General features: G+C 38.1%; 1 protein-coding gene across 1 annotated transcript; it reads left to right on the top strand.

Moving 5' to 3' along the window:
* Positions 1-36,003: 36,003 nt before the first annotated feature.
* Positions 36,004-69,239, top strand: LOC143860662 (ALBINO3-like protein 1, chloroplastic). The gene is made up of 11 exons (XM_077371430.1): positions 36,004-36,426; positions 42,454-42,564; positions 44,394-44,468; positions 51,791-51,851; positions 60,319-60,392; positions 60,522-60,626; positions 60,936-61,043; positions 61,898-62,001; positions 66,908-67,111; positions 67,202-67,457; positions 68,748-69,239. The coding sequence occupies exons 1-11, from the start codon at positions 36,100-36,102 to the stop codon at positions 68,847-68,849; spliced, it is 1,527 nt and encodes a 508-aa protein (XP_077227545.1). The 5' UTR covers positions 36,004-36,099; the 3' UTR covers positions 68,850-69,239.
* Positions 69,240-72,089: the final 2,850 nt, after the last annotated feature.

Here is a 72,089-nt window from a genome sequence, read left to right as displayed (position 1 = left end):
TCTTGGAGGGTTCAGTTCTTTCTTTCTACAACCCCATTTTGTTGAGGTGTTCTAAGTGCCGAGAAGTTGTGTTTTATGCCATGATCATTACAATAAGTGTTAAAGTGTATGTTTTCAAATTCCGTTCCATGGTCACTTCTAATGTAAGATATGGCTATACCATTTTTATTTTGGACTTGATTACACAACTTAGAGAAATTTTCATAAGTTTCATCTTTATGTGCTACAAATATGACCCATGTAAATCATGAGTAGTCATCCACAAGAACAAATACATACCTCTTTCCACCTAAGCTACTTGTCTTCATTGGTCCAAATAGATCCATATGAAGTAGTTGCAAGGGGTAAGTGGTAGAGATCATATTTTTAGGGGCAAATGAACTCTTTAATTGTTTGCCTAATTGACAAGTTCTACACATGTGATCTTTGGTGTACTTAAGCTTAGGCAAATCTCTCACTATGTCTTTTGAGGAGAGGGTTGAAATGAGTTCCATTCCAACATGACCCAACCTCCCATGCCATAACCAAGAATCTTCACTAATGGCATTGAGACATGTTACATTTTTTAGTCTAAGTTCATCTAGCCCAATTGTGTAAATATTATTGTCTCTAGAACCTATAAATTTCACCTTGCCATCTACCTTGTTCCAAACATTGCATTTGTCGGGGTTAAAGACTACTTCAAACCCATTATCACATAGTTGACTAATGCTAATAAGATTATGAGATAAGCCATCAATATAAAGTACATCATGAATGGGAGAAGTAGAGTTACCTATGGTGCCTTCTCCTTTAACCTTTCCCTTATTGTCATCTCCAAAGGTAACTTCTCCACCATTCTTGAGTGAAAGGGATGCAAATTGAGTGAGGTCTCCGGTCATGTGCTTAGAGCATCCACTATCAAGGTACCATGTGTTCTTCTTGTTGTGGCTTCTAAGACATACCTACATATGAATAGGCAAGTGAGATCCCTTAAGTACCCAAATCTTCTTAATCTTGCTAAGTCCATTTGTTTTCACTTTTGCATTTAACTTGATTTTGTCTTATTTAGTATACATGCAAGCAATCTTATAATGTCCTTCTAGACCATAATAAAAGCAAGTTTTAGTACCGCTAGAAGAAACTTTCACAAATTTGTTCTTATAATTTGACATTGTATTATCCCATTTATATCCAAGCCCACTCTTATCATGTGACATTCTTTGAATGTTATAAGTTTATCCAATTTTAGTGAATCATTTTCAAACCTTTCAAATAGCTTCTTTAAATTATCATATTCATGAGATAATTCACTATTTTCATGCTTTAGTTTGTTATTTTCAATGGATAGCTCTTGTCTACTTTCATTCAAATTCTTGATGATAGCATTCAAATCATGAATTTCAAGTTTAAATTTTTTATTCTCTTCTTCTAGAAAATCATGATCTTTCTTTAACCACCGAAATTCTTTTGTCAAACTAGAAAGAGAGTTTTCAAGAGATGCATTTTTATCAAGTTCAATTTCTAGTTGATCATGTGCATTTTGTAAAGAATCAAGCACTTCATTTAAAGTAATAACATCATTTTAAGTACTTACCTCTTGATTGTCACTTGTTGAAGCCATGAAACACACATTCCATACGATCATGCAATCTTCTCCATCATTTGGCTCACATTCGTTTTCATTATCTTCATCCCATGTGGTGGTCATTCCTTTCTTGCCTTCTCTCCTCTTGAAACGATTGTTTGGAGTAGGCTCATTATTGAATTGGCAATCTGGACGAATGTGTCCAATTTTCTTTCATCCGTAGCATCGAGGTTGAGAGGATCCATCACCGAGGTCTTCTTTCTCCTTGAATGAAGGAGTGGCCTTTCTATTTTTTCATGTTTGCCATATTCCTTTGCAAGAACTTAATTCTTTTTTATAAGAAAGCTACCTCATCTTCCATATCTTCTGTTACTTCTCCATCATCACCTACATTAGAAGTAAAAGCAACACCTTTTCCTTTTTTCATTTTATTTTCAATTTCGAGTGCTTTTGTTTTGAAAATCATTTCATAAGTTATCAAGGACCCTATTAGTTCATCTAGATTCAATGTGTTCATGTCCTTGGCTTCAGTGATTGCGGAGCTTTTGGATTCCCATGATAGAGGTATGGATCTAAGGATTTTGGATACTAAATCTCTATTTAAAAATTGTTTCCCAAGTCCCCAAAGCCCATTAACTAAGTTAGTGAATCTAGTGTACATATCGGCAATGGTTTCATCGGGTGTCATTTGAAAAAGTTCAAATTGCCTAAATAGATTATTCATTTTAGATTCCTTAACTTTGTTAGTTCCTTCATGGGTAATTTCTAAGGTGTCCCAAATTTCTTTAGCCGAATTTAAGTTTGAAACTCTATTGAATTCTCCGGGTGACAAAGCACAAATTAAAGAGTTCATGGCTTTGGCATTATAGTTTGAGGCTTGTTGTTCGGCTTCGGTCCATTCATTTAATTCTCTAGTGGGCAAGGTATATCCATTTTGTGACCTTCTAGGTGTTGAGGGTAATTTGCCATTTTAAGATCTTTTCTCTAGACCGGTTAAGGTTTTGAAAAATAGAGACGAGGCTTTGATACCAATTAAAATAAAGGTCTAGGGAAGCAAGAGGGGGGTGAATTGGTTTTCTCAAAAATTTATCCTTTTGAAATCAAATTTTAAACCTAATTCAATTTCTCTTTACTTGCTTAGTTTTTGGTTAGTTCAAATAATAGAGAAAAATGCCCAACCATACAAAAATGAAAGTGCAAGGATAAGGAAAGAACACACCAATGTATAGTGGTTCGGGCAAAGCCCTACTCCACTTTTCTTGAGATCGTCCTCAAGAATTTCCACTATGTGAGACCTCCATGATGCCCGGCTCTGAGGCGATTACAATCACAAGGGAATTAAATGAGGATGCCCTTGCCACCTTTACACCGACTCTCCTTCTCCGTCGAGTTCTAAGCGATTCTCCCTAGGGTATTAAGAATATGAAGCCCTAGCCACCTTTACAATGAAGAAGAAGATTGATATGCCTTCCTTTAAGGCGTGATGCACAATAAAGTTCCCTTGAATGCTCTCCAAGATATTACAAGTTAAATCCTAAATCCAAACTCAATAGATTGCAAGTGCAAGGCAAGTTTGGTGGAGAAAATAAACAAGCGTAAACCAAATGGGTTTGCAAGTCTTTGTAAATGCTTAGGATGGTTTTCAATCATTCAAGAGAGTTAAATGAACCACTTGAATGTGTATTTATAAGCCCAAAACAACATATGACCCTTTGGGGTGGTGTTAACAAAAATACCCTAAAAAGCAACTAGCCTTTTGAAATACAACGGATATATTTTTTGCTCTCGCGACATTCTCAAAGTTCCGAGAACCATTCTCGGAGCTCCGAGAAAATTCTCAAAGTTCCGAGGAAAACTCTTGAAGTTCCAAGAAAACAACCAGAGAATGGATTTAATCCCTGGACTAATCAAAGAAGGGATTTCTCGGAGTTCTGAGACAAATCTCAGAGTTCCGAGCTCGGAGCTCCGAAAAAAATCTTGGAGTTCCGAGAAGAATATAAACAGCATATTTTTCAGTTTTTGTTGCTGATTTCTTTTGGGCTTTTGGAACTTATATTTATATGATAATTTGGAATGTTATGAGGGTCCCAACATGTTGGTCCACCACACAAACATTCTCTTAATAAATTAAGTCTAATACGGGGAGTGTTAGTTTCTTAAAAGAAAACATATTTTGAAAAACCTTGCCTTGAACTAGAAAATCCAAAGAAAGAGGATGTACAAAAAGTCTAAGTGTAGTTACACTTCTCTTTGGTCTTGGTCTTCATAGATCTTCCATTGTGTGCTTGCTTTGCTTGAGTGTGTTGAAGTGAGCTCCTCATTGATTGTTCTTCCAAGGTGAGTTGGTTCAATTTTGATTCCAGCTTCTTTGTCCGTTGAATGGTACATCTTCAAGCATGACCATGTGGTGTGTTGGTTCCTTCAATGATTAACCTGTCTTATCACAACACTACAAGGCAAATTGATTAGTATTCAAAAAAAAATTAATTTAGTTTGAGAATCATCAAAACAAGATAGGAGGATAGTCCTTTGGGCTTACACTCCCTTAATTGGATTTCCTTTAAATAGCCTCTAAAATTTCCCTCTCTCTCTCTCCATTGAACTTCCACGCTTTCCATCCTTATCAATTGAATATTCTTTATTAAATGACCTCTCTCTCTCTCTCGAACTCTCTCTCGAACTCTCTCTCTCTCTCTCTCGAACTCTCTCTCGAACTCTCTCTCGAACTTCCACTATTTCGATCTCTCCCTCAATTGAATTTTCTTTATAAAATGACCTCCTTAAATTCCTCTCAGTTAAATTTTCCACAAAAAATAAAACATTTCCATAGATCGAAGAACTACATATATATAGAAGGGCTGCGATCATATTATGGAAATGATTTTTTGGGCACTACCTATTTTCATTGGGGCACATCAAATGGACGTTTTGGATCATCCTATGGTGTAAGCCATACAGTGATTTTTGAAAATATACTGGACAAACGGGCTTACACCATAAAAAACTTTAATTATCCATACATGCACGTATGTGAGAATAGCAAAATAATTGAATGTATGCATAGTCTGATTAATGAAGATCACTCTCAGGATTGAATTCAAAGATATTCATGGGTCCCACATGGGATGTGCATCATCAAGATTGTTGATCCATTGGACCATCATGAAAATGCTTCACTTACATAAGATTTTGGCCCACAAAAACCAACTCTTCAATAGTCTTGGGAGTATAGATTAAGGTACTAGAATCATCTGATCAAAGTGGGGAACACAATTGAAATGCAAGTGTGACAACCCAAGAGGGGGGGCGAATCGATCAATTAGAAATTTTAGTCTTAATTAAGGGAAGATTAAAAATTAATCCACTAATTAAGCACTAATTAGTCTAACCTTGTTCAAATAGTTAAATTAATAAAATCTAGGGTTTAGACATTCTAATCATGCACATTTTCTAACCCTTGCTCAAAAAGATATTATAATGTAATTAGGGATTATACATTTAACTCAAGTGCATTTACTAACCCATGTTCCATTAAAAGCATAAATAAGTTAGGGTTAGAAATTACCAATCACCACACGTGCAAGATAAGAAAAGGAAGAGAGACAGAGAGACAATTAACATAAGATTTATAGTGGTTCGGTCTATCACAAGACCTACTCCACTCTTCACGTCCGAGCGTGAGTTCCACTATCTTGATCCTCCTTCAAGGCCGGATCAATGAGCCATTACATGACCAAGCTTTTCCATTCTCAAGGGTCAAAGTAGAGCCCATCTGCACGAAGCCTTCGGCGTGAGGACAACCCCTCATATGCCGTCTTCACCTTTCTTAACGGGCCGAAGAGGAGACTCTCGTCTTCACGATTCTTAACGGGCCGAAGAGAAGACCCTCAATGAAGAACAAAAGAAAATAAAAACTCTCATGCCTTTTAATAGGCGGATTACAAAGTTTAAGCTCACAATCACTCCAAAGAAATAAGCAAATAAAAGCCCTATGGAGTGCCTCTTGACAAGATGTAGAAAGACAAGCTCAAAGAGGTTTTGCTTTTGATTTTCAAAAGATGAAGCTCAAAGAGAAATGGGATTTGATCTTTCTCAAATGTTCAAAAGCTTGTTTAGATAGGTTTTAATGATGTATATATAGTGTATTTGAAAATATGACCGTTTGGGGTAAAACTGTAAAAAACTGGGTTGAAAAAATCAATCTGCGAAAGCCCTAACGACTAGTTTTCCTGACTGTCACGGTTGACCGAACCGCCGCGATCGCCCGCCCCTCTCGGGCATCCTTTTATATTTTTAAATTTCTTACCATCGCGGTCAACCGGCCCCATGACGGTCGCCGGGCGAGAGCTACCTGTTTGCTCAAACATTTTAGCTCATAAACCTATCTCGGTCGACCGACCCACGGCGGTCTCCCGCCCAAACCCATGACAGATTGTTCATGGATGTCCAGGGACACTTCTGGGGTCGCCCGGCTTTACCCGGTCGACCGGTCGGCCAATATCCGGCAAGTGCTGGATTTTCAGCAACCTTGCCGCGGTCGCCTGGGACACCCCGGTCGACCGGCTCTGTATTTCTATTTTTACTTTAAAATTAAGGGGCTTTTAGGCTATAACTTTGGGCGAAGGTTTTTGGGGTGTTCTGGGTATGAGGTGAGCAATCTTTTGTGAATGGTCATACTTTGGATATGACTTATGGGGTAACTCTAAATGAGCTTCTATGAATTCAGATCGGTGCTTCTTGTGGTTTTTTTGAATGGGTGGATCCACCGATATGTGTTCGAGGAAGTGCTATCGTACCGAAAGTTATGTAGAAGTTCTCAAAGGCGCTGGCGGAGCTTGAAAGGTTGGACGCCGAAGTCGACAAGTATCGTCGTAGGGAAAAGATTTTGCGGACCTTACTTGCCATGTCATGGGGAGCTGCTCTTCTATATGCTGTTTTCTTAGTGGGTGTAGTTTATTGGAATGGGATTGTGAGTGGGAAGAAAATGTAGTACCCATGGATTTGTCTGTATTGAAATGATGTTTTGAAAGACTTCTAATCTAACTCTATCTATGTAGGAAATGTGTTGAAGGAATGAAAGTGGATTTCAATCTATTTCTTATCGTGATGCTTGGTCTTATTTCAGTTTTTACTTCTTAATTGGGAGGTCTGAATACTTCTTAATGCTTGGTCTGAATTACTAGGTTCAATTACCATGTTGACTTACCAACCATGAAAGGCATTCAATCAACATTAATAATGATTGAATGCAATCAACATCAATTGCCAGCACCTTCAATAACCACTATGAATTACCATGTTCAATTATCAAGTTGAATGAGCTGGTTGAATTGCCATGTTGAACTACCATTTTGAATTACCAGGTTGAATTACCATGTTCAATTACCATAGCATATACCATCTCAACCCATCTTAACCATATAAGAAGACAGACCTAGACACCAGACCATATACCATCTTAACCATTGACATTCAATACAACACATATGAATTGTACGTTAAGCATTACAACCCATCTGAACCCTATGCTAAGCAATACAACCCATCTAAACCGTATGCCATTTCATACAAACCATAAGAAGCAGATGTCATTCAATAGAAGCATAGAGCACCTGTTCATTGAATACAACCCATCTGAAGCACCTGTCCATTGAATACAAGCATGAAGCACATGTTCATTCAATACAAGCATGAAGCACATGTTCATTCAATACAAGCATGAAGCACATGTTCATTGAATACAAGCATGTAGAACCTGTTCATTGAATACAAGCATGAAGCAGATGACATTCATTACAAGCATAGAGCACCTGTTGATTGAATATAAGCATGAAGCAAATTCCATTCAATACAAGCATAGAGCACCTGTTCATTTAATACAACCCATGGACAAATATCCATTCAATACAAGCATAGATCACTTGTTCATTCAATAGAAGCATGAAGCGATTGCCATTCAATACAAGCATAGATCACCTGTTCATTTAATACAAGCCATGGAGAAATACATGTCTATCATTTGCATTACAAAGACACATATGCCATCTGAAACCCTTGTCAAATTCATCTGAAACCCATGTCAAATTACACTTCTTCATTACAAATACAACACATCTAAAACCCATGTGAAACTCACATATGCTATTCAAATACAACCCACCTCAAACCCATATGAAGTAGAGCTCAGCTGGCATATTCAGTTCAAGCCAGAAACAGTCATTTACAACCAAGATTCTGTATTTCACAGACAAATATTCATAAAGAACAACCAAAATGAAACAGTTTTTACATAACAATCAAAATGCTCCTTCAAAGTAGCTCTGGATCCATCAAAAACCCAAAACCCTCCACATGCAAGAAGAAGACAACCAATCGGCCCACAAACAGTCATGTACAAGTAACATTCTGTATTTGATCCCCCAAGTATTCATGAAGAACATAGAAAAAACAGTGTTTACATAACATTGTAAACATAACATAACTAATCCCTGCAATAAACTTCCAAAACATTGGCCATCTTCAACTTGAAAGTAAGCATACCCATCAAAAACCCTCCACCTGGAGCTGAAGACATCTATGAAGAGAATCCAAACATTAGTTCCCACCTAGAGCTGAAGACTATTGGGTCACAAAATAAGGTACAGAAGTACTTCTAACAGCAGAAGTACTAGAAGTAGCACCAGGTGCACTTAATTTGCGAGGTGACTGCAAAGTTGCCAACAAGAAGAAGTTAGGTGATAGTGATATGTACTAACTCATATGGAAAGAAAAGGAACTAAGAAGGTTACTTAATTTTCTTGTCGGATAAGAGAAAAAGTGGCCTTGGTAGAGACCAACCCCAAATGGCCCACCTCTGCTGCCTCTTCTCCCACCTCTACGACCTCTCCCACCTCTCCCTCTTCCTCCACTTCCTTCAATATCAACAATAGGCTACATGTACCATTGAGACAAATAAATGAGAAAGAATAAATAACAATAATTGATTTAACCCAAGACAATAACAATGGCAGAAATAGGTTGAAATGCAAAACTCATTTACCGGGTGTGTGCAAGCCCCATGTACACTGCTATCAGCTCTCTCACTTCTTCCTTCAGGCACAACATGTCCCTACAAGTACCATTCTCAGTTGTTTAATAGAAGAAAATTACTAATATATGGTTATTGTATGGAAATTGACTTGAGAAGCATTTGGGTTTTACCTACTTTGTGATGCCACCTCTTCTGCCTCGACCCCAGGTGGTGACTGGTTCTTTTACCATACGATGCCCAACACCAGATGTACTAGCACCAGCTGCATCACTAGTAGTAGATGGTATTCTTCTCCCTCGAGAAGCCGACTTCCTTTTTTCCTTGATAGGCCCTTTGCAAGTGAGACTGTTGTGTCCAAACAGACCACACTTACTACATTTTAGTGTCCCATGCTTTCTTACTAACTTGAATGGATATGTAGGTCTTCTGGGTTCATCTACATCCCTCGTCCTCAACTTCTTTGGCCTTCTTGGGGGCCTTCTTATTGGAGGTGGAAGGACCGGGTCCATGTCTAAAGATAGCCACTGCTCCATACTAGGCATGGGGTGAATCAGTTCTTTGTAACTCCTCTGGAAGGCATCTTTATAGTAGCAGGAGTTGACATATTTCTCTACAGTCTCATGCTGGTAGAAGATGGCTGCAACAGCATGCATGCATGGGATACCACTCAAGTCCCAACTCCTACATCCACAAGTCCTTTGCCCTAAGTTAACAACATATTGCTTCCCATACCTTTGGACCTCATACTCCTCCCCACCAGACCATTCGACATGGTAATCACAAGCTGTAACTTTTGCCTTCTCCAACTTCTCTTGTATTTTGGGGCAGATAGGTCCCCCATAACTTTCCATATCTGATCTCTGCTTCTGGAATCTCCCCATAAGAAGCCTTCTTATGGTTTCCAACATCGTTAGAATGGGCTTGTCCCTAGCAGGTAGAATAAAGGCATTGAATGTCTCCGACAGGTTGTTCACTAGAAGATTGCATTTTGGCCTAGGGCTAAATGCTGATCTAGACCATAATGTAGGATTAATTTTCTTAAGATATGCATGAGCTTGCTTGTCAAGCTTCTCCATCTCTGCCATGTGCCTCTGAAATTCAATCGGAGCGCTAGCATATGCTGTTGCCCACATAGTATCCTTCAAAATCTTACCCTTGAACTCCGCCTTAAAGTTGCTATACATATGCCTGACACAAAACCTGTGGTCCGCATTTGGCAAGATATCTTCAAAAGTTTCAACCAATCCCTGCAATAACAAGGTGATAGGTACAATTATAGAATTCTAGAATTAAAAGACAACTACGTTACCATATAAACACTTGAAACTGTAAGTAAATGATGTATACCTTCTGTCTGTCAGAAATGAAGGTCCAACCATGAGTCTCAATTAGACCAATGTCATTGAGGACTGTTGTCAGAAACCAAGTCCATGAGTCTTTCAATTCAGCCTCCACTATTGCATAGGCTATTGGGAACATCTGATCATTTGCATCCTTCCCAACTGCACTTAGAATTTGGCCTCCCCATGGACCTTTTAAATGGTAGCCATCCAAGCCTATAAAAGGCCTACAACCGGCCAAGAATCCCAACCTCATAGCATGGAGACTGATATATAGCCTCTGAAAGGTTGGCAACACATCCAAAGTAGGCCTCTCGACCTTCAACTTCAAACAATAACCTGGGTTTTTAACCCTCACAAGATCACAGTAGTTCCAAATTCTAGCATATTGCTCAATATACCCTTCCTCAATACATTCTAAAGCCTTCTTCTTGGCCCTATAAATCTTTGACTTAGGTACATCAACCTTGAAATTTCTCTTAATACTCTTCTGTATTGCATGAAAATTCCATTTGGGATCATCCCTGATCTTCTCAAGATATTTTGACGACAACCAAGTAGAAGAAACATGGTGGTTGTTATATGATCTACGGCACTTATGAATGGAATTGAAAGTTTTTATTGGAAATCCTTCTCCCTGTTGCATATGAGATGCATGTATTCTCCAACCACATTTGCTCTTGCATTCTGCAGTAACTTTGGAAGGCTCATTCTTGACATACTGTAGACACCCCATTTTGACCGTACCCTAAATCCTTCATGATTGAGTAAAACCCTATCAAACCAATGCTTTAGGACCCCAAAATTCTCCCCAAGGTAGGTTAAGATCTCAACTAACTCCCCGTAAAATTTCGTCGAAATCCGAGCGCGTTTGCCTAGCGAACGATCCGAAGATGTGTCCGCAGTGTAACCGGAAAAGGGGGGTGAATTATCCTGGAACGATGCCAAACCTGGGCCGAATAGGACGCGTAATTTCGCGCGCCTATCAAAATTTCGCGCTCTCATCAAATTTCCGCGAGCTCATCATTTTTGGAGTGTCGATATCAATCCCCCGAAATTCTCTATAAATACGAATTTGGGTCTTTTTTCTAAAAGAAAGAAAAGAAAAATCGGCAGAGAGAGAGAGATCCCAAACCTACCTTTTTCCGTTATCTTCTCCGACAGATCTCCGATCAGATCTCGGTAAATCTCCGGCCATAGCTCCTTCTTTCTTCCCTTGTTAACTTTGCTTCTTCTTCTTTTTTTCTTTTTCTTATGATCTCAAATCCTAGATCTATTATCTCTCACCTATAAACCCTTGAACCATATGTTCATGTTTTAGGAACCCTAACCAAAATCTCCACCAGTTTAAGCTAAAAATCCCTGTTCTAAAGCCACAAATCTCAAATCTTAGATCTCATTCGTTGTTTTTCCATCTTAGACCTTAGATTTTCTCCTTAACCCCTAGATCTATACTCTTAGACCTTAGATCTATGATCTCTAACCCTAGCCTGCAATTTTTATTTTTCGATCAAGAAATCACCTAGCTCCGATCCTCTCTTTTCTTCCGATCTTAGATCTCTCTTAGACAAGATTTGGAGATTCTCAAGAGCAATTTAAAGAAGAATAAAGAGGAGAAAGATAGAAGATCTGCTAAAGCTCTATTTCAGGTCATCAGGTTATAGATCTGGTTTCTGAAAGAAGTTTTGACTTCAGCACAGGTATTTGATAATTTCTCCCTTATTAGTTTGATTATAATACTGAGTATTCTTATCCTTTGAATTTATGATAAAAATTTTGATTTTAAATTTAAATCTGTATTAAAGAGAAGAACAGAGAAGAGAATAACACTTTGATTTACTTTTGTTGTGGTTGAATTTGATAGAAAAATTTTATTAGAAAGAAATGTGTATAGGAAATTCTGATTTACTTGATTCATTAAATTTATAGTGGATCTGAGAGATTTTGTGTCATTTATATAGAAATATACTAGAAAATTCCTTAGAATTAAAAGATATGTATTTTGTAATCAATTTTTAGGTTTTCTTGTTATTAGATCTGTGTATTCTAACTGATATTTAATGTTATTAGTTAATTTGAAACTAAGTTATAATTCTTTTCATGAGCTCCTAGTATCTTTTATTTTATTGGACAATCGTTATTTTAAACGAAATCTCATATGTAGTGCTGAAAGTTTTTGAAACTTTTAAAATCGGCCCATGTTCTGAACCTCCAATTGTTATTATAGAATTGGTAATTTTATGAAGCTAAAAGATATGCTTACGTGCTATGCAATAAGATTGTCATTTGTATGTGATGATTTTCATTATGGTGGAAATTTGGAGGTGAGAAGTTTTCTTGAAATCGTAATGTTTGTGCGCATGTGAATAATTGGTTCCAAAAAAAAAATGGTAATAGCTGTGTTTAGAATAACCGTATGACAGATGAGTGAATGATTATCCAAGTAGAGAACTTAATAGTTTATTATCTTCATGTGCCGTGTATATTGTAGTTTGTGGTTATGCGATTCAGCCCTCATTTATTTATGTTATTAATAGCCATGCCCTTTTTTATATTTGTAACCTTTTAATTTCTTTTAAAATATTCTGCTTCAGTTATCAATGTCAGGGAAATCTAAAGGCCCTATTTGTACTAATTTTATTCCCTTTTCACACTTGTCCATTAAGTTTGTACATTTTTTTTTAGGGTGAATAAGTAGCTTGAAAATGGTTGATTGATTTTTAAAGAGATAATGATTTATAGATCTACACCATTTGCTACTGAGCTTGTGATATAAATATCAAATTTTTTTGTATAAATTTTGAGAAGTTCTATAATGAGAGCCATTTGTTTTAAAATACACACACACACACACACACACACACAGATATATATATATATATATTTCATTATCAAGTAGCTACTTTAAAGTAATTTGGAATGATCTCTCAGTTTTGTTTTTCTCGTATATCCCTTCCAATATGAATTCATTTACTTAATTAGACCTTTACTAAAAATAGATTCAGATACTCTTTTCTACATTTACTCAGTTTCTAATTTGAATCAAAATCTGGAATACTTTTAGTAATTGAAATTTCTCTTCAATGATTTTTCTCTTGAAAATAGTTATCTGAAATTCTAATTGATGGATCTTGTCTAGTTGTAATAATGGCGCAAAATTGATTTCATTTAGATGATATTATCATAATGTTTGTTTCTATCCATTAGATTAGCTTCACCAATGTTCCAAATTAAAGGGCTTTGAGCTAGCCTTAATTATGTTTAGGCAATTTCCTATTTCCAGGATGTTTTTCCCCTCTTGTACGCTGTCAACTGCATATTTGGAATTTGATTTTATTCATCCTATCACAGTCGCACATGGTTCATTCCTTTTGTTGTTCAAGTTCTGTTGGTTATTGTGATTTGATCAATTTTTTTAAGAGGTAGTATAATTATGACATGATAATTCTCATACTCTCCTCTACAAAAGAATAAGATAAACCAGATGTGATCATTTGAATGGAGCATAACCTATAATGCTTGAATGAAATTTTCTAATTTGCTGGGTGAGCATTTGAATTTTGACAGATTTGATTAGGGTGTTCAAGATGTTTCCTGTGTATTACGAGTGTGTTACCAGTGTAAGCCTAATGTAGCATTCATATGTACAAAATTAAAATTCTTTACATCTTTTCATTTAACTGTTAATGTCATATATATATATATATATATATATATATATATATATATATATATATATATATATATATATATATATTATGATGTGAGGTCATGTGATGAACCTGTAAAACATAATGATAAACTTCAGTCGCAAGTTCTCTCTTCTATATTATATATTTTACTTACTCTTTTAGGCCTTGTTATCATTGAAAATTCAAAGGAAAATTGAGTGTAATTTAGTGTTTGTATAATTCAGCTCCCATACAGTTTAGTGCCTGTACTATTTAGTGTTTGTATTATAAAATACTCACATAGTTTAGTTCGTGTAAAGTATAATAACCTGCATTGCTGATTGTATTGATTTATGCAATAAATGGTTTCTTCAAATTTATTCTATTTGTTTGATTTTCTTTAAACCGAGAAGAGGGAGAGAGATAGTGATTGTGATAGAATTACCCTTTGTTCATATAAATATTAATGAGCCATATGCTTGCATCAGATTACTTGATTCTTCAATCCATGGAGTAGACCTGTCATTAATATTGTCCTGGGCGATGGTTATTATCATTACCCAAGTCTGTACATAAAGGATCCGTCACTTGTTTTACCCCTAGGTTATGGTAGGAATAAGTGTGTCACTTTTACCCATACCCATGTGTTATATGAGTTCATTAGCTCTATAGTATAAGTTATTAATATTATTTTCTTTGAACATATTTGTTGATTAGTTCATAAAAAAAAAAACCAGTAGATGATACTCAAATGGTTTACAATTATAGCTTAAGTTTTCGAATGTGACCTGTAGGTGATTAAATTATTCTTTTCTTTTCTGCCATTCCTTTATCTCTCATGGGAAATTATACCTATATTGCCACATTCTACTAACTATACTAACTATATGAATATTCTGAAAAATATGATATTCATCCTCTAAATTGTTCAGATATTCTTGTAGTATTCAGTTCTGTTTATATTTCATTATCAAATTTTGTTTTATTTTGGGTTTAGGAAATGAGGTGTTATGTATAAAGTAATTATTGAAATGGAATGTTTATGGGTTTTCATATCAGAACTGTGTGTCAAATAATCATGTTGGGATTGATTGTTTTGAACTCGTTTAGGTTCAGTACAGGTCTTGCTCATACATCTTGGTTTTAGCATTTGAAATTAGATACTTACTATATGATAGTTGGTACAAGTTCAGTCTTCCTTTAAAAATGCTTGCACCACCAGCGGGTACGAGTTCACTTAGCTACCCAATCAGTTTTGTATTGCAACATATGTACAATTCCATGCTTTAGTATAACTTATGTTCATTAAAATAAGAATTGGGATTGTATGTAGAAATGGGCATGTTTAGGCTTGGAAATAATGCAGCATAGTTATCAGCCAACACCCGATGATGTCTTATGCTTTGGCAAGTTGGGATCTTGTTTGTTCTGGTCATATTTAAGGCTATATTTTACCTGTCTTTACCACAGTTGATATGTATATCTCACTATTGTGTTATTTCGGATTGAACAGGTATATTAAATATTTGGGTATAAAAATAAATATTATGACAAAACTTGTTTAAGTAGTAAAACTAAATATATTGAATGTTTAAAGTCATCACCTTTAGCTCATCATTGTAGAGACATACCAGATTATGATAATACTCACTGTTCTTCTTCCTCCTTCTTTAGGTAGAAAGTGCTTGATCTTTTTAGGTGCTCTTACATATTAGCAAGCCCATCCTTAGGGGGACTCACCATATCATGGTAATACCCTCTTTCTTCTTCTTCGTCCCTCTTTAGGTAGAGAATGGCTTAGACATTTAAACACTAGTAGCCCTCTCTTGGCAAGGGGCAATGAAGGCGCTAGCCCAAGCCCATCCTTAGGGAGCTTGCATTAGTCTGTATAGTGTTCTCCTCTTCTGTTATAAGACTAGCCCAGTCTTTTAGACAAAAATCTTGATACCTTTGAAACATTAGGAGCAGTATCATTGCAAGGGCAATGATAAGGATACTTGGAGCCCACCTCTCTTTTAGGAGACTTGCCTAGTCTCATTAGCATTTTTCCTTGTCTCCCCTTTCTCTAAAAAACATACCTTGTTTTAGATAGCACCCCCCCTCTTAGAGTCATTAGTCTAGGAGAGTCATGTCTTAGCATAGGAGTCAGTCCTTCAGTTTCCAGAATCAGTCCTATCATCATAGGGGTTAGGATTCTATCCAACCTATCATCAAGTCATATGATTTTATCCAGTTCTTTGCAAGGTATAGGATGCTGTCCAACTCTTGCAGAGCTGTGATTCTGTTCTTTTCCTCCGCAAAGCATAGGATGCTGTCCAACCTTTGCGGGTCTGTTCTCCCCTTATGATGATAGGATTTTGTCCTCTCGAGTCAAAAACACTTGAAAACAACAAAAATACTAAAAACATTTTAAAATCCAAAAATCTCAAAAATCTTGGGTCATTAGGAGTAATTAGGAAAATCTTTTCTGAACTACATTGGCTTGATCCCTTTCAACAGGGTACATAGTGCAGCTTGGGATCCACATCCCAAGTCCAGCCAAACCTTTAAAAATAAACTTTTCAAAGTTTTCCAAAAATACAAAACTTCTTCAAAACCTTTTCAAAAAGATCTTCCCTTAGAGTTAGGAGTTTGTCCTAGCTGTTTGAGGGTGTTTTAGAGTTAGGAGTCTATCTTGTTTGTATTGATTTGGTATGTCCTATCGTGCGAGTGTCCCTAGAGTTAGGAGGCCTCAAGTTGATCGGTTAGACACTTAGTCGAACCGATGGCTAGACTAGGAAGCATATAGTTAGCCTATGATTTTCTTTAGGATGCATAGCCTAGTTACACATAGGATGTAGGGCCCACCTGCATTAGCTTAAGGCTAACCAACTTGCATTAGTTAGGGCATATAGAGAGTCCTAAAAATTACAATTCACCTGAACTTAAGCAATCGTGTAAAAAGCTTTAAAAATTAGTTGAGTCTAGTGGATCGAGTCTAAGATAGCGGTTCTAGATGGTTAGGCATCGTAGTTAGAATAGGTCATCGAACTACGTTGACTCCGAGTCAAGTCGCATTAGAGTTTTAGGATTCATCTTGTCCAGTCATATATAGAGTTGTTTTGTGTTGTATGTTTTGCTTTGTTTTCTTACTTTCATGTACAGATCTTATACCTTTAGCTGTAGCATGCATGTGTTTGCACACCGGAATTTAGACATCAATTAGGTATGACACTCACAACCTAGCTATTCTCAGGTGACACTTATTTTATTTCTTTTATGTGTGCTTATTATTCCTCCGAGACATGCATGATTAGATAGACGTCTTCTCGGAGATATTCGTTCCCATTTCATATGACTTTCGCCCAAAACTCTTCAAAATCAATAAGTAAATGGCATAAGAGACTAGGTGCTTGCACTTGGGCGGACGAGGTGCTCTTCAGACCTTCCAAATTTGTAACCAGGCACGAACCTTCTTTTATATCTCTGGTTATCCGTTGCAACAGAGCATAGTATAGGATCCTTGGCCCACTTCCTTGGATGGCGACTCTTCTTTGTTTAAGGTACGCCTCGAATCTGGGCTAGTCCCCGAATCGAGAGGTATCTCACCTTTTATCGCCACTCATACTGTGAGGGGCACTTCTTTCGAGAGTTCCTTGGTAGAGCTCTCCATTCACGTGGATGATCCTGAGACTATAGCGTGGGGGCTTGTCCCCCGCCTCTTTCTCGGATCGGGGTCCACACATACATGTAGTCAAACCCATGCTAAATTGCATACTCTTTCAATGCAGCTCTAAACACTTTGTGGGAGCTGAAAATCATCCCCACAGCCAATAGTAGCTTCTCCATGTCCGCATGCTCATTGAACTCTATCCTGGGTTCTCTTTCATCTGAAGAAGATACTAGACTTCTAAGGTAATACTCATCTTCCTCATCTTCACGTGCATTTGACCTCAGATGATCATCAGGTACAACCTCCTCTGCACATGCTCCAACCACATCTTCCTCTTCATGTACATCATCTCCCACAAATTCACCTCCTCCAAAAAAATTAGCAGATTCATCGACATAATCGGACTCACTACCTAGTCCACAACTACTCTCACTGTAATCTGACCTCCTAGAGGCAAAAAAATCTTCATCCTCTGAATCAGAGTCTTCAAAATCCTTACCATGTTCATCACTGATATCTGATAGAATGGGGGTGTGCTCTTCATCATCGACAGCTTCACCATGCCTCTCATTACCACCTGTTGGAATGGAGGTGCTACCACCTGTTGGCATGGGGGCCACAACTTGCCCATGCAAACCTCCATCACCTCTCAGGACATGTCCTTGTGATGTCCCTCCCAAGACATCAACTACACCTGCTGGCAATGGGGGAGTGTCAAGATATATCTGAATTGAAGACTTCCCTTTATGAAGGTCTATCATTTCTAAGACATCTCTGCCGAAATCAATCCTTCGGAAACCACAATGCTTACCTCTCCCTGCGACTCTATGGTACATAAACAAATGGATAGGAACACCAACTATCTCTCCCACCATGTCTTGCATTTCAAACAATGATAACAAATCTGGGTCGATGTCATCAATGTGCTTCACAGTTCCCCCTTTATACCCCCTCTTTTTACTGTCAAATTTCCCACCATGATGCACCTCGAAAGTGAGAAACCCAGGGGTCATCACTGCCATATAAAGGTAAAGAACAAAGTTAAAATACACTGAAAGGGACAATATATACACATTGCATTTGACTCAACAGTGATAGAAGGGGACCATTTCAAAGCATCATATAATCATTTCAAATCAACATATAATCATTTCCAGTAGGGGACCACTACATATACTAATTTGCATGGGGACAACCCTAATTTTAAAGCAAAAGCATTGACTTTGCAAAGGGGGAGCACAACATACACTCCCTTATAGTGGGAGAGCACAATATATACCCAATTGCACTGCTAGACCCCTAATTAGAAAGCAAAAAACATTGACTTTGAAAAGGGAGGACCACAACATTCACTCATTGCGCAGAGGGAGACCCTACTTTCATAGCATAAATCACAGAATTTCCAGTGGGGGGACCACAACATTTGCACCTCTGTAGTGGTTGACCCCTATTTTCAATCCAAAATACATGGATTCTCCAAGGGGGACCACAACATATGCACCCTACTTTCAAACCAAAAAACACTGAATCTCCAGTCGGGGGACCCAACATGCTTAATGTGAACACAAATATGCAACACAGATACCACAACAATCTAAGTGGAACCACATATGCAAGACAGATAGTACAAAAAGCCCTAAAAAAGGAGCAAAATGACATCTTTCTCACAAATTGGGACCACAACATAGTATTTCTCCACCAAAAAATTCGACATTCCACAAAAACCAATAAAATACTCATAAACCCTAACTAATATTACAGTTTACATTGAAAGAACACCTAACCCAACAATTTTCCATTAAAAATCACAGAAACTTAGTTTTCAGTGGGAACTTTAGAATCAAGCCATTGAAACTTCATAAAATATTTAGAGACAAAAGGGTTTGTAAACTATTTTAACACCTACCAATCATTTTCTACAATATACTAACAACATGACATTAAAAGACAGAAATCTTCCAAACCTGAAACATTTGGAGAAGACGAATGTTTTAGAAACCCTCGAATCGATGGTTCCAAGGTTGAAGATGACGGGATATCGTCGTTCGTCTTCCACACGGTGAAAACCTTAGCTCAGTCGAGTAAAAACCCAAAGATAAAAAAAACCCAACCAGTTGTTTTCTTCCTTTTTAGTCGAGTTAAAACAGAGGGCAAATGGGTCATTTCACGCACGCCGTTTGCACCGTCCAGTTAAAAAAACCCAACGAAACTACAGGGGATGTCTTTGTCACGTTTTAAACTATAGGGGTTGAAGCGGATGCGTCAGAAACTAGAGGGGGTGTAAATGTAATTTTCACTAATGATTATTCTAAGGTTGTGTGCTACAACTATGGTTTGAAAGGACATATTGCTCAGATGTGACGGCAAAAGAAAGGTGCACAAGTCCCTCAGGCCAATGTGACTGAAGAGCCACTTGTGGCTATGATCACTGAGGTGAATGCCGTTGGCGGGTCTGATGGGTGGTGGGCTGACACAGGAGCTTCTCGTCATGTTTGTTTTGACAAAAGTTGGTTCAAGACTTATGCACTTGTTGAAAGTGATAAGGTGTTGTTGAGAGACTCTCACACCACTAAGGTACTCGGAACTGTGGATGTTGAACTCCGACTCACTTCTGGGCGGAAAGTGCTGCTGAAGGATGTTCTTCACACTCCTAAAATAAGGAAGAACTTAGTTTCTGGTTTTCTATTAAATAAGGCTGGATTTAGACGAACCATTGAATCTAATTAGTATATTATAACTAAGCATGGATCCTTTGTTGGGAAATAATATACTTGTGATGGGATGTTTAAACTTAATGTTGAAATGAATAAAATTTCTTCTTCTGCTTATATGCTTAATTGTATGAATTCATGGCATGTTAGGTTATGTCACATAAATAAGAAGTATGTGCGTGGTATGAGTACATTTGGTTTAATCCCAAAAATAAAGTTAGAAGATTTTAAAAAATGTGGGACTTGAAGTATAGCAAAAATGACTAGAAAACCTTTCAAGAGTGTTGAAAGAAATTTAGAGTTATTAGAGTTAGTCCATACTGACATCTGTGAGTTAGATGATATCTTAACCCGTAGTGGTAAAAGATACTTCATAACTCTCATAGATGATTTTTCTAAATTTGCAATCGTTTATTTGATAAGACAAAAGAGTGAAGCTTTGAAAATGTTTAAGGAATATCTGTTAGAAGTTGAAAACCAGTTTCACATGAAAATCAAGAAACTTAGAAGTGATAGAGGTGGTGAGTATGAATCACTAGAGTTTAATGATTTTGTTAAATCTCTACGGATTATAAATGAAACTACTGCACCTTACTCTCCCGCCTCAAATGGGGTTGCAGAAAGGAAAAATAGAACACTAGTTGAACTTACAAATGCTTTACTTTTAAGTTTATGAGCCCCTTCTAACCTATGGCGTGAAGCAATTCTAACTTCAAACTATGTTCTTAATAGAATCCCAAACTATAAAACTAAAGTGTCACCACTTGAGTTACAAAAAAACAGGAAACCTAATGTGAGTTACTTTAGAGTATGGGGCTGTTTAGCCTATGTGAAACTTCCTAATCTTAAAAGACCCAAACTCGGAAGTAGAGCCATAGAGTGTGCCTTTATGGGTTACTCATTGACAAGTAAAACATATAGGTTTCTTGACATCAAAAATAATATAATTGTTGAATCAGTAGATGCTGAATTTTTTAGGACAAATTTCCTTTTAAATCTAAACATAGTGGGGCACCAAAACTTAAGTAGTGGGGGTACTAAACATAGTTTAGATGAACACACTAAAACTAAAATTGAACCAAGGCGAAGTAAGAGGGCTACAATAGCCAAAGATTTTGGCCCTGACTTTTATGCCTTTACCTTAGAGGGAGATCCATCTTCCTTAGAGAAAGTTTTATCCTCTTCAGATGCTGATTTTTGGAGAGAAGCCATCAATGATGATTTGGAATCCTTGATGTCTAACCAAACATGAAAATTGGTAGACTTGCCTCCAAGATGTAAAACTATTGGTTGTAAATTGGTTCTTAGAAGAAAACTAAATCCAGATGGAACCATAGATAAGTTTAAAGCAAGGCTTGTGGCTAAAGGCTTTAAACAGAAGGAGAATATATATTTCTTTGACACTTACTCTCCAGTTACTAGAATCACATCTATCAGAGTCTTTATTGCAGTAGCAGCCATCCATAACCTTGTTATCCGTCAAATGGATGTAAAGACTGCATATCTAAATGGTAGTTTAGAAGAAGAGATCTATATGGATCAACCTGATGGTTTTGTTGCCTTTGGTCAAGAAAACAAAGTGTATAAATTGTTGAAATCACTTTATGGTCTTAAACATGCACCTAAATAATGGCATGAGAAATTTGATAATGTTGTTATATCAAATGAGTTTAATATAAATGAAAGTGATAAATGCATTTACTATAAGTATTTTGATTCATGTTGCATTATCATTTGTTGTATGTTGATGATCTTTTGATTTTTGGTTCTAACTTAAAAGTAGTTAATAAAACCAAAAGCTTGCTTATGCAAAACTTTGACATGAAAGATCTTGGTGAAGCAAATGTAATTTTGGGAGTCAAAATAACTAGATCTGAAAATGGTATTTCACTTGATCAATTCCATTATATTGAGAAAATACTTAAAAATTATATCTGTAAACCTATTTGTACTCCTTTTGATCAAAGTATTAGATTGTATTCTAATGATGGTGATAGTGTAAATCAAAAAGAGTATGCTAGTATCATTGGTAGTTTAAGATAACCTCCAGATTGCACTAGACCTGCTATTGCATATGTTGTTGGTTTGCTATGTAGATATACTAGTTGTCCTAGTATAGGACATTGGAATGTTATATCACGTGTAATGAGATATCTTAAACGTACTATTACTAATGGGATTCATTTTCAGAGATTTCCTGCTGTCTTGGAAGGATTCAGCGATGCGGATTGGAATACTTTGTCAGAAGATTCCAAAGCTACCATAGGTTATGTATTTACTATTGGTGGTGGTGCTGTCTCTTGAAGATCCAATAAACAAACTATAATCGGTCAATCTACTATGGAATCAGAACTAATTGCTCTAACCTCTGCTTGTGAAGAAGCTACTTGGTTAAAGAATTTTTTATCTAACATACCTGTTTGGGATAGACCTATGTCTGCAGTTTTGATTCATTGTGACAGAATGGCATCCATTGGAAGAGTACAGAATAAGTACAATAATGAAAAGTCGCGACAGATAAGAAGAAAGCACAGTACTGTGAGAGAGTTGATATCCAATGGCGCAGTCATTATTGATTTTGTGAGATCAGGTGACAACTTAGCGGATCCCTTAACTAAGGCCTTATGAAGGGAGAAAATCTGCATTACATCGAGGGGGATGGGACTCAAGCCCATTAATGAGTAATTACCTATGATTGATACCCAATCTAGGGAATGGAGATCCCAAGAACTAGATTTTCAATGGGAAAAATGAGTCATAGTGTAATTGGTGGACAATCATGCTAAATATGAGTTTATCTCGTAGTCCATTCCCATGGTGTAACCCAACATGATATCCTGAAGCTTTGTAAGGTTGAGTATTTTGCTCTTAATGAGATCTATAATTCATATGATTGGGATGTCTAGGCTGCAGGAGCAACCTTGATAGACTCACCTACTGTGGGACCCGATCCCGCGAGGGGGCGCGACCCGCCTCCCTCTTGGTCTCTCTTACCCACGCGAATGGCATGTGCTTTTTATTATTGATATAAATCATCTTTTCCATGAACTTGGGATCAATAAAGCAATCCAAATTTCACGCAAAGGAGAATGACCAGAGTCGCCACCTAGGTAAGGGACCTAGGACCCATAAGTGACACTGCAATAATCTGTGATCCTAGAAGTCTAGATTCGTTAGCTGATTACGAGAATGGAAGATAAGGCGGATTACCACCATGTGCACCATTCTTGCCCTATAATCCAGTCTTCAATTCCAAAGATTAACTCATTTAAATTTCTTTTAAAATGCTCATTTAAATTCTCTTGATGTGCAAGCTACGTGACATATATCCTAGATGATCTAATTTCAATGTGGTTCCTAATTGCATCTTTTGATTCTCTTAATTTAGTTGGGTTCAATCTATATGAAAGTTCTCCTAAAATCTAATTGTGGAGAAATCCTAAGTGTTTTAATCAATTTAACTTAGGGTTAAAAAATGATCACGAAATAAATAAAATAAAATCCTAAAACACTACTGGAGTGTGTGTAGGGTCAACTTGAGCTTGGAATGCCATCCAAGCATCCAAGTTGCCTACGTACCCAAGCTTCACTGGGGTCAAAGTCGACGTAGTTCGGTGGCCTAAATTAAGCTATATGCCTGACTCATCTAGGACACCGGTCTAGACCGGACAGACTATTTCAACAGTTTTAGCCAGATTATTTAATTCAAGTTAATTATATTTTATTATCCTAGGACTCCATCTAAAATGCTATATGATCATATCTAAGTGCAAGATGCTCCCTAGACTAATGCAGGTGGGCCCTACATCCTAAATTAATTAGGCATGTCCTATAGGAAAAAAGAGGTTAACTAGTGAATCATAATCTATGGCTCAATTGCTATCAATAGCAACCGACCGTGATGAGACTAACTGGACTCCTAACTCTAGGACACCTTGAGACCTAGAACTCAACGGTACGTAAGTGTTCCTTGAGGGCTCTAAAGGCTCCTACGAGGTGGGACCGTGACCCAACGGCTCCAAAATTGATTTGAACTTGGGTTTGCCCAACCTAAGTTATTAAGTGATGATTTTTCGTCTTTTAAGGGATTCCTATGACCTAAAATTTAAAATATCTTAAGGCTCTAAGGGTTGGCTATTTCCATGCTTGGGTTGAATTCATGAAAGGGAATCGTGCTTTCTACCCTTACACTATTGGGCATATAAATTAAGATATACCGTTTCCTGGCATTTTTTCAAGATTTCCGTGGACAAAGACCTCGGAGCCAACAATATATTTAAATTTAGATGCTGAAGAGTCCAGGGTCAATCGCAATGAAGAAGAGATTAAGGATACAACCCTCACATTTAAAATCACCTTGAATATCAAGTTATGAAGAAAAATAAAGATTTTCAAGGTTTTTGTTTTAGCAACTTATGGATTACATGATTACATTATGGAATTTTTCATGATTTTTAGCATTAAAATGACTTTTTAATTATTTTAATTAAATCAGGCTGTTTCAAGGGTGTTACGAAGCAACATATAGCAAACATGTTCCAAATCATCTCAAAATTCTATAAAACCATAATAATAACAGTAATAAATTACTGTAAAAATTTCAACAATTTTTACTGTAATTTACTATCTATTATAGACCTAACAAAATTTGGCTCATTTAGAAGAAAAATCGTAGAAAATATCTACTGTTATCCTAAAATCACAACAAATTCATGGTAAATCAGATATGAACCAAATTATTTTACCACTAAATTTCAGCTCTGGAAAATCAGAAAATGATCTAGAACTCAATTTTCATTGAAAAATCAGCAATTTCCTTAATATTTGAAGCCAAATCATCGTAGAAATTTGTAACACACACTAAACTTATAGATAATTAATAAAAAAAAATCTACATCATCCGATAACATATGTAACTGGTTTGAAAAGAAAAATTTTGAAAAATATTAGTTTCAGCAAAAAAATCATTATCGCACGTAAAACGATGTTTTGGCTACAAAACAATGAAGGAAATTGATTTTTCCAAATTTTGTGCCACAAAATTCCTTAAATATATATAAGATAAAGATCTGGAAAGTTTCATAATTTTTTGAAGTCTTTTGATATTTATTATGATAAAAACAGTTTTTAAAGCAATTAGAAATAGTATTAAATAAATCCAAAAATTCATGAAATTTCTTGTATGATCTAAAAACCTGAAAAAAACTACTGGAGAAAGATAAGACACCCCCGTATTCTGTCATTTACATAGTCTCAGTTTTCATCTTCTCATATGGGCATTGCTAGTTTCTGAGTCATAAGAGTGTTCTGGCAAACAAAATACTATTATATCAATATGTCTTTTAGACCTGATATTGTAATTAAATATTCTCATCCTTGTTTTGATAATATTACACTCACTCTTTGTCATTTCTACTGTTTTAAATGGGTTTGTCTAAGTGATAGTCATGATTAAAATGATAGAGTGGCTCAATATCAAGTTGCAATTTGTACATGTCTAGACTACATTCTATATGCTTGCCCCATTTGCCACCTACATATCTGTGATTAATTTAAATAATACATTGAACTTGCCTGAATATGTTGCGGTCATAAGAAATTTGTCTGAATATTATGTCAAATTAAAATCAGCTTTGTTATAGATGTGATATAGGGTCAGGTTGTATAAAACTGATCTTTGGGATGGAGTTGATATTGTTGTTGAGCTTTGAAATGGGTGAATAGGTCACACAATGAAATAATTTAGTTTTATGTTTTGGTTTGTATTGACCTGAGGAGTCAGTGTGTATATAACTCTATAAATTTTATTGGAAGCTATTTAGAAAGGAAAATTTTGGTTGAAAGATTTTAATTTCAAATGTACTGTTCCTTATCCATTTAGAGTTATATCACTTACTTTATTTAAAAATCTCTCTAGTTCTTTCGACAATAGGTTTCCTTGTTCATTGCATGGGCGATGAAGGCGATAGCCCAAGCCCATCCTTAGAGGACTTGCATAGTCCGGGTAGCGCTCCCCTCTTTTGGTTATAAGACTAATTTAGTCTTTTAGATAAGAACCTTGAAATCAGAGCCCCACTGGGAGATACACTATGTCTCGTAAGGCACACCTCCCTTGGAGACAAGCCTTGTTTAGAGCCTACCCCTTAGAGAATCTATCCAAGTTTCTCAAGTAAAATACCCTTATTAGCAGAAGACTAACTTAGTATGTCAGTTACCCTATCTTTCCATCATTGCAAGGGCAATGATAAGGATACTTGGAGCCCACCTCTATGTCTAGGAGACTTGCTCAGTCTCACTAGCACCCTTCTTTATCCCCCCAACTTCTAGAAGACATACCTTGTCTCATTAGCATCCCTCTTAGAGTCATCAATTTAGGAGTCTGCCCTTAGTTAGAGAGTCAGTCTTTAGCGGAGTCAATCATTCAATCTTTCAAGAGTCTGTCCTATCATCATAGGGGTTAGGATTCTGTCCAACCTCTCCTAATCAAATCATGTGATTCTATCCAATCCTGCAAGGTATAGGATGTTGTCCAACCCTTGCAGAGATGTGATTCCATCCAGCCCTCCCCGCAAAGCATAGGATGCTGTCCAACCTTTGCAAGAAATCAGGAGTCTGTCCTACCCTTTTGATGATAGGATTCTGTCCTCTTGAGTCAAAAACAGCAAAACCACTTGAAAAATATCTAAAAAACCAAAAAATCTCAAAAGTCTTGAGTCATTAAGAGTGTAGTTAGGAAAATCTGTTCCGAACAACGTTGGCTTGATCCCTTTCCATAGGGTACATAGGCAGCTTGGGATTCTTGTCCCAAATTCAGTCAAACCTTTCAAAATGAACATTTCAAACCTTTCAAAAATACAAAAATTCTTCAAAATCTTTTCAAAAAGATCTTCCCCTAGAGTTAGGAGTCTATCCTAGATATTTGGAGTGTCTTAGAGTTAGGAGTTTGTCCTGATTATGTTGATATGTTGTGTCTTGTCGTGTGAGTGTCCCTAGAGTTAGGAGGCCTCTAGTCATGGTCGGTTAGACACTTAGTTGAGCCGATGGCTAGACTATGATACATTTAGTTAGCTCATGGTTTTTCTTAGGACACACAACCTAGTTACACATAGGATATAGGAACTACCTGCATTAGCTTAAGGCTAACCAACTTGCATTAGTTAAGGCATATAGGGAGTCCTAAAAAGTTACAATTCACTTGAACTTAAGCAATTGCACAAAAAGCTTTAAAATCTAGTCAGGCCTAGTTGATCGAGTCTACGATAGCGGTCTAAGATGGTTAGGCATCGTAGTTTAGAATAGGTCACCGAACTACGTTGACTCTTATTCTTCTCGAGGCCGGGATACGTAGAGCAACCGGGATGGATGGCCATCCTGGTCCGAGTCAAGTATTGCATTAAAGTCTTAGTGTTTGTCGTGTCGAGTTGTGTGTGGAGTCAAGTTGTGATGTGTGTTTTGTTGTGTTTTCTTACTTTCTTGTGCAAACCTTATACCTTTAGCTGTAGCATGCATGTGTTTGCACACCAAAACTTAGACATCATTTAGGTATGACACTCATAACCTAGCTATTCTTAGGTGATAGTTATTTCTTTTATGTGTGCTTATTATTCATCTCCGAGACTTTCATGATTAGATAAACGTCTTCTCAGAGATATATGTTCCCATTTCACATGACTTTCGCCCAAAACTCTTCAAAATCAATAAATAAATGGCATAAGAGACCAGGTGCTTGCACTTGGGCGGATGAGGTGCTCTTCGAACCTTCCAAATTCGTAACCAGGCACGAACCTTCTTTTATATCTCTGGTTATCCATTACAACAGAGCATAGTATGGGATCCAGGGCCCATTTCCTTGGATGGCGACTCTTCTTTGTTTTAGATACGTCTCGAATCTGGGCTAATCCCCGAATCGAGAGGTATCTCACCTTACATCGCCACTCATGCTGTGAGGGGCACATTTTTTAGAGTTCCTTGGTAGAGCTCTCCTTCACGTGGATGATCTAGAGACTTTCTGGGGGCTCATCCCCCGCCTCTCTCGGATCGGGGTCCATAGATCTAAACCGTCCATATGATGGGTTGTTATGAAAATTGAATGCACCCCCCTTATCCAATTCCGCAAGATGATTCTAACCTCCCATTGATGGTCCACAATGAAATCAGTTGTCCCATGTAAATTATTCCTAAGGGACGATCTGAACCACTCAATTAGTGGGTCGCGGCGTAAATTAGTTGTACCTCTAAATTTCCCCCACTAAGTGATCGAAACCGTTCATTTGATGAGTGACAATGTAATTTGGATGTACCCCACAATCCACTTCCATGGGTTGATCCACACCATCCAATTGGTGGGTTGCGATGTAATTTTAATTGTGCACCCCTAACCCCTTCTATAGAATGATCCTAGCTGTCCAATTGGTGGCCACTTGATGATCTTGACAGTTCAAATCAATGCATCCAATCATGCAAACGATGTAGAAGTGGGCGGCCCACCATGCTCTAACCGAATCTCTATTGTGACTAATAATTGCACTTGCATAAAATGACATGCCCCACTCCTTAGGATGACCCGAACTGCCCATTTAATGAGCCACAAGGCCTGAAGTTGTGCAGCCAAAATCATTCTTAATAGATGATCCAAACCATTGATTAATGGGCTACAATGTAAATTGGGTTGCGTCCCCTTAAGTCAATTCCATGCGTTGATCCAAGTAGTCCAATTCATGGGCAGCAACATAAATTGATGGCGTCCCCTTAAGCTTGAATTACAAAAATTATGGGCCCATGCTAAATTGGCAGAAACACATTATGCCCGCCATGGAAGTCGATTTTGCTTATTAAATCCAAATAAATTCAAAACTCATGCTTTTCACTAAAAATAATGCGGGGCACATTTGCTTGATCTAATCAAAATATTCAATGCGGGCCCACCAAATGGGTCCAAATTCTTATAAATAACCCTTCTTAACACCTGGCGGAAAAATACAAAACATGATCGAAACGACCGAAAAGATTTAGAAAATGTAAGAGACAGACGCGGAAAGGAAAGATATCGAAAAAAAACGGATAGAAAAACACTAACTTCTTTATTGATTAAAGCGGGGCAAAATGGGGGTGTCTACACCTACATGTTTGCTAGGAAGTGGGCTACTTCCAAAGAGAATGTAGGCTTAATTCTCTTTTGCGTACATGGACACTGGGATTAGCACATGACCGTAATGTGTAAGCTTGGAATAACCGATAGAACACTTTAGCTTCATGCGTGTGGTGAATTTCTTTCTGTCCCCAAGGATTGTAGTTCAAGACGTAATCACTTCAATTCCTGGCAGTTAGAATACACTTACACTAAGTAAAGGTTCAAGACATAATCACCTTTATTATGCGTGTTGCTTCGCCGGTTGCCCAACACAAGTTATATTTTATTTTTAAACGTTTTCTATTAAAATAGGTGGGGTATTATTGGTATTTTAATACAAAAGTAGCCCTTGTTGGTATTTTACAAAGTTGTTTTGTTTACAAAAAGAAGCCACACTTTGGTTTTGGAAAATGAGTTTGCTCACTTCCTTCACAAAAGTGAATAGTCCCGTATTGGAAAGTGGAGAAAAGCTTCATGTGTTTATGTAGCTTTTCACTTCTTTAGCTTTGTAAATGAGAAGAGGAGAAAGGGGGTCTACGCGCATGAGCCACCAAGTGGACCCGGTGGGCTTTTAGCTATACCACATGCGCGCCGGCCGGCTGCGAGTGTGAGTCAAGGTTTTTTCTTCCCTTGTATTTTAATTTTTGTTTCTATCCGCTTAACTTCCCTTTACCTTCGCCGTTATTGATTAGGTAAGCCGGCATACCTGAGTAAGCTGGCTTACTGAAACGTCAATTAACTGGGTAAATAACGCCGCCGTTATTTTCCAAATAACTGCGCTCCTGAACGTTAGGGTGCGACCTTTGGCATCTGTAACGTCTTTTGAACTGCTCTTTTCTTAAAGGACATATTTACACCATTAAAGGGTGTGTTGAACGGGCATGTTAGGTTTATAAAAAGATGAAGTTCTCTGTGTTTTTTTCAACAACAGAACAACAAAAACTATTGTTTCGTCTTGTTTTCTCTACTTTACTGTAAACAGAGTTTTATCTCTTCCTCTTTTTATTTTACATATTTTGTTGGGCTATTGGAGTGTTCGGGTGGTTCGAATCTTCTTGATCGTTCAGTTCTTAAAGATTGACGGTGCATCAGGCTGTTGTATCCTGTGGCTGATTGTGGCCAGTAATCTGCTGCATCGGAATTAGTTTCCGCAGAGGCGCAAATTCACCATAAAGAGAGCGACATAGTCCGTGCCTCATCTCATCACATCGGAAAAGGTTTCACTGACATCGTTTGTTTGTATTTTTTGTTCCTCAACAGAAATCTGGTAAGCCATATTATTCCCTAAATCCACAACACACCATAGTCACAAATTTATAACTTCTTTGATGACCATAACTTATCTTTTCTAATGGCTTATTTATACAAAAGTCGTTAGTATGCATTGAGTTTGATTCTAAAAAATATAAATGTATTCCATCCGCAGTTTTAACATATTTGTTTACCTATGCTATTGACTTCATATTTGACACATGTAACCCAATAAATGGTACTCTAAACTTAATTTTTTATTAAGTGATAGCAAAACTTGATTCTATTTTAAAAAACAGAAAAAAAAAAGATTTTCATAAATAAGTTAAGAAACATGATTTTGGTCCTAAAAGTGCTCCAAATAATGAAAAGTAGCCTGACTTCCAAAATAAGAAGTGAGTTATTTATACCAAGCATTCTTCGTACGGCTGTTGGATCTAATTTCCTGGTCCCTACAAAGTGTGACATGAATTTCACATTCTTCTACTCGAGAAGGGAGGAATACTAATTTGGCTCCTTGTTAATCACAATGAATAGATTAACTCCTTAAAAGGGACTTTTTCCTAAAAAAGTTAAGCTGAGATCTTAATCAAGCAAATAGGATATTAGCTCCACTTTGTAGAAAGGTCACAACCTTGTGGTTGTCCACCATATGAATGACACTAACCACGAAAAACATGCTTCACGTGTACGTAATTTTTGTCCTATTTGGTGGTGACTTAATTCATTCTTTATCTTTGATTTTTATATTATACGGAAGGTATTGAAAGGAAAGTCACTTTTAAACTCTCAAGAAATAACTTCTAGGATGTCTAACTATGAGATAAGAGGATAATTACAAATAAATCTCTAAGATAAGTTTGTTTACTAAGATATCTCTTAGGCTTTATTTTCAAATCTGAACCGTCCAACAATGCGCCTGCATCAGTTTGGATGCACATAATATAGAAATAGAATTAGAAGGACAAGGAATATAGATTCTAATTTCTTTACTTTTCATTTTGTCTTGATATGAGAGGAAAGTAAAACAGTACAAAAAGGCTTGCATCTAGAAAATTTATAGCTGACAAGGATTACCTGTGAATAGTAAACAACAACCAAACAATTCAAGGAAATGGAAAATGTGTCCTCTTACTTTGAGTTTCCTACTTTTGGTGCATCCAAATGAACCTTTAGGGGATCAAGAAAAGAAAATATGTTAAATTTTTGTAATCCTTTATCTTACACTTCAATGGTCTCGATTTAATCTCATTATTTACAATTTCCTAATTAGCTGTTAAGGAGAAATGCTTCACTGAGACTTGACCTCATTGTAATACAATGTAAGGCGGGCCCACAATACAAAGTGGTTCCCACCTTTGATTGATTTTAATCGTCCAATTGAGAGGCATTGCTTTGGATATCTAATGGGTCAAAACTCATGTTATTGTGGGTTCTAACATTCAATAGTGAGTATTTTTTATTGTTAAAAATGGCTTGTTAAAAAAGAAAAAATATACATTTATGGTTAGAGATCTGATGCAAGACCTATATATTAATCCAGCTTGTTAAACGGATAGGGCCCATTATATTTTACTGAAACTTGTGAATTTTATATGTTGGCACCCCTTTCGATCTGTGTTTTCTGTCATTAGGCTGTTCGACATAATGCTTATGGTTTCTATTTTTTTATTATGAAACCTGGAATATTATTGTTTCTTTGATAATAATTGAAGTTAATCCTTTTAATATATTTTTCCAGGGAGATCATTGGGATCTAACTATTGGTTCCATCTGGAATACCATTGTGTTTCTCTTGCTCATCAACTTCGTTGTTAAGATAAGTCAACAATACAGCTCAGAGGTTTCTCAAGAAAGAGCAGGAATTAGAGTTGGCCGCTTTGACTAACAAGTTGTCAGCCACAAGCCAGTCCAATGCTGGGGCCGGTCACGAATCTGCCATTGCTTGTAGGAATTGTACCTTTTGGAATTTTATTCTTTGGGCAAATGCCATGCCTTCATTCTTCAAGTTGTGGCTTCCCTCTCAGAGATGCTATTACCCACTTATGAATAACTCAATATTGTTCTACTTGTGAGTATATAGTTACCAATAAACTTGGGCTTGTTGTCTTCAGAGAACCAATGAGCTTTAACAAATATTATTTTTATAGATATCAATCGATGCACTGCGGTTTCAATTAAACTTATATAACTATTATAGAACTTAATTTGTGGTTACTCTTATGGGAAATTGATTGCACGTGCATTTTTACTAGAAACTATCAAGGAGGAATGCGTTATTGGGTCACAAACTCATTGTAATACATTAGAGTATCCTTTGTAGATGAGACTCCATAAGTGCATTGCACGTGCATTTTTACTAGTAAACTATCAAGGAGGAATGCGTTATTGGGTCACAAACTCATTTTAATACAATAGAGTATCCTTTGTAGACGAGACTACACAAGTGCCTCAATATTTTTCATTCGATTCTACTCTCGTTTTCAAAGTAATGCCTCCTATCTCATACTAATTGGCCAAACTGACCTTATCACATATAAATAAACAAGATATCGGATAATAGGAAATGACCAAAATATCCCTTTCGAATAGAAATGACCAAAACACCCTTATTTCATAGAAAATAAACAAAATACTCTTATCTCATAAAATTACCAAAATAAGAGGAATGATAGAATGAAGGGCACCCTTGCAAAAACTACTTTCAAGGGCGCCCCCATTGGTCAGTGTCATCAAAGTGCATTTAAGATTTTTTATTTTCTTCCTTCTTGATTTTCTCGTTTCTTAATTTGGCTCCGTGTTAATCACGATGAATAGATTAACTCTTTAGAGGGACTTTTTCCTAAAAAAAGTTAAACTGAAATCTTTGATCAAAAGCAAATAGGATATTAGCTCCACTTTGTAGAAAGGTCACAACCTTGTGGTGGTCCACCATATGAATGGCACTAACCATGAAAAACATGCTTCACGTGTACCCAATTTTTGTCCTATTTGAAGGCGACTTAATTGGTCATTCTTTATCTTTGATTTATATATTATATGGAAGATACTAAAAGGAAAGTCACTTTTAAACTCCTTCTAGAAGACTCTTACTGTACCTTAATCTGCATGATTTTTACATGATTAGATCCATTGATCGGAATGTTCAGCTAAATGCCATCAGGAACACCTCTATCCAATGATCTAAGCCTTTGATCCATCAATTCTCATTTAGGGTCCGTTTAGATGCACATAATATAGAAATAGAAGGAAAAGGAATATAGATTCTAATTTCTTTACTTTTCTTTTTCTCTTGATTTGAGAGGAAAGTAAAACAATACAAAAAGGCTTGCATCTAGAAAATTTAAAGATGACAAGGATTACCGTGTGAATAATAAACAACAACCAAACAATTCAAGGAAATGGAAAATGTGTCCTCTCACTTTGAGTTTCCTACTTTTTGGTGCATCCAAACGGACCTTTAGGGGATCAAGAAAAGAAAATATGTTAAATTTTTGTAATCCTTTATCTTACACGTCAATGGTCTCGATTTAATCTCATTATTTACAATTTCCTAATTAGCTGTTAAGGAGAAATGCTTCACTGAGACTTGACCTCATTGTAATACAATATAAGGCGGGCCCACAATACAAAGTGGTTCCCACCTTTGATTAATTTTAATCGTCCAATTGAGAGGCATTGCTTCGGATATCTAATGGGTCAAAACTCATGTTAATTGTGGGTTCTAACATTCAATAGTGAGTATTTTTTATTGTTAAAAAAGAAAACAGAGAGACATTAAGGGCCTCTTTGTTTATGATTATGACAACCGATTGTGAGTGCTAAACTGATTATTGGACTCAAATTGAAATGTAATTTTGAGTCCAAAAATAGGTTTCATACCCATAATCGGTTGACATAATCTTAAATGAACAGGGACTACGGGTATCAATGGACTCATACGGTCCAATGGACCCAAAATTCATAGACAGGTTTTAGGCACCATAGCTCTATCTGACGATATCCATTGGATCAATATCCTAAGGTCCAAAATTATTTCAAATCGTGATCTTAAGTATATCTACGAAATTCGATGGAGGGTTCTAAATCCGAATAGATGTTGCAATATACAAAAATATTCTTCACATTTTTTGTTTCATTTATGCATTTGTGAAACATAAAAAGACCCTACTCAAAACTGAAAGCATTATTTCATTTTCGTTTTTTTTTTTTTTTGTTTCAATAACGAATATCAGTTTCTTCTCTTTTATGTATCTTAGCCTTGACTTTTAATTGTGTCCAACATAAGTAGGACATAGGATACTACAATAAACGGTCTGATTTGAAATAGATCAGGACCTGGGCTTAGAAAGTAAGATCCGAATCTAAGTAGGACCTAGGATACCTGAGAAATGGTCCAATTTGAAATAGATAAAGATTAAGGTCCAAATGTAAGTATGACCTGGAATACTTCAATGGAAGGTCTATTTTGAAATAGATCAGACCTAGACTCAGAGAAATCAAGATCCGGATGTCAGTACGACCTAGGACAATCCAATAAATGGTCTAATTTGAAATAAATCAGGATTAAGACCCGAATGTAAGTAGGACCTAGGACACTCCATTAAACGGTCCCATTTGAAATAAATCAGTATTAAGACCTGAATGTTAGTAGTACCTAGAACACTCCGATGAAAGGTCTGATTTGAAATAGATTTGAACCCAGACTAAGGGGTCATTTGTATACCCTGATTTTACAATCTTGGATTTCCAGAAAATTGTAGATGGGAGACGAGAGAAGAAAGAGACCAGCCATTGTTTTCAGATTTCTCGCCCTTCTGTCCGACGGCAAGAGAGCAGGAGATCATCTCATATTTCTACGTTTTAAAAATCTCCAGATGGGGGAGAGATTTCTAAAACCTTAATTTCTTACCTAAAATCCAAGAAACATTGTCAGGATAGCATAACTTGATCATGAATCCTCTTTTACACTGTTTTCAAACTAAAACCTGGATTCTAAAATCCGGGTATCCAAACGGCCCCTTAATGTAAAATTCAAAGAGTACTGTGATAATGATTGGGCATGGCAGCGAGGTGGGGCGGGACCGGATGTTGCATTCCCCGTACTCATTCCCACTTCGAGGATGGTGGGGATTCCCTATCCCCGCTCCATGGGGAAAATCTAATCTTCCTTCCCGCCCCCCCACACACTATGGGGGAAAATTCCCTTCCCCATCCCTGCTATAATAACAATTTTTACTCTTTTTAATCTAATTAAACAATTATTAAATAAGAATCCAAAGTTCTAAACTAAAATATAACACTTTATGGAAAGATATATAGAGATATTTATGTAAATTACAGACGGGAATTATGGGGCCTCACAATTTTTTTTTTAATCCCCATTCCTGCCCTGTCCCCGCTTAAATCGGGGAGTCCCCATTCCCCACTCCCTGCAGGGGCAGGGCGGGGCGGAACGGATCGGATCCCATTTTCGCGGGTTTAATTGCCAGCCCTAAAAATGAACCGGCCCATAAAAGAATCTGAATTACTCACCACCAAGATATATTATCGGTGGACTCAATCCAAATTGGATCTATTAATAAAATTTCAAGTGGGACCAAAATGGCACTCAAGATGCTCATTATTTTCTCTCCCTCTCTCCACCCTCCAAACAAAAACACCCCCCTCCTCCTCTATAAAATCATACTCAAAACAAGAACAGAAAAAATCACTCTTTTTGTTCTCCTCCTTTTTCTCACAAAAAAATGGCTTCATTTCTCTTGTCCCAACCTCACCCTCTCATTCTCTCCCCCATTACCCAACGAACCAGACCTTCAAACCCTTTATACCCACAAACCCACAGCTTCTTCAAGAAGAAATCTAACCTCAGAATTGGGGATTCTGTCATGGTTAGGTTTCATCCGAGCCCTTCATTTCAAAATCCTGAAATTGCCGAGGGTTTAATCAAAGAACTTTTAGGTAAAGCTGAAGGAGCTCTTTATATGATAGCCGATGCTGCAATCTCTTCAGACTCAAAACAGAGTGGTGATTGGCTTTCTGGGATTACGAATTATCTTGAGAGTGTTTTGAAGGTCAGTTGATTTAGAATTTGAGCTCTTATTTGATCAGAGATTGTGTTTTTGTACAGTTTTTTAATTGGGTTTGTCTTTACATTTACTAGAATTTGATATAATCATTATGTGTCCAAATTTACTTCAGTTTTACTAGTCTTGGAAATAAGGAATGAGCAGATGAATCCGGTTTGTAGGAATAATGAAAATACTAAAGAGCCTTGAGTCAATAGAGTTTGAGGAGATTGACTCGGGAGCAGATGAAATTGGGAGCTGCACTGCGGAGTTCAGACCTAACAATTAGATGCTTAAGCATTCTTTGGGCAAGTAAAGTCCATAGAGTGGGGGGGGTGGGGGTGGTAGGATTTTAAAACCCTGGTAAGTTAGTCCAAGTAAAGTCCCTGTTTCGATATCAAATTAACCAGAGAGAGGGAGGGAGGGAGGGAGATTGATTACCTATGAAATTTCTTTTTGGGTTATTTCATATGGAAAGATATGTGATGCCATGTCACCAGACAAGCAATTATTACACCAATTTCTTTTCTAGTAGTTTTTAGAGATTTCGTCGCTACATTGGCAATCAAGCACCATAAAGTTGAAAATAGTGATATTTTTGCTTGGAAATTGTCCGAGGATGCATTGCCTGTGGCATCCAAACAGATCCTATTAGAAAAGTTATGGGAACGACGGAACCTGTGACTGCATAAGATTCTCTTTTTTTTTAATGGTATCTGGATGAAAGCACATAAGATTCTATTGAAAACGAATCCTAATGATTCATTGGGTGAGATGAAAAATCAAGCCAATAACTCATTTATTTATTGGTTGACCCTACGAATGAAGCATATTTTAAAGAGTCAATATTCGCCCGCGAACCCTTGCTTATTGGATTGCAAAATTTTCGGTGATTGCATTCTGTAATTGCCAAAAAAGGATTCATTATAAAAAGCATTATCCATAAATAGAATTATACGTCCTACGAATCGAATTAAAAAGATACGTCTAGTTGCTGTATATACAAGATATACAAGATGGATTAAGAGATTAATTATCAAGAAAGCCATTTTATATAATCATTATGTGTCCAAATTTACTTCAGTTTTACTACTCTTAGAAACCCTAAATACGTATCGCCGTCAAAGATCAAAGTAGTTTTTACCGCTGTTATTTATTTTTATTGCTCTTAAAAACTATAGATATGTTTTGTTGCTATAGTAAAAAATCAACTATCTTAAATGTTTTCTCAATATTTCCTCACCTCTTGTTTCTTAATCAATGAAAATATTTCAACAGTTCACAAACATGTTAGAGAAAATTTATTTTTCAAAAATCTAAAATATTGAATAATTCAAGGCTTCCTCACCTTTTAAATTGCATAGCTATCGGTTAGAATCAGTGAAATGGCGGAATCTATTTCTATCGGTGACATAGGTGAGCTATTCCATTTCTTGAAGTAGATTTGGTTATAATCATTTAAATATATAGGATATACTATTCGTTCATCATTTAAATTTTTCTGGGATGATTTATTGTTAATTCTGATCCTCACAGAGTGATTAATTTCTATTGATCTTATGTCTGTTGGAGTAGTTAAACTTGACTTCTGGATCCGTCAATTGGTAAGCATGTTTGGGGACTACATCTTTTTAAAATCAGTTATTTATTACAGAAGTAAATGATATAAACTATGCACATGATGCTTAGCAAGGAAAGCAAATAACAAATTATAGGGAGGAGTTGAGGCCCAGACCCATTATCTTTAAACTGTATTCTTGACCAATCACCATTTAGTTCTTTGTTTCGTTAGCCTCCAAAGTTCAAACGGAAACGATTGGGGTAAACAACTCATTCTGTGTGCATAATGGGTTCTTACCTTGTTAGAGTCCCTGAAACCCATATAGGCTTGTTTCGGTTACGTAGGTTCATGGGCACGAAATGATGATGAGATTATTTAAATGTAGGCATGGAAAAACCATACAAAAAAATGTGGTGGAGTTTGACAATGGGTATAAGGAATCATACATATTTTGCTGAAAGGTGGATAGATTTGGTTTTGCGTCACATTGGTATCCTTCCTTGATTAGGTGCTCAACTTGAAGTTGTTTTGGTAGTAGAGAGTAATTAACAATGAGCTTGTTGGAAAATCAAGACGAGTTCCTCAGGTATTGACTTTTTTGTCTCGCAAACTTGGTTGGAATCACTCTAAGCATTAGCCCTGGTTATATATGGTAATAAGGTTATATTTTCTAGTTCCCAATCTTCAAAATTTTGTTATGTATCAATTTGGGTCAGTAATGCTAATAATCTTGTTTAACGACCCCTCCTCTGGATGGTTCATGGTGGTAGTAAAGAAGTCCTTGGTCAAGAAGGATGGATTCATCATGCTAGTTGTGGTGTAGAAACAACTAATGCAAATGGATTAGTTGCATATGCTTGTCCAACAAGCACAATCCATTATATTGAGGCAAAGGTGTTAGCTTTATGGAACAATATCATGCTCCAATTCAAGATCTCCCTATCATGGAGTTGCGATTTGGGTGTCCCATATCTATATGGAAGACAACTCCTTGGCTGATTGATTGTGCATCTTTGGTGTTGTTTATAATTATCTAATGACATGGGGTCACATGTCAGTTGAATATTCCTGACTCTCTTTATGGGGCTCTTTCATGCCATTGGGTTGCTAGTATCAAGTTTCAGTTCTTCAATCTCAAATAGAATGGACTACGTTGGTTAAGGCGTGTTTGTCAAAAATTACTGGGAAATATTTCAGTATTTGAGCTTGCATGGCATGAACATCTCCAAGACAATGCTTGAAATTGTTTTTGGAAGCATGTGGCATGAATCTACGTATAAATGGTGATATGGATGTTGGGGGTTCTCTCCAATATACTTCAAAAATCTCCACAAAAAATTGGATTAAAATTTAGGTAATGTTTTAAAATCTAACCGAAGTAGAAAAGTTCATGTATCCAAGTTAATTTGATTTAATCTCATTAAACTTGTGATACAACAAAGACCTTAAACGTTTGATTGAACTAGATAAAATGGAACAATTCGACGATTTTCCAAACGAGAAGGAAATGAAAACTTATGATGCTTACTACCAAAAAAGATAGAGAAGGAACCATGATTTTCAGACTCTTAAAGGAGTGATGACCTGAGCTATTCAGAAAAAAACAGAGTGATGACCTGATTGAAAATGCATGTGGTAAGGTGAAACATCACCTTGAAGTGCAATACTCGTAATTTTCCTCTTTATCTTATGATCATAAAAAAACACAGTGTGATGGATAAAATGTTAATGAATGGTTATTTTACTTAGACATAAGACTAAAGGAAAGTTAGGAGCAAATAACAAAGATGATAGAGATATACTAGATCTAGGATGTATGTAGACCAACTCCAGTGATATTTGATATGCTGCCATCTCCTAATTGACAAAGCTAGATGAAGAAGGCTTGTTTAACAAAGTGAACTCACCTATGCCACCGTTAATATGATATGAGGCTCCTAAGTCAATGACTGAGGGAGCAGATGACATCGGAGAAAGAAAAAGAAGTACCGGTATTGGCTCTTTTTGTATTGGAAGCTGAAGGGACCTAACAAAATTGTTGACTTCACTTCTCATCAATTGTTGATGTTCTTCACATGTGAGAGTTATTGTGTTATCAGTGGAAGTAGACTACTGAAAAGAAGAGGTAAATCCAAATCAGATGTATCCTTTCCATCTTCATGAGAGGTTACTTGATTGGCCCATGCTAGTGCACCATGTATATCTTAAGAAGTATCAATCATGATTTGTTAGACCATAGCGAGTTCATTTTAGTGGCTCAGGTTGTCTGTCACCACCTCACCCTAAATCTCGCCACCAAAGGGCCCACAACCTCCACGATTACCTCTTCAACATTTGGCACAACAACCAACACAAGACTCATGCATTTAGCACAACGACCAACACAAGACTCCATGGTGTAATGAGTGCAGACCAATCCCCTGAAGGATCAGTAGATAAAGTTCCTCAAAGGAATTTTTTTTAATACTAGCAACAATACCATTCAATGAGGGTAGCACAAAAATCAATGCCTCGAGAAGTTCTTAATCATATCTCTATCGAAAGAGAAATTTGATTTCTCTAAACTCTTCAAGTTGTTAACTTTGAGTGGATAAATCACTTATGAGAATTTTGATACACATTAAGTTCCTCCCACATTCCTTCTAGAGTAGCATAATACTCTAGCACTTCGGCCCCCTTATTGGAAGACATATATCTCTTGGTATAATTGATAGATACATAAATTATTCATTTTTTTAATGACTAAATATCATTAATAGTGGAAAAGAATATACAAAACCAACCGAGAAGGACGACTAAAACAAATGAAAAAGAACAAACAAAAGAATATGAAGGGGGGAAAAATCGAATAACTCGAGCTCTTGTTTCCCTGCTTCTTCCCTTGCAAGCTTATCTGCCTCCTCATTTGCAGATCTTTTTTCATCCTGGAAGATTACATTTGCCCCTCTAATACGGTCCCTAATCTCATCCATCCAACTCCCAAATCTCCAAGGGACCAACTTTTTCCCTTGTAGACACCCGATGACGTTAAGCAAGTCTCCCTCCACTATAAGCTTAGCCAAGTCGATAGACTCCGCTAGCCTAATGCCCTGCAAAGCCACGCTGATTTCCGCCTCATTAGAGTCCGTAAAACCACACTGTGACCCCCACCTCGTCTCTAAGGACACCACCAACCCCAGAAAGTCCAGGATTGCCGAAGCTAGATCCATCAAAATTAATTTTGAGAAAACCGGCGGGTGGAGGGGCCCATTGAGGGCCACTCTGGTTTACTCGATCGCTGCTATAACATACCTCCCTCCAACCATACCATAGATCATGACTCGAAATGAACTTCATACTAGGGAGGGATCTAGACCAAGAAATGGTCAATGCAATCGCCATAGTGGAAATATGATGAGGGTTTTTTTCCACGCCTTTGAACACTCGAGCATTTCTTTCCTTCCATATCGTCAAGATCGTAGCCAACAAAGATAGCTTCCAGAGCACCTTACCTTTCTTTCACCATGGGGAAAAGCCTCAACTACTTACAACCTCCGACAAATGAGTGGGAAACACCCATTCAAGCCCAAATCATTGAAGAATCCTACTCCAAACTAGTCGAGCAAACTTACAATGCAGGAGGAGATGATCAACTGTCTCCCTTGCCTCAATGCAAAGTTCACAGTGATCCACAATCAACATATTCCAACTCCTGAGATGATTAACGGTAATGATCTTGTTTAGAACTGCCATCAAACCTAAAGCACATACCCTAGGAGGAGCTGGAATGGTCCAAACTTTAGCCGCCTGCAGAGATCCCATGCAAGGAGTGAGCTGCTGATAAAAAGACTTGACACTGAATTCCTCAGATTTACACCAAATCCAAACCCTCGTATCCACCCCAGAACTACTAATGTACTGCGCATCAAGCAACTCTAAAATCCTAGCTGCCCTCCTAAATTCCCTTATCAAAAAAGAGTCTCTTGAAATTGAAATTCCAGGCTATCCCGTTGTCCCTGTGAACCATGTAGTCCGAAACCCACGCCTCCTTATTAACTGCAATAGCAAAAAGATTCGGGAAACGAACGGAAAAAGAGGACTCACCACACCACTTGCCAAACGTAAAATCGTATCAAATGCATAAATCTCACATGGATGGGTTGGGCCTGTAGCTCAGCGGTTGAGGCTTTGTTTCTCAACCTTGAGATCTCAGGTTCGATCCCAGCTTACCTACGCAAAAAAATCTCACATAGGGAATCCCAAATCTCTTTAGTAGTGTTAAGGAATATAATGTTACTGTTAATTAAAGGATCCATACTATTTCAAAGCCAATTCATAATATGAGATTCTCTTGCACCCACTCATTATGCGATGTGGTACCCAGGAAAGGCTTATCTTCAATGTTCTATTGAAGAAAGCTTTTGTTTCGTGCTATTTATTTATTTATTTTTATTTTTTTGAATTTTGACACCAACAACTTGAATCTATTCCAGGTTTTGAAGGATGGGCTTTCGGCCTTGCACATTCCATATTCTTATGGTTTTGCAATCATTCTCCTAACAGTTCTTGTTAAGGCTGTCACATTTCCTCTGTCAAAGAAACAGGTATGTTTGTTGAATCTTTAGGATACTACTTCAATAACTATTGAAATCCATATAGTGTTTTCGATAGTTAATGCACTGTCGAAAGCAACACGAAATCTATAGTTCTTTTTGGGCCCATTTTGAGTTCAAAAATAAGCTGTAGCTTCTCGAAATGACTTGTTTTAATGATTAGCAATAGAAGTTTATTTTATATGCAAAAACTAAAGGGGTTAGAAATATGAGAGCCCGCCTTTCTATACACCAAGGGATACAAGTAGGGAACAACATTTTCTTCATACATGCCATCCACAAATCAACTCCAAATTTATTTGTGGTTTTTTTTTTTTTTTGAATGGTTCCAATTTGTTTTTTTTGTATTTCCTTTTGAGCTTGATTCTCTATGGGGTGGGTAAATTTTCAAAATTTTCATACCGGAATGTAAGGCTCATAGAAAAACATGGCTAAGAGCCCTAGGAGGCTCTGGATTGTTGTTGGTCCATGTAATGATGTTCAAGAAATCCAGTTGGTCATGGAAATCCAAAACCTAGCTGAACATATAAATCTGAAGACCAAGTTGAAGGGCCTCAGTATCTGGTCCCAGATGGTCCAGGCTCAGAGGACTGCATTACAAAATATGGATTGTTTCATAGTAGATATTGAGGCATATAATCTTATTTGTCAAGAGAAGAATAATATAATATTAGTTGATACCAAGGAAGCAGGATTCTTCCCTGGAAGCCTTCGATTCCCGTTTTGATTCCCGCTCTGGCAACCTTGAGCAGGATTCTTCACTGGGAGCCTTCGATTCCCGCTCTGGCAACCTTGGTTGATACCATCTCCAGTAACTCAGTATTGACCCAAATTGAGCAGTCCTGCTGGCAGCTGGAAGGAGGACGTATATGGGTGTTTTTTGAGCGCCAACAGGAAGCTGGAGCATCTAATTTTTATCAACATTTTTCTTTGAAGAGACTGTTGTGGGATGCCTTAATGAACAGTAGAAGGAACGCTCATAAGATATACCTTGGACCTTCTATTCAAAGTTCTACAACAACTATTGGTGCTTTATGGTTATCATAACCAATATAACCATTAAAAGATTTAACATGATTTTTATTTTCTTATGTGTTAAATTACAGTAATGCGTCCCATTTTTGGTGCTCATGAATTCCATTTCCGAGGGAGTTAGAATTCCTTTCTTAGAGGGTGCAAGTCTTTTTACAGTAAGGATGGAGAATCTGATGAAGTGCTTGCTAACATACATGCATTCATTCCTCTTATATTGAGAAGTAGCTGATACTTCATTCCTCGTAAGTTTATATATTTATGTCCAATTCGTGTGGAAAAGTCATGTTGGTGGGATTTTCCATGGGGAGATTTGTACTTGCAAGGTTACGTCCTTCATTCTAGTGTAGTCTTTCTGTTGCACGAATGCTTTGATTGTTTTCTGTATCTTGAATAAACTTCAGATAATTTATCTTTTCTAGGATTTGGAACATTTCTATTCCATTATTGATCTAATCTGTGGTTTTTCATCTTTTATCCTTTAGAATTTTTTAATTTTTTTAAAAAAATTAGCAGAAAGGTAATTTCATTGCTGTATAGTATCTGCTTCCAACCTTCTTTTTATGATCTCATTTCTGTTGTATATCCATATGATGTTAAACAGATCCAACATATAGCTCTATTCAAAACTATTTAATTTTTACATATCGAATATCTATCTCCATTCAAAACTGTTTAATTTTTACATGATTTTATTGGTGAATCTCTTTTGCTTAATGTTCAAATCAGCTTGAAGAATGTTCTCCTTATCTAGCTAAATTTTTAGCTAAAATTTACAGTAATGACAGGTTGAATCTGCAATGGCAATGCGATCTTTGCAGCCCCAAATAAAAGCCATTCAACAACTCTATGCTGGAGATCAGGTTCGTACTGGTTTTCTCTTACATTCTCATACTTGCAATGTGAATAGTTACACGAATGCTGTTATGTACGCATATTTAACATGACTTAGAGAAAATGAGAAATACTTTGTCATCTTAGATTCAGTCTCAGACAGAAGCTCCTAGTAGAAAACAGCATGGTTTTATCTTTTAACAAAGATTAAAAAAAAAACGTGTTTTTGATGAGCATTTAAACATTCTTTAATGCAATCATAAAGTGGCCTGTCCCAGCTACTGATTTTGACTTTTCTGGTTTCCAGCTTCACATTACAATTTGAAATTGAGCAGATTTCCGTATTTTCCGCAGTCACATTCTCTGCATTGATAGATGTGAGTCTGCGACTTTGGTGATGATGTCAAGGATGATTGATATCTTTAGGATCTCTTTTATTTTTGTGCTTGTAATCATTCTGACATTGGCTTTGATGAAAGTGTCAAGTATTAGCATAATAATGCCTTCCTAACTTGAAACTCTTGTTATTTGTGCTGGATCCATTCGGATTCTTCAAGAAGTGTTTTTAGCCATGTTGCAATTTTGAAGTGAGGTAGGATGGAGTGTTAAATCCTATGATTTAGCCAACACTTTGAATTTTCAGCAAATGTGTGTCTGACACTTATCGACACCCCTTTCGACACTTGTAAACATACTGCTAGAACTGTCAGACTTAATGTGGACACATTGAGATGTTATTGTACCATGTCAAGTGAAATACTATTTATTATCGAATATTGTGTTTACCTCCTCTTTTATCACTAAGTCTTTTTATTATTAACTCTTCTTTAACTAATATGTGTTGTTATCCACCCTCTCCTAAACCTAAAATGCTAAGAAAACAATCTTCTAAAAATATATTTACTGTATCCTATTGGTCTCTCTTTTTATCCTATTGGTAAGGCTGCGTACATCTAGCTCTCCCCAGACCCCGCAATGGCGGGAGCCTCGTGCACTAGGCCGCCCTTTTATCCTATTGGTCTCTCTTTCTTTTATTGATGCATACTGGGGACAGAAGATAACGAGATGAGATTGATAAATGCATTGTAATTTGATTATCTTATGTTTTTTTTAGATTTATTTTTTAATTTTTTTAATGAATACTGTATTTATTTTGTTGCAAATTTAGATTAGTATTCAGTAATTTTATATGTAACATGCGTATGAGCATGCCCCCATTTCTAGATTTCTATGGGTCGCCTTGTCGGACACCTCGTATCTGTGTCAACACTAGACACACGAATCCCTGTCCACAGATCATAGGTCAAACCCAATAATATTACGAACAAGAGTATAGCAAGTGTCAGCTTATTTTTCTGTCTCCCTCATATATATGTAGCATGCTCTATTACTTAAGATACCAATCTTCGTGGAAGAGTTACATATTTGGGGTCTTTCCTCATGGTAGAGTAGATTGTGATCTGGGATGTAGCCTGAAAACCAGATAGCATTTGTCTTTTTTTTTTCCTGAAAATTAACTTTTATTAATTGAGAATCACCATACAGCCAGAGACGGGGACAAGATGTCCCCAAATGAAAAGATACATAGAAAAACAGCCAAAAAGCCCTAAGGGCTTTCAATGCCCGACTCAATCGGAGTGATGAATCAAATGTTAGGTAAATTGACCCCCTCTTTAGCCAGAATATCAGCTTCAGAGTTCGCTGATCTCCATCGATGCTGAATCGTAGGGTGGGGATCCCGCACAAGGTCCCTAATCATACGCCATGGACCGCCTTCTGAATTCCTGGCCCAGCCAAAAGCATTGGAGGAGTCACCTTCGATGATCAACGGCCCCGGTCTATTGGTTGCATACCATTTAAGACCAACCAATAAAGATTTCACCTCGGCCTCATTTGCGTCACATATCCCGGCCGGTCCCAAGAAAGTCATGAGAGTGCGACCGTTACAATTCCGCAATATCCCACCGATTCCCGTCCTCCCCGGATTCCCAAGATAGCTCCCATCAAAATTCATCTTTAACCAACCATCCGGAGGTGGATCCCATCTCGGTGATATCAGGGAGACATTTGTCCTCCACCGTGCTCCAATTTCTGAGAATAGATCCCACAGAATAAGGGATTTCCCTGTTTCTACGGGCCCAAGCTAGTATTGCTAGCTTAATTTCCAACAGAGTGTATCGCCAGGACCTGACCTTGCCGTTGAATGTTCTGGAGTTACTTTCGGTCCAGATGTGCCACAAGATCGCATATGGCACCGCCGACCACATAAGATGTCCAAGACACCCATTGAATAATCCTCCCCAGTGGGTAATAATTGTAGATATGCGATTATGCGTCACCCACGACACTCCGAATGCTCTGAATATAGCCATCCATATTCTGTTGGCGAAAGGGCAATTAGCAAATAGATGGTCGAGAGTTACTTCCTCATGACGGCACATAACGCATCTGTTTGCAAGCATGAATCCTCATCGCTTTAAACGCCAAACGCGTGCATAATCTGAATCAGGTTCCAATCCTTCATTTATTTTCCTGAAAAAAGAACAGACAGAAAACATACCTTGAGAGTCAGGGCACCATATCCATTTATCCGCAGCAACCGGAGATATTTAATGGATATTTAATGATTCGACAGTATATTTAAGAGGGACGAGAATCTTGGAATTTCCATGTCCTTCAGATTTCTTCTGAGTCTAATATCCCAGAATACGTTTCCATTAACGCCATTCCGATTCAGATAGTCAGAAATTCTTGCATCTTTGCTGGTAGCTAGGCCGAATAAATCCGGGAATCGATCTTGGAGTTTTTGATCACCTATCCCAAGGTCAGGCCAAAATCTTATGGCATCCCCTGTTCCCTGGTATTTGTCTTATTTGTCCTCTGGTTCTAAAAAACAAATCGTCATTGGCTCTCTTATTTGAAAAGTCCCAACTTCTTTCGGATGTGTAGTTGCCGCTTGGATCCTTTTTTTTAAGGTTTATCGCTTGGATCTGGCACCCAAATAAATTGATCTGAAATCCTCTGCTGGAAGATTAACTGCTGAGACATATGTCCACTGGTCATGCTGAGGAATTTTTTCAGTTGGAAGTTTCCACGAGTTCCCTAATGATTTTTGGGACTCCAAACCTGTCATAAATAATTATATCGTCATATGTGTATTTCCTGAGGTATCTATTCATCAGTGTACGTTTCCTGAGGCATCTCCCATAATATGTTCTATAATATGAGGTTTACCGTTGTCCTAGACACGGGTGATTCTTGGCATGCCTAAGAACTATGTTTTGCAATTTTTAATTCCATGGATTAGAACGCTTCAAGTACATGGATTTAACCTATTTCACCCAAAGAGATTCATGTTTTTTAAGCCAACGTCAGAATTGTATAGCAAGAGCTGGGCATCACTCCATCGAACAAATTTCCTTATCCAAGTCCACCTTCTATTTTGGATTGTTATATCTTCCCAGTTCCCATTCTCTTGATGGTGCTCTGTTTCAAAGGTCAACTCTTGATCTAGCCAAGCCCTACAAGTTGACTGAGAACATAGATCATGGAGTAGAAGAGTAAAAAGAAGGAAAAAGAAGAAACGGAAAAGAAGGGGCAAGGGGGGTTTCAATGGGTCCCGTAGTAAGTCATCGAGGGTGTTTTGGGGGAAGTCTTCATCACTTTCTAGCTCTACAAAATAGGGATGTCAATTTTTAATTTATTTCCTAGGGTCTTTAAACATGTTGTATGTTGTTTTCCGAATAAGAATCTGATTTATTTTGTTGTGATACTCAAAATGCCCTTGTGACTGCTCGTCTAGTTTCCCAGTAAGTTCTCCTTTAATACTGGCTGCAATTTCTATTTATTAATTCCAGTAAGTTTGGAGATTGCTGTGTGTGTGTACACACACACACACACACACCAAGAGAGAGAGAGAGAGAGAGAGAGAGAGAGAGAGAGAGAGAGAGAGAAGAGGTCCTACTCCCTAGAGTAGATAACTTATCTACTCTGTGGGCTTAAAATACAGTGGGGGCCAAAGCATTCATTTGATGGGCCCTCACATAGATAGGGTGTGCCCAAAAAATCAGCTCCATAGGATCATGCCAACACTTCGATTTGTGGAGGCAAAATCGTCCTTTTTTGCCTGCACAAATCGAAGGGTTGGCATGATCCCATGGAGCTGATTTTTTGGGCACCTCCACAAATCTAAGGGTTGGCATGATCCTATGGAGCTGATTTTTTGGGCACACCCTATCTATGTGAGGGCCCATCAAATGAATGCTTTGGATCACCCAAACAATGTGGCCCCCACTGTATTTTAAGCCCATTGAGTATATAAGCTATCTACTCTAGGGCGTAGGAACTCTTTTCACACACACACACATATTAAATTTGTTCTCTACTAGTTTTAATGTATTTAATCGGGAACTGTTCTTCCAATTTACATTGTTTTGGAACTTTGATTTGCATACACCATGCTTCTTCAATTCAAGCCAGACTTGATAGTCCTCATATATCTTTTTTATTCTTCTAATGCTCATCAAGGTATGAGCATGGTTTTAAATTTCAACCGAAATCTGAAATATCGGACAATTTCGATAAAATGCTTTTATTTTTTTAACGAATTTCGGACGAAATTACCGAAATTTCGGCCAAAAATATCTTTTTCGGCGGAGTCCGAAACCGAAATTTAAAACCATGGGTATGAGGAAGTGATTGAACCTAATAATTTGATAGTTGGTCATAGATTTGTAAACTTCCGGCCTAACTGATGACAATAGATATTGGTTTTACAACCTCTAAGCTCTGACCTAGTATTCTCAACTGGAGGAAGAAAATGTTCCTCCCTCATACATATTGGAAAGAGTGTAAGACCAATGTATTTAGTCGGCACTGGTCTCCCAACCCTAAATTATCCTTAATTTGGCCTCTAATAGGCGTTTCAACATCCAAGTATCCAAAGCTTGGGCCAGACTTGAACTTTAATTAAGAAACCCTAGATTGCAAATCAGGGATGATAATAATTTAAAAATAACATTTCAGTGACATATTGGAAAGAGGGTAAGACCAATGTATTTAATCGGGAACTGTTCTCCCAACCCTAAAATGTCCTTAATTTGCCCTCTAATAGGTATTCAACGTTCAAGTGTCCAAAGCTTGGGCCAGAATTGAACTTTATTTAAGAAACCCTTGATTGCAAATCCAGGAATGATAACAATTTAAAAATAACATTTCGGTGACGTTTTTGAGATTGAAGAAGTTTCAGGACACTTTGCCCGCATGGTAATAGTTTTACTGCAAGTTTTATGAACCATGGCCTTGGATTTAAATTGTGATCCTTCCTCCATTTGGGTCCTGGGAAGAATTTGGCATTTTTTGAAATTTAACGATGTGGACTTCAATGAGTGCAACAGAAAACAGAAAAGTGTGGAATGTACATGGAAAAGTATTACTAATAGTAAATGTTCAAAATTGTTGGACTCAAAATTTTACAAAAAAGGGATAATAGTAAAATCCCTTAGTAAAATAAGAAAAGAAAAACGGGGTAGTTATACGTCATGCTATTCCTAAAAGTAAAAGGGACAAACGTAAAAGTTAAAATACTTCAATTCAAAAGAGGAAAAGAGAGCCCACGACTAAGGGAAAAGAAATCCCTAAATTTAAGGGAACCAAATAACTCTCGCGAAAAGGGAAATAAGTCACCCTTGTTTCAAAAGAGGAGGTTTAACTCCCCACAAAGGGGAAGTGATCGTGGAATCCCGGATAAGGGATGAGGTGGCACCCACAACAGTTCCAAAAAGAGAAAGTGGAGATCGTGTAATTAAAGATAGGGATGAGTTGGCAGTAACCAACTATGTTTCCTATATGGGTTTAATATCAAGTATTATTATTGAAAATATGACTTTGATGTCTCTGATAAAACACCAAAGCTAGGAAATGGTCAAGTTGCAAAAGAAGTTAGATATGATGAGATTGTGGCTGATGTCTTATCGGGCATATCCTCAATTCTTGTATCAGTGATGCTGAAGGATTATGGTTATACTCAATTTTTTGAAGTGCAAAATATGATGACTGCCCCCGTTTTGAATTCTACACTTTTGGATTCTTTCCATTTAAGTTTCTCCCAAAATTTGCAATTTATCTGTTGCTTGATGTTGGTTTTTCGATTGCCCCCCAAAAGATAAAAACAGCGGTTTCCCCAAACGAAAGAAGACCTTTATCATTCGGGAAAAAGAAGAAAATCCCTTTGGAATATCTTTCCAGAGACTTTCTAAAGGTCCCTTTAGGATCTCTTCCCAGAGACACTCCCTAAAGGGAGAAGACCTTTCTCTTCCGGGAGAAAGATGATAAAGACGGCGGTTTCCCCCTAAAAGATAAAGACGACGAGTTCTCCAAACGAAAGAAGACCTTTCTCCTTCTAGAGAATGGACAAAATCCCTTTAGAATTTCGTTTCAGAGACTTTCTAAAGGTCCCTTTAGGATCTCTTCCAGAGACTCTCTAAAGGGAGAAGACCTTTCTCTTCCGAGAGAGAGCGATGATAAAGATACGGCTCCCCAAAGGGAAGATGAAGAAATTCCATCCGAAAGGATCTGTTAACAAAAATCAGATCTTTCTTGAGGACAATTAATTAAAGTTGTACTTAGATAGGGAAACTCTTGATGGATAATCAGAGTTATTTTCTTTCTTCAAGAAATGTAATTAAAGGCTAATAAAGCCATAAGTGTACGATCCCTACCAAAATTAATAAAACCTCTTCTCGCAGGAGGGAAATTTGATCTCAATACTTTTTATGTGTGTGATTATCTTTTTCATGCATGTGAAATTTGTTGAGAACAAAAATATTCCAACTTTATTGTTGATACCTTGTGATTATATTTATACACTATTAGAAGATAATAAAGACCTAAACGGTACTTAATGTATGGTAATTCTGTTATGTTTCTTCGTATGTAATATGGTCTAGTGACTAGCTAATTAGCAGTGTTTTGTAGCATTATTCCATCCACTTGCGCTTCCATGTATGCCTGTCTATCCAGCCATAGATTCATGGATTTTTTTTTTTGAATGGTAGTCCAGCCATAGATTCATCGACTCCATTGAAACTTTTGGCCTGCTATCACAATATATTTGTCCTGTAGTTTTGAGAAATGCTACTTGTATATTGTAGTATTTCATGGTCTGGTGACTAATAGTTTGTGCTTTCATTGTTTCGTTTTGCAAACTGCTAGAAATCAGGGTTAACTTCTACTTGGGAATTCTTGAAAAAAATAAAAAATAAAAAAAAATCATGACTTGACTTTAAAGCAATTCATTAGATAAGTTCCCGTTGTTGATAACTGAGAATGAACTTTTTGTATCTATTCACAGGAAAGAATACAACTTGAAACTGCTCGCTTGTATAAATTAGCAGGTGTAAACCCATTGGCAGGTGATTATTCTACAAATTTTCTTTCAACTGCATTACCATTCATAAATTATTGTATGTGATTGTATGGAGCTTCAGTGTTCACCAATACAGCTGCATTAGGATTTTTTTTTCACCATGCATTGCATTTTGAAAGTTTCAAAATCAGATTTGGATTAGTAAATAATGCTTGTAGAAATGATTGGGGAACATCTAAGATGGACTTGAAGAATCAAGTAGTTAAGAAGATGAGGCCAGTCATTAATGTTAACAGAGTTCTATTTAATTTTTAGTATTTTTCTCTTCTTCTTCTTATTATTACTGAATGAGTGATGCCATAAAGAAGAAGAGCCAAATAATCGATATGAAGCAAAGAAAAGAAACAACACAATAGACTACAACTTAGGAATCTCATGCCAAATCCTCAAGCTAGAATAGGACACCCCCAAATCGGCCAATCGATCTAGATACAGACCAAATGAAGGAAGCTAGGTTCGATTTTTTGAAACGCCTTCTCTCTAAAGAAGTTCCTTGGAATGGAGATAACCTCTGGTGGAACTTCCTTTATTGTTGTTGTTGTTGTTTTTATTATAATTATTATAATTATTATTGAATAAGTGATGCCATAAAGAAGAAGAGCCAAATCATTTATATGAAGCAAAGAAAAGAAAGAACACAATAGACTACAACTTAGGAATCACATGCCAAATCCTCAAGCTAGAATAGGACACCCGACACCCCCAAATTGGCCAATCGATCTTGATACAGACCAAATGAAGGAAGCTAGGTTCGATTTTTTGATACGGCTTTCTCTCTAAAGAAGCTCCTTGGAATGGAGATAACCTCTGGTGGAACTTCCTTTATTGTTATTGTTATTGTTATTATTATTTTTTATTTTATTTTTATTATTATTATTATTATTATGATTGAATAAGTGATGCCATAAAGAAGAAGAGCCAAATCATCTACATGGAGCAAAGAAAAGAAAGAACACAATATGCTACAACTTAGGAATCTCATGCCAAATCCTCAAGCTAGAATAGGACACCCCCAAATTGGGCAATCAATCAGGGGAAGAGTTTTTTTTTTATATATATATATGGGAGAAGGCATTCTATAGACCTAAGTAAACCAAACATCTCTCTAAAGAGTAGTCAATATTTACGGAGGCGGAGGGCTCCCTCTTAAGCCTCCGAATTGTGTTGAGGGAATCTCCTTCAATCCATAACTTTTTAGCTTCAATATAGAAAACAAGCTCAAGCCCATTGGGACTTTCATAAGAGATAAAAATTCGAGAATAAGGGTTGAAGAACACCTCCCACTCTAGCTATATGAACCGAGATGTCTTTCTGATCAAGTAATTTGTTACTTCCATCAAAGTTGTGCTTGATCTAACCATCGGCTTGGGGAGCCCAGACATTCCGTGACTTGAAAGAAGGGGAGGGGATTTGAAGATATATACAAATCCAGTCACAAATTAAATCTTGGATTGCAGCTCCTTCAAAGGATGACAAAGTTTGCATCATTGATGTTACGCCCAGACATGCCGAGGATTTCACTGGAGGTATCTAGTTCGTTAGTGAGGACATCCTTTGATAAAGTGCTCGTGGATAGATGTGGCAGAGTTATACGAGCTCATGAGGACCCGTATCAGCACATTGTAGACATCTATTGAATGGAGTCGAGTTCTTCCCACATAGGGGAGACTTATATGATCTAGCATTCGGATTATCTTGTTTTTATGGTCATGTTTTGTTTTTTCTTTGGTCCTCTATGTTAGTGTTTAGTTCATATTTGATTAATCATAGATGTGGGGAAATAACATCAACCCTATGGGCCACTATACCTACTGATTACCCATGGCCCACCACGCTAAAACCATGCCCAAACCCACTTACAAATATCTTATTCTTATTGATTCCTCTACCTGACCCACTAGTTAAGCTATTTAAACCCCCTCAACACACCCTTATAACCCTATTGGGTACTGCCACCTAGGACCCAGCACTTAAACCCATGCCTTTCATTATAAAAGCTCAAAGCGCCCCTCAATACCCTAAAGAATTCGCCCTGCGGTACCAAATGGTCCACTATTCCAATTCTTGACTATCGCTTCAATGGATCATTGGAACGCCCCTGCAATCCCAAAACTCCAAGTGATTGCCTACCATATCCAATATGCAAAGGGACAAAGCAATAGCACATGGTCAAGTGTCTCCTCCTCCTGCTTGCACATGACGCACCTACTAGCTAGGGTGAGCGATCTTCTATTTAGGCGATCACTTGTGTTTATTTTCTTCTTTGCCAACATCCAAGCATAAGCTACCACCCGTGTAGGAGCATGTGAGTGCCAGATTTTTCTTGTTGTTAGGTCCTGCCATGTCTATCCTGACCAATTTGTGAAACAAAGAACAAACAGAAAATGAGCCAGTTATGTCGAGAGTCTAGACCCTATTATCAGGATACAAAGGTGAACAATATTGGGATCATAAACAACCTAAAAGCGAGGACAAACTCTCCATTTCTCTATCTTTGTGGTTTTTTGTAAGCTTGATCACCTGCACCATTCCCCCATCCCGCTCTCCATGTAGCGCCCCCCCCCCCCCCCCCCCCCCGCCAAAAAAAAGAAAAAAAAACACTGAACCTGACTAATGGCTCGTACAACGGTTTGGACACACAATGGACCTCCACACACCCAAACCTATTCCTAACTAGGGTTCCTACTCTCCCAATGCCCCCATCCCCGCCCATATATGTCCCCTATAATTTTGTGCCAAAGTGTATCTTTTTCCTCGCCATTCCTCCATAACCATTTCCCCAATAAACCTTTGTTTCTTAATCTTATCCTCCCAATCCTCAATCACTCCTGATCTTTCAGTCTACACACCTTTCATTGCTTTTCTCTCCTTCCTCACATAGGACGTCTTTTTGAAACTGTTCAATTCTCTTTGCAACCCCAGCCGGGACTTTGTATAAATACATAAAGTAAACCGGCATATTTGAAAGGGCCGCCTTAATCAGGGTAATCCTGCCTCCAAAGAAAGGTATTACTTCTTCCATCATTCCACTATTTCCACCACTGGAACCGAGAGTTATGCTTTTGGTATACCATAGCCCCATGGTAAACCGAGGTATGCGATTGGAAGCTCTACCTCTCCACCTCCAAAAATACGTGCGTGTGGCTTTGGGGTTTTGCTTGGCATTTGGGTGCCACATCAGCAAAACCCTCCCTTGTTTGATTGCCAATATAACATTGAACTCCCTGGAGACTACCAGGAGTGTCTCCTGGTTAATCATTCCATGTCTGCCGATGTGTCACCCTCTTCTCCTCCCAAAAAATCCAAGCAAAAAACCACAAAAGGGTTGTTTTTCGCTTGGATTTATTGGGAACGATGCCCCCCTCTCTTTCTCCATACGAGGTTTTTAACCAAACATTACTTACCACTATTCTACGAGGTAAGTTCCAGGTAAATCCAATGCTTGTGTCACGGGCCAAATATTCGAGCAGCGGAATAACCCGTGCGGCGCCCCAACACGCACAAATGCTAGGGCAAGCCTTCAATCGTGCAAGGCTTTAAAGGCCCTACACTCCAACACCCCTTGATGCTTCAAATGTGCACACAAACTCTAAGCTGTTCAACAGGCTACTTGGCTCAGATCTTGACATGCGCTTCTAGATACCCACACTCATGATCAGCCTGCATCACGAGTACATCGAACATAAGGCCTTGGGGCCTAATGCAAAGTCCATCGAGTACGAGGCATGACGATGCCACGCACCAATCCGCCAAGCGCTGGGGCTTGGTCATCCAAGGAGCAAGATGCCCCATGGACTGATCCGCAAGGTGTACACCTCGCGAGGGCAACCGAAGTCGCCCCGGCATGAACCGATGGAAGACCTAGAATGGCCTACCCACCGGACGTACCGCGGTGCTGAAGGGCAAACAGTATACGTAGCCCCAGCACCGGTCCGTACGCGCAATGCATGTGGGAACCCAACTCAACATACACTGTCTTTGGCCCCCATCCTCGACCAAAGAACTGGAGCATCCCTATGGATAGCTCGCAGTCCGCACCCAAAGCTCCCTTAGGGCACGCCTACGAGTTGAAGTATGATTTCCTACTGTGTGCAACAAATGCACAAGTCCTCTTGCAACCCATGAGCAAGGCTCCTGCCCACACCTGCTGTGCCTAACGGGGGAGGAGTCAGCAAGTCACGGGGTCAACTCCTCCTATAGAGTTTGGCCAACCAACCAGCTTAGCGGCGAGTGGCGACCAAAGGTGCTATAAACAACGCATTTCCAAGACGCAACGAGACAAGACGAGATGGATTTTAATACCGGTTGTGTCCTGAACTGTTTCCCCGTGACACTCCCCCACCTGATAACGTCGACGCCCTCGTCGACACTGAACGCTCTGTGAAGCTCAGTTCCACAATAACAATGACTTCTCAATCTTGAAAACAGCTGCCACTGGTACTTCGACAATCAGCGTATTCTGACTTCTACTGCATACCACACTGCCTCAAGTTCTGTCAATGACTGCACTATAGCTCTGCTGGAGTTATCTTCAACAACGATGGTTTTCCCGGACTCCATCAAACTAGGCGAAGGTTTTCTGACGGTGCCTACAAACGCTGTGGATGACGTGCCACCACTTTCGGCACGGAAGGTTTTGACTCACCTACAACCGGGTAGCGTGCCATCACTTTCAGCACGGAAGGTTTTGGCTCACCTACAACCGGATAGCGTGCCATCACTTTCAGCACGGAAGGTTTTGGCTCACCTACAACCGGATAACACGCCATCACTTTCGGCATGGAAGGTTTTGGCTCACCTACAACCGGATAACGTGCCAACACTTTCGGCACGGAAGGTTTTGGCTCACCTACAACCGGATAACACGCCATCACTTTCGGCATGGAAGGTTTTGGCTCACCTACAACCGGATAATGTGCCATCACTTTCGGCACGGAAGGTTTTGGCTCACCTACAACCGGATAACGTGCCATCACTTTCGGCACGGAAGGTTTTGGCTCACCTACAACCGGATAACGTACCAACACTTTCGGCACGGAAGGTTTTGGCTCACCTACAACCGGTGATGATGGTTCTGAGCACTCCACCAAACTCCATAAGGGCAGAGCGACCAAACTTGAATCCTTCCTTCAAGCAACTCTCAAGTTCCTCCTTAGCTACACTCGAGCTTCCTCTGGAGTGGTCTTCCGAAAATGGCCAACTTGCACCGCTTCGTCTCTCCCTGAATGTGCCACCACTTCCGGCACAGCACCTGCCTCACTTTCGGCCAAGTGCAGCACTTGCCACCCGCAAAGTGCAAGCCAACCACGGAGTCCACAAGCACTCCCAAGCAAAGAGACCACCACATCGGTCTCGCCTCCTTTGAGGCCAAGAATCCCCTGTTGGGATCAATCAACGCGACGCTTAGTCTTGCCTGCTTCTGTTCAACACTATAGAACTTGATTTGAACAATCAACCCTTATGCCACAAATGGTCTCCTTGGGCACTTGCGGCTAGTACTCACACTGCTAACCACCCAAATATTCCATCATTCAGATTGAGCTGTCCTTTCAATTTCGACAAACAAAGAGATTCTAAAGCAGTAAGAAACACACAAACATACCATGTCGACCCATACCAACACAGTCTGCCCATATGCCATCTGAGCTCACCACACTGTCTCATATCAGCACAGCAAACCCATTATCAAATCTAAGCGACCTTGGCGTTCGTTCCAAGGTCTTTTTGAGAAGAGCATCACGCATGCTCGATTATAATTGTGAACTGCCATAAAGGTACTTCAGTCATTGACCAGCTCTTCATCTTGAGCATGTCTGCTAATTCGTCAAACTGGTTATGCCATCACACTGAGCAAGCAAATTCACTTCTATGAGTGCTTTGGTGCCGACACGTTCAACACCTCATCTGATAGGGGAAGGCTTATGCCACCAGCCAACCCTTTTTTCATAGCAAGCCCTTAAGGCCATATGCTAACACATCAATGTTTAGCCAACACTGCAACGAAGCATTCACAACTCCCCAACTGCCACTTCCGATCTCACACATCGGTGGGTCACTGAAAGATGCCAACCTGTTCGCTGACGGTTGCAGCTCTAACACTGTATCAAGCTTCGAGCAAATCCATTGAGCAATGCTTGAACAAACACTAATGGTACTAATCTTTCCAGGCCATCGCGCCTCTCTTGCGCGACTCAAGTAGAATAAGGGAGAGTCCACCGAAAGGAACATACCCACACAATTTTAGCTCTTCTTCGGCTGACTAATGGACTTTCAAAGTGTTAGATTCAAAGACATCCGCAACTTAGCACTTCCAACTTGGTGTGCTAACATTCAAGCTCTTTCCAACGCTACCACAATAGAAAGCATTTCCCGTTCCTTTGTGCAAAGCAACATGCACTAGAGATGCGCTAATCATAGCCGCAAACACTGCCACTTGCTGCAACTATGCCAGCACAGACACCAACTGTATCGTAGCTCCTTGAAAAACTCTTGATTCACAACCTGCTCTGATCTGGCACTAGATACCATCTAGCACCAATTCTCAAAGCACACTCTGAATACATAGCTTGGACATTCTGCTCTGATACCAACTGTCACGGGCCAAATATTCGAGCAGCGGAATAACCCGTGCGGCGCCCCAACACGCACAAATGCTAGGGCAAGCCTTCAATCGTGCAAGGCTTTAAAGGCCCTACACGCCAACACCCCTTGATGCTTCGAATGTGCACACAAACTCTAAGCTGTTCAACAGGCTACTTGGCTCAGATCTTGACATGCGCTTCTAGATACCCACACTTATGATCAGCCTGCATCACGAGTACATCGAACATAAGGCCTTGGGGCCTAATGCAAAGTCCATCGAGTACGAGGCATGACGATGCCACGCACCAATCCACCAAGCGCTGGGGCTTGGTCATCCAAGGAGCAAGATGCCCCATGGACTGATCCGCAAGGTGTACACCTCGCGAGGGCAACCGAAGTCGCCCCGGCACGAACCGATGGAAGACCTAGAGAATGGCCTACCCACCGGACGTACCGCGGTGCTGAAGGGCAAACAGTATACGTAGCCCCAGCACCGGTCCGTACGCGCAATGCATGTGGGAACCCAACCCAACATACACTGTCTTTGGCCCCCATCCTCGACCAAAGAAACTGGAGCATCCCTATGGATAGCTCGCAGTCCGCACCCAAAGCTCCCTTAGGGCACGCCTACGAGTTGAAGTATGATTTCCTACTGTGTGCAACAAATGCACAAGTAAGTCCTCTTGCAACCCATGAGCAAGCCACCAAGGCTCCTGCCCACACCTGCTGGGCCTAACGGGGGAGGAGTCAGCAAGTCACGGGGTCAACTCCTCCTATAGAGTTTGGCCAACCAACCAGCTTAGCGGCGAGTGGCGACCAAAGGTGCTATAAACAACGCATTTCCAAGACGCAACGAGACAAGACGAGATGGATTTTATTACCGGTTGTGTCCTGAACTGTTTCCCCGTGACACTTGTCTCCTCCCTATTGACTACTTACACCACTACTCTATGAGGTAAATACCTGCAACCAAACTGATCCATATGTATTGATCCCTGTGATCATGCCTTTGGAGAAGTTTATGTCTAGACCCAATGCCAACTCAAATCACCTAAAGATCCTTTTCAACTTCCTTGCGTGGTCCAATCTTTCCTGCAAGAAGATGAGAGTATCGTCTGTGAACCGCAAATGTGATAGCTTCTGGATGTTTTTGGTAGGTGCCAAGCCTCTTATGAACGCCTTTCCTTCCACCTTAGTTAATTGAAGACTAAGAGCTTCTGCCACCATTATGAATAAGTGCGGAATATCGGATCTCCTTGTCTTAGTCCTATCTTGCTTACAAAGAATCCAACTGGGGCCCCATTCACCAAGATGGAGAACGATGCAGAGGATATGCATGCCCTAATCTACCTTCTCCACTTCTCGCCGAATCCCATCTTTTCCTAGACAGAATCCAAGAAATTCCAATCAGAATGATCAATACGCCTTTTCCTTATCTATTTTGCACACGATTCCTTTGCCGCCTTCTTGTCCTTGTATCAATAATCTCATTAGCAATGTTTCCAACAAGAACATGTTTGGTTATCAATAATCTCATTAGCAATCAGTATTCCTTCAAGAACATTCAAATCAACAGACTCGCACCGAGCCATTTCATCAGCCTCGCTACATTTGAGGCACAAAGTAGTAGCCTTCCTGTGCCTTGCAAGTTGCAATTAGTTGGTTCTTTGACAACATGGTTATACATTTATGAATGCTGTTCTAAATTTCTTTTTCTTTTGTCTTCTGGTTGTTGTAATTTAGTTATTATACATTTATGAATGCTGTTCTAAAGTTTTTTTTTCTCGTCATCTGGTTCTTGTAATTTAGTTATTATAATGTCTTTTTCAGTTAATAGATTTATAATTCTCGGAGTTCGATATTTGTGTTAGGATGCCTGCCAACTCTTGCTACAATACCAATTTGGATTGGACTATACAGGGCTTTATCAAATGTGGCAGATGAGGTAACACCTTTTTTGTATTTTGATTGGCTGTTATGATTTCTGTGGCCTGTATATATGTCCACGTTATTCCAAATTTTATTTTCTCATCGAAATTTTATATATAACTGCATTTCTGCATCTGATTTCAAGGGACTTCTTACCGAAGGCTTTTTCTGGATACCATCTCTGTCTGGTCCAACTACAATTGCGGCTCGACAAAATGGCAGTGGAATCTCATGGCTTTTCCCATTCATTGTAAGTGCCAAAGTTCGAACAGTAGTGGCTTACTTGGAAATTGATGTAAAAATCAAGTTTCTGACTCTTAATTCAAATGACCTTTTTCCTAATAGATTTGAAAAAGAAAAAGTTGACAAAAGAAAGGAACCACAAAAACAAAGGGATAACGTGGACATTTAAAGATCTTGATAATAAAATGTGGAACCTATTCTTTCTCTCCTATGGATAACCTGGGTTAAAGGGTTTCATTAAATCTGAATTCCTTGGTGATCATTTAAAGATCATATGGAACTGGTTCTTATCCTTAGATACCCAATTTTGTAACAGGATGGGCACCCACCTTTAGGTTGGCCGGACACCTGGGCATATCTTGTTTTACCTGTACTGTTGGTTGTCTCGCAGTATATCTCCATTCAAATCATGCAGTCGTCGCAGGTTACTTCTTATTCTTACATATTTACAGGCACAAATTTTTCCGTTAGCCTTAATATTTTTCTGTTTGTATCATGGCAGCCCCATTAATGTTTAGTAACAATTACTACTATAGTTATGCTCGTGAAATTCACAAAATTACTTTAATACACGGTGCATGCATTCATGTGTTTGAGAACGTGCGGTTGTGGTCAGTGTGTGTTTTCTGTTCTTTGCATTTTAGAGAGCATAGTGATTGCTGATCATTCCATGTTTCTTTTGTGTCCTATGGTTTTTTTCTTAACAATTTGTCCATTTTATTATCAAGATAATGAATGATTGCTGTATTATATGAGGCCAAATAGCATGGAATTACATGTAAGAGTTTTTCTACCCGGTATAGCATAGTGACAAATAGCACTATGATTTTCAAATTCTCATGATGATTACGTGACGTTAAAAAAGTTCTTAGAAATGGCATGATTTTCAAAATTTGACAATTCATTGTTTTCCTCAAAATAATTTAATGTTATTAGCACTAGTTTTGCAAGGTTTTAATGTCATATAATGTTATTTTCACGATAGTTTTGTACTGACATATCAATGAATACCTCTTCTCTTGGCTTTTATGAAATTTTGATTCGCCATGTTCTTTGTTAGCTCGTTCTGCCTTTGTTGTGAGTTGGCCGGTTTTGAATTGTTTAAAATTATATCTAAAGACTAAAGGGTACACTTAAACATAATTGACTTTTGTTCTGTTTATCTCTTTTCTTTTGCGGTGCATTTTTAACTACTTATTAGTTCATTATAATGTACTAAATTGTGATTTGATGTACAATTTCAGCTTATTTATAATTCCACCCACGTGTACCTTTCAGGGTAATGATCCAAGCCAGAAGAGTTCTCAAGCTCTAACCAAGTTCCTTCCATTAATGATTGGTTATTTTTCTCTTTCAGTTCCATCAGGGCTAAGTCTTTATTGGTGAGTAGGTGCTATGTTCTTTCAATTTCCTGCGCTTTTGCTAAAATGAGTACAGCCTTGTAGTTGTTGGTCAAGATACCATTTGTAGCAAGAGTGTTTTCTTTACGATAGCTAAGAGTGGCCTTGAAGATAAACTATCCATCTAGTATCTATGAATATCCACACAACTGCTAAGGTTTCAAATTTCAATTACATTACACTTTTCAGTTGCCACAGAAATAGATTTCGGTTTTGGTCATAGAATTCGGTGGAAATACTATCAAGTCATGGAAGTTTATGGAAGTCCATGCAAATGTTAGAAATTTAAGATGAAACTTCAGGAAACTCAACTCAACTAAGCCATTGTCCCAAAACTAGTTGGGGTCGGCTAATGAATCCTTTAGAAAATTTTCCGTGAAGATGAAACTTCAGGAAATGTTAGAATAAACACAAATACACACTTATACATCATCACACAAGCAAGACAACCATCACACAAGCAAGACACAAAAAAGATTAAACACCAAGTGGCATATGCTGCCTTACATGTCTGAAAATACACAAACAACACATAAATAAGGTATAGAGGAATGATAGATGCAAGGGCCCTCTCTATGCAAGGGCCCTTGCATAATGCACTAAATGGAAAAGAAATTGAAATTATTTTTTAAGTATAACTATTTATTGTATTGCTATCTTTCTATTCTCTTTGTTCCTTCAGGACCATCTCGGTTCTCCGTATATATATATATATATATATATATATATATATATATATATATATATATTCTTTGTTGCCGTCTTCAAAAAAAAAAAAAAAAAAACTATTTATTGTATTTTTATCAAAAATATGAAATTTTCAAATAAATAACAAAATTAATTTATCAAATACATTATATAGCAGTGCAATAGTATGAATTGTGTTATCTATGGTTTAGTCTATTTTCTATGACTTTTAAAAATTATTTATTATTTTCTAATATTTTTAATAAAAAATAATTGTTTTTCCTATTTTAAGTTTTTTAACAAAAATAAAATAATTAATTTTTAAAATAAAAATCTGACTCCGTCAATCGGTAGATCAGGCAAGATCTCACGTATAAAAAAAATTTGAAGCTAACACGCACACACACACACACGATGAGTTTTTTTTTTAAATATAGTTCTTTCCAAATTTCAAAACCATAAATCCATGAAAAATAAAATTCCATGCACTCATATGTGGGCAAATGCATCAAATCAATAATTAGCTGATTTGATGTGCACATAAAACCTCAATGTGGAATCCTTGGAAATTTTGGTCACATCAGTGGAGTTTCGGTCATGTCGACCAAAACAATTCATTTTTTTCTCTCAACATGGCCAAAACAACAATATGGAAGCTTGTGTGTGTTTAACACCTCTCATATATCTAATCCTAGGTATGATTAGCTAGAATTACAAAACCTACCATTGATTAGTGAACTAATCAAGGTAATAATGGGAGTTTTAATTCTTGGCTATTACGAAAAATAGGAACAAAATAAAATACTTTCCACCTATATCCAGCTACTCAACACCACCACCAACACCCCACCCCCCCACCCCTCCCCACACGCGCACGCGCGACACCCACCCAACCCAACAAGCTGCAGCATGACGTCAATATTTCTCAGCTTTCAATGAGAGTGCGCAACTTATTACGAGTTTACGACCAGTAGAGTTGGTAAACATGCAACCAACAAAAATCTTGACTTGGCATATAGTCATGATCTCCTTATTTGTAATTGTCGAAGATGATGGCAATCAACTTGTATATACTCAACTCAACTAAGCCTTTGTCCCAAAATTTTCATGAAGAAGGTGAAAGGATCTACCGGCTCAAATTGACTAAGACTAATCCCGACACTAGTTGGGTTCGTCTACATGGATCATTTTCTTCCATTCTATCCTATCCAAGGTCATGTTCTCTATTATGTTCCTAGCGCTCAAGTCTTTCCTCACTGTTTCCACCCAAGTTGTTTTCGGGTGCCCCTACCTCTTTTTACTCCATCAACTTGGCACGAGTCACTTCTTCTCACTGGAGCATCCAAAGGCCTACGTTAGATATGCCCAAACCATCTTAAGTGGTGCTCTCACATCTTCTCCTCAATTGTTGCCACCCCCACCTTTTTACGGATGTCTTCATTTTTAATTCGATCTAACCTTGTGTGGCCGTACATCCATCTAAGGATTTGCATCTCCGCTACACTCATCTTATGCTCATGTTGCTGCTTGGTGGCCCAACATTCTGAGTTGTACTGCATGGCTGGCCTCACAGTTGTCTTATAAAACTTTCCCTTTAACTTGGTAGGCAATCAACTTGTATATGCTTTCATAAAAACTGGATTGGAGGCTAATAGTGGATAGGTGATTAATTATCAGAATACATCCCCATGGGCATGTTGACAGCAACACAAAGCTCAAGCAACAATTTCTTCAACATCATTTCCCGTACAACATGTGCCATACCCTTATTCAGCCTCAAGACTTGACCTTGCCGTATATTTTTATTTTTCCAAGTTGAACCACCTCCAACAAACCGGCAATATCCTATGGTAGAATGCCGATTAGTAGGAACCAGCCCAATCCATATAAAAGATTGCTGAAGTGCGTAGATGGCCATGTGGATCATATAAAATGCCAAGACCAGACGATGTCTTAAAAAAAATCTCCAAATAGTATTTCCAGTTTGGAATCAAGTTGTCCAACAGAAATACATGAATTAGCTGTATGAAACTCCCTAGGTATGCAAGAGCTTTCCTGGGATGGCCGGTTAGATCAATTCACCAACTAGTTCCTTATACACCTTTGTTTCCTCTAAGACTTCTCCATCTTTTTAATTAAAGTGATGATTTAATTCAGTTTCTTCTAGGAGGTTGTAGTCTTTGCTTTCCTTTCCCATGCCCCCATATTGGTATGATTGTTTCTGGGTCATTTTTTTATTTTATGTTTGTCAAGACCCTTTTTGTTTTTGGAATGGTAGCAATTTCATTCAATAAAGGGACCGTCCGAGATAGTCCTCCCAATAGTACAAAGATAATAAATAAATTACAAAGCGAAGGAAAGAAGAAAAGAAAACGAAGAAAAAGAGGGGGAAACATGGTCAAGGGGGAAGGAAGTCGAACATTTCCAAGCCCAACTTCCTCACACCATCTCTGGCAAGCCTATTCGCTAATCCATTAGCAGATCTCCTGACATAATTGAACACTACAGACGACCCACTAACACGATCCAAAATCTCATCAAACTGCATACTTCCATGGAGGGACAGACTGGACAGTCGAGACACGAAGCCATCTGATTACATTCATTGAACCCCCTCCACAATCACCTTATCCAAACTCTCCTGATCCAACTATTTGATACATATTGTGCTTGTATTGCTCCAGAATGCCACTTAAAATTCTTGACTTCCACAAGAGAGAGTAAGGGCGTGTTCTTTATCCTTTCTTTGAAGTGATTATTTTTTATTTTTCATTCCAAAGAATCACAAAACAAAAGAATCATGTTCTTTTAACCACATGGGAACTAATTCTTAAGATTCAAACCGATCCCCAGGCAGTTAAATTTGGAGCGACTTTTTGTCGCTCCAAAAAATAAGAAATCATTCCTCAGGTGACTCGGGTCCTCTTTCCCTCCCTCACTCGACAAAAACTTCTCCCTCTCTCGCTTTTTTTCCCATCTCTTTCTTCTTCCTGATCTTCCTTCCCGTTTCGAAGAGCAAAACCCTAAACTCCTTGTTTTTCTCGATGGAGAGACTTAGAACGCATTTCTGGCCCGCCACCGTTCTAAGCCTTTTTCCTCCCGATCTTCCTTCCCGTTTCGCAGAACAAAACCCTAACTCTTCGCTTTTCTTGATGGAGAGAGAAAGATGCTTAGAACACATCTCTGGCCCTCTATTCGAGTGTCGCCCCGGCCGAAGCATCCACTGTGATTCACAGAAGTTCTGTGGCTTTCCAGAAACACTTACGCCTACAAAAGACGGCTTCATTGCCAAGAAATCCACTGATGACGACGAAGGAGGGTTCCTGGAAGCTTCTGCCTCTTGACACATCAATCCTATTAAATTAAATGTCTCTGAGTTTCAATGTGTAATGAATTGGAGTTTCAATATGTAATCTGATAAAAAGCCCTCAGCCGTCTCTTCATACGAGTATTGGAATTCATCCATCTTTAATACTGTTGCGGTGATGCAAAAAACGATTTCAGTAGGTTAGGAGAGAGTAGTAGGCCCATGCTATTATAATAATACAATATTTATTGTAAAGGTGTTGAAAGACTGCTATAATGCCCCTGTTCTGTAACCATAAATCAAAAGGTTTATTGCATTTTGTTAAGGAACGTAATTCTAATTCCGGAAACACTAAAAAAAATAAAAATTGATTCCGTCTCCCAGAATGAGAATTGTGAGAATGGTTAAAGAACGCATCCTAAACTACTCGGCTGCCGCTTTTGAGTTCACTATTTTAATGATTTTCTGAGGACACTCTAGGTTCACCATTGTAATTATGTCTTGAGGACATTGTATATACTGATGTTGTATTCTAACATATTGTTTTGTAGAAGATAGTCCCATCTCTTTTAACTGGCTGTAGTAGCCTTTTTCTGATGTGAAAGTTAACAAAGTTATTTTGGGACCCTTTTTTTTGTGATCAACCAAGATTCAGAAGTGTCCAAAACTAAGTTATTTTGGGACCTTTTTGGTCACCAACCAAGATTGAAGAAGTGTCCAAACCTTTCTGTTAAAAGATGTCCCTTTTCTGAACTGCAGGTTACAGCAACTTTAATAAATGAATTTTCATCACTTTGTTTCCTTTTGACAAAATCATGCCATTCAATCTTTTTGCTTGTTTGCCCTGAATTTCTTTTCAGAAAAATATTAACTTGCCGATTTTGTTTCATCCAGGTTCACAAATAACATTTTGAGTACAGCACAACAGATATGGCTTCAAAAGCTAGGGGGTGCAAAAAATCCAGTTAGGCTATATAGTGATGAAACCATTAGGGAAGAACAACCAAAAATCCATAAACCTAACCTTGAAGTTGTCTCTAACCAAATCCAACCCAGCGGAGATAAACCAGCTTCAGGAGGGCTACGTCCTGGTGAAAGGTTATCATTCACTTCATCCTCCAACTATTTCCAACTTTCCTTGGCAATGGTTCTTTGGTAGTTTGTGTTCTTAATCTGTCTCTTTTCCAGGTTTAAACAGATAAAGGAGAGAGAGGCGATGAGAAGAAAACAATTGGAAGAAGATAAAAGGAAAGCGGAAGAGGCTGCTAAAGGAGCTGACATAGTAAACAAAGAACATGAGGGAGTCACTATAGTTAATGGCGGCAACTTTACACAGGGCTCAGAAGATGGCCAGACAAAAATAGTTTTACCCGAGATGGCAAACGGTGGACTGACTTCTAACAGTGGCATTGTGATGAATGTTGAACATGAAATTCTTACAAAGGTAGCATTCACTGTGGAAGTTTGCTTTTATCTGTTCATATGCATTTATGACTTAATCAACCATGGAGGAGAGGAAATAGTCAAATTTATTCTTTATTTGAATTGGTTTCCAGCATTATAATACTTTTTTTCTACTTGTTTTTATTGTACATGGGTAACTTTTTTTAACAGATGGATTCATAGTTTCTCTTCAATTATTTATTAATAGGAAAATTGGTTTGAAGTACGGGTAAGAAAAAATTTTCTGCTGGACATTGTTTGATACACTTTCCCACATGATCAAACACATACATCCCAAAATACGTGTTTTAGTTCTTTAGCATAAGTAGAAGCATATGAGGTGATGCTTATCAGACAATTTCTACTTATCAATACTTGGACAAACAAATTAGCTCTTTGTTCTTTTCCTTTTTTTCTTTATTATGTTTGATAAAAATTGTGGAAAAACAGCATAAAATTAAACAAGAAAGTCATTCAAACATGTCATTAAGGCCCGTGTTTCAAAATGTGGAGACGGGTCAAAACTCGGTCCAAGCAAAACCATGTTTCCATGGCTCGGCTCAGCAGAGTAATCACTTGACTCGCTGAAGTCGGCATGTCCTTGAAAATAAAATTCAATAGCTTTGAGGAAATGCAATGGTGTTGTAAATTATAGAAAGGGGGGTGAATTGAGATTTTGAGGTAAAAGGGGAAAACAGGAAAGTGCGTATGCATTTTCTCTCACTCTCTCCTTTATACTTTTCATTAGTTGTCAATAGCTATTATGGGTCCCAAAGAACTATCTATCAACACCTAATTGGGAATTTTTACTTTGGCAAACAGCTATTTGAGATTTTTAAGTATGCCATATTTATAGTGAACCTAACAATCTGGCAGACGGATAAAGCAGATCTTGAAGCTTGGTTCTCTCTCTTCTCTAGCTTGTATCGTATCAGGTTAAAGCTTCAAATTTACCTCAGAAAAAGAATGTCAATACGTAGTTTTCCTTTTGCTTACTGAATATTGAAGAGACTATTTTAACTGATTTTTTTAAGTTTCTTCTTTATCAACTATACTTAAATAAGCAAATTAATTCAATTTAAGACTTTAAGTACAGATGATGTTAACTAATTACTGCATAATCATGCTGTCAAACCTGATTATTCATCATTTATTGTGATCCAAAGATGTAAATATGATGGGTTTTCTGTATCCATACTGTTGGAATTACAATTTTTTTTTGAAATGCTACTGTTGGAATTACATTATATACAAATAATATTCTAAACATCCATTGAATTATGTATTTCAGGAAGAAACAGTTGAAACATACAGTACGAACAATGACAACGGATCTGCCAAGCATGCTTCTCTTGACAGAAGGGAGCAAGCAAGTCAAAGAGATGAAGCTTAGTTATTCCGGAATTCATATTTCATTCCCCATTCCAAATCTGAGATTGCTGTTCCTCACTTGTATCCTCCAGACAGGAGACTGGTGAAAGGCAGCCTTTACTTCCCAAGTCTCATAATCACCGATGTATTGAACGGGCCATCTTCGATGCGTATCTGGTCAGTTCTTGTGGCCCATGAGATATAAATTATAGGCACATTATAGGCACAAAAGATCATCAAGATTTAAGTGTATACCATGGATACAGATTTAGGATTGTGTTAAAGAGCATTTCATTTGTAGAGATGGGCTTGAAAAGCCCAGTAGGTTGATAAGAGGGACTTTTCTCTGTTCAAGTCTGTTGTACTGTAATCTGTCATATTATGATGTTTTAAATTCTTTATAGTTTGCATCTGGGTGAGTTTTCTTTGTTTTTCCATTGCTGCTTTGAGAAAGAATAGGTCATTGTAGAAGCTGCTCTGCGTTGGTTTTATGTGTTTTGTTGAGGACTTTGACAATCAAACTGTCAGGCAGTGTCGCCCTATGAACTTTTTTAAACCCATATACTTTGCAAGGATCAGTGGAATAAACTCTCTTCAGTCTGTCCAAAATATCTTCTAATTTTATGAAGGGAATGCCTTTGCGATTTAGTTAAACATTCTTTGAAAAATCGATTGTATCTGTCAGTGTTGGCTCAGAATTTAGAATGAATTTTTCTAATTGGGAGAGAGATTGTGTTTAGTTTAGGATTGAATCTCGAATGGAGGGGGTGCGGTGGGGTGGGCCGGCCGGGTTTGACCCAACCCGTTGTGGTACGGGCCGGGTCATTAAAAAATCGGTCCGGATCTCCTGCGGGAATGATTTGGAAGATCCAAAACCCAAAATAGTGGTATTTGCTCCCGGAATTCTACGGGTCACAATTTGGTGAACCTAAGGTTATGCTGTTTTTATTTCCACACTATAATAGGATGATCCGAACCGTCCATGTGATGGACCGTAACGTAAATAGGTTGTGCCCAAAAAATCATTTCCGTAAGATTATCCTAGCAGTCTGATCTACGGAGGAATTGCATATTATGATTTATGGAAACCTCTATAGATCAGAGGGGTCAGTCTGCATACATCTAGGCCTCCACAGCCCCGTAATGGCAGGAGACTCGTGCACTGGTCTGCCCTTTTTTTCTATAGATCGGAGGGCTATGATTATCCTACGGAAATGATTTTTGAGGCACAACCTATTTACGTTGTGCTCCATCACATGGACTGTTTAGATCATCCTATGATGTGGTCCGTACAATACTTTCTGAAAATACGGGACTATCTGTTGCACCATATAAAATTTCAATCATTTGGGTTTTTACGGGCACCCATGGGTCCGCTCGGCTCGGCCAAGTTTTGACGAGACCTGTACGGGCCGGGTCACTTATAGATAGATTCTATCTATTTTTTTTTTAATCGTACGGGCCGGGTCAAATTCCAAGTGACCCGAACCCGTAAATTACTAGCCGCACAGGTGGACCCGCAGGTCCGGGTCACTTTTTGCCAGGTCTATCCTAAGTTGTCATTGTGTGGCTTCATTATGGATGGGCAGAGGAGTGTGTTTTTAGCTGAAATGTGGGTTTGCTTTTTTTATTTTTTATTTTTTCCAACTCGACAGCGTAAAAATCAAAGGTTAAGGATTGTGTCCAAAGGGAGAGGGAGGTGTGTCTGCAATTGTGGCCCATCTATAATGGCACCTAGTAGATGAACGGTTCAGATCATCAAACAGGGAGTGTTCTCTTATACTTCTCCTGCTCATTTTTCCCCTTGGGAAACTATTTTCCCTGAAAAAATTGCATCCGGTTTGAAAGAAGAATTAGACGATAGGGGTGAGTTGAATTGCTGGAGAGTAACGAGTCTGATTAAAAGGAAAAAAAATTCCCCTTCTGTGGAAATCAGTTGACCACAAGTTTGATGACCCAAAGTCTCAAATGCTGGGCCTAGTTATGGATTTACTAACACTCAGATTTATGGAAATTTTGTTTCTGAAAAGTGGGCTCTTTAAATCTTTATTTTATTAACCTCTTGCCGGAGGCTATTAGGTGTTTATTATAACACCTAATAGATGAACGGTTCAGATCATCACGCTTAAACTTTTGCCTCCGCTTTAGATGGTTCTTCTCGCTGGTGTTTCAAAACATTGGTGTGGGTCGAAACATGGCCAAAGCAAGGCACAATGCGGTTGAGTACTTGGTTGATGCTGTCATAACTCGGGAGATGCTGTCATAACTCGGGAGAGTCAAAGGAATTTTGATAGACTTTGTAAGGCAAAATGCAACAACAACACGAACTTGGGAAAGTTCACAACGGAGGAGTGTTTTGAAACTATGCGCCTGACCTGTTAAAATCATCAAATATGTGTGGAAGCCAGTAAATAAAATCATCAAATACTTAACCCAAACTATAGACCTCCTCTTGTAAATCAGATCCTGTCTGAACTGCCTTATGGCTCTCTTTTCCACTACAACACTCTTGAGGCAAATCCATTTAAGAGCTTGATCACTGTACGCAAATCAATCTAACAGCATGGATGTTAAAGGTGATACAAAACCCATTAAGATATAATGGAGGCAGGTGGAATCTGCTAAGGTGAAAATACAATTTCAGATCAGAAGAACAGGAAATGGGCAGGGACATTTACCCCCTGTTTGGATACATGGATTTCAGAATTTTGGATTTTAGTTTGAACGGAGTGTAAAATTCTGGGTTTTAGAATGGAAGTTGTTGCAGATGTGGGGTTTAAGAAATCCAGGTTTTAGAAATCTCTCCCCAACCTCCTATTCTCTTGCTCTACGGAGAGAAGGGCAAGAAATTAGAAAACGACAGACAGTCTCCTTCTCTCATCTCCCATCTAGGATTTTAAGGAAATCCAAGAAATTCCGCGTATTCAAACGGCCCCTTGGGACTTTGTGGAGAGGGAAAATACTAATAAGAAGAAATGGATAACAGTTTCAGTCATGGATTTAAATTTTGGCTGAAACGTTCAATGCAATCGAAAGATTTCTTTCGATTTCGATTTCGGCTACCGAAACAAAATCCACTTGGATTCAGAAAAACAACAAATTTTGCCCGATATTTCGAGATTTCATTAAGGCCACGTTTGGATACCAGCAAGATTAGATTTGGATTTAGTTGATATTTTGAACTGGATCAGATCCTTAGATTTCCAAATCAGCTACAACAGTGCAAAAAATTCCGATTTTCAAATCTTTTCTGCAAGACATT

The sequence above is a fragment of the Tasmannia lanceolata genome, unplaced genomic scaffold (genome assembly GCF_043159265.1).
Source record: "Tasmannia lanceolata isolate RefF3 unplaced genomic scaffold, GAP_Taslan_0.1 ptg000037l, whole genome shotgun sequence".
NCBI lineage: Eukaryota > Viridiplantae > Streptophyta > Magnoliopsida > Canellales > Winteraceae > Tasmannia > Tasmannia lanceolata.
This window is presented reverse-complemented; position numbering and strand designations above follow the sequence as displayed.

What these genes read in the sequence shown, in the direction of transcription:
- LOC143860662 (XM_077371430.1), top strand. Translation starts at nt 36,100, where the DNA reads ATGGCTTCATTTCTCTTGTCCCAACCTCACCCTCTCATTCTCTCCCCC. An exon ending in AACTCTATGCTGGAGATCAG is followed by an intron (nt 44,469 to 51,790) that starts GTTCGTACTGGT and finishes ATCTATTCACAG; the next exon opens with GAAAGAATACAACTTGAAAC. An exon ending in TCAGGGCTAAGTCTTTATTG is followed by an intron (nt 62,002 to 66,907) that starts GTGAGTAGGTGC and finishes TGTTTCATCCAG; the next exon opens with GTTCACAAATAACATTTTGA.